At 37.3% G+C, this 72089-nt stretch overlaps 1 protein-coding gene and 1 long non-coding RNA gene across 4 annotated transcripts; both read right to left on the reverse strand.

Annotated features, from left to right (window-relative positions):
* Nucleotides 1-1118: 1118 nt before the first annotated feature.
* LOC127073281 (lipoamide acyltransferase component of branched-chain alpha-keto acid dehydrogenase complex, mitochondrial) lies at nt 1119-4843 on the reverse strand. Its single transcript, XM_051014429.1, has 8 exons — nt 4408-4843; nt 4190-4333; nt 3969-4094; nt 3247-3707; nt 2474-2721; nt 1879-1967; nt 1535-1762; nt 1119-1342 (listed from the first exon to the last, which is right to left on the reverse strand). Exons 1-8 carry the CDS (start codon nt 4567-4569, stop codon nt 1229-1231), a joined length of 1572 nt encoding a protein of 523 aa, XP_050870386.1. The 5' UTR covers nt 4570-4843; the 3' UTR covers nt 1119-1228.
* An 8457-nt stretch (nt 4844-13300) lies between these two features.
* LOC127073282 (uncharacterized) lies at nt 13301-15830 on the reverse strand. Of its 3 annotated transcripts, none has more exons than XR_007785713.1 (4): nt 15439-15830; nt 15063-15336; nt 14013-14473; nt 13301-13682 (listed from the first exon to the last, which is right to left on the reverse strand). It is a non-coding gene; the product is annotated as an uncharacterized LOC127073282 (long non-coding RNA). The 3 variants fall into 3 exon arrangements; XR_007785711.1 differs by having other exon boundaries at nt 14013-14476; XR_007785712.1 differs by having other exon boundaries at nt 14013-14402; nt 15439-15828.
* Between the last annotated feature and the right edge of the window lie 56259 nt (nt 15831-72089).

Below are 72089 nucleotides of genomic sequence, written 5' to 3' on the forward strand. Positions count from 1 at the left end.
AGCCCGCAAAAAATAAGAGATACGCTCTGATGGTGAATTGTTTGTGCATGTGTTCCTCCGCCTCGTCAAAGACACTCATAACTACTAGGTTATCATTAGACCATGATCAACTACGTTGAAACTTGAGGTGGAGAGATCAACTATTACATTTTCTCGAGTGACACTAATGAGTCATTCCATGTCTAGAGTTGAAAGAGTGGTTATCTTCTTGCTACTATTTATACATTTTAACAACCGACACAATATAAACAAGAATAGAAAATAAATTGTAGAATATATATCATATCTCTTCCTCCTATATATCTTCGGTCATGTGTTTCCTATAAAAATACAATACAAATGTGTCATATGGATCTCTTGAATATACCTCGTCATTTTGTCTCTTGATACTGGGATTGTGTCTAAGTTGGTCCAATTTATTTGTGTGAATCTTACGTGCACGTCCTGCCTAACAGAGGCAAACAGAGTCTCTATATCCCATTAAGTGGGTCTTCAAGATATTGTTCATATCCATTAATGACAAAAAAATAACTAATCAGCCAATTTGAAAAGAAAAATCATAGGATTATAGAATTAGAATGCATGCATATAGGCGTGTTTGTATTCTATAACCTAAAATCATGTTACGATGCGTTTCCAAATTGTGCAATCTAAACTAAACCAGAAATCCAAAATGTAACACCCCAACAATATTTGTTTAGAATGACATCATTAAAGCATTAAATTTGGTACATATGAGTTCATACACAAATGTCTAGATGACATCACAAAATATACAAATGATAAATAACAACATGATACTAATAGTATATTGTTTCTTTTATATTAAATTTTGTTTTTCAATAATTTTTTAATCAAACTCTTGCCATTTAAAGGTCATAATGTGTACCAAAAGTGTTTCACGACTATGTTAACTAGTTTTGCAGATTCCCATTATTTTATATAATCATAGATTGCATTTTCATGATTCCTGCCTTTTACATTTTTATTGTCTAATTTTTACATTTTTCTTTTAATCCATGTTGTAAAAAGAATTGCCAGTATCTAAATAAATAAATGTTTCTATTTGAAAATGACAATGACGCATTTGTTTATCAGAATAATTTGATAAGTTATGATACGTTAACCTTGATCAATTTTAAGTGATCCAGTTCATTTATTTTGTTATTATGCTTAATATAAAACCATCCAAATTACAATTCCATTAAGTGTCCCTTATCATCAAATTTCATCTCAAATGCAACATTAGTAACTCCGGATTTTCAATTAATTTTTTCCACTCGTTGCAAAATCTTGCAACAGTTGCTCCATCCAAAACTCTATGATCTGCACCAATATTAACCTGAAAGCAGAAAAAAAATTCAGATAATACAGTTTATTTCACCTTCTAACCTACTCAAAAATCATATATAAAGAATAACAGCATCAGATTAATAAATAAACAATAATCATTGGAGATTATTGTAGTTCCTTTCAAATTTTGGTTTTTGATTTGTTCATGCATCTAGTTTATGAATGTAAATGCAAGACTTACCGTCATGAGTGATGCGGGATACACATTTCCATCTTCAGTAAACCGCGGAAGTTTCTGAATTCGACCGATGGCAATAATGGAGACTTCAGGAAGATTAAGAAGCGGGGAACCAAATTTTCCGCCAATCGCTCCAATGTTGCTCAAAGTAATTGTCCCACCAGATATGTCCTCAGAAGTTAACTTGTTATCTGAAGCCAATTGTTGCAACCTTGCTAGCTCTTTGGTTATCTTTACAAACAAAGAAAATTGGATTGATAAGTACAGGCTCTAAAATTTAAGAGCATTTTACAACATGCACACAGCAATGTGCGTATATTTTAACAAAAATAAGATTGTGAACGAACCTCTAATATGGAAAGCGACTGAACATTTTTTATATTCGGTACAACTAAACCATGTGGCGTTGCCATGGCGATTCCGATGTTGTGTGAACCTATATCAACAATCAACCTATTGTGTCAAATTTGGTAAGATACCAAGATAGCTACTGCTGCAAATAAATCATCAAATTTAACAGACCGCTTCAGAATTCAATAATCACCAATCGGAAAAAGGTTCAACATCGATGACTTTTTAAGCCCATGTGTAGCATGACAACAGCATAAGTTATATATTGTGCTAGGAAACTATGTAAACATTGGGGAAAAAACTTGTCAAACACATTTATGCACCAGAAATCAATATACATGCTAACACAGTAGTTCAATTTGAAGATTATTTTGCATACACGACAAGGACCAAAGAAACTAGGCTAATAACGAGTGCGACATGTTTAACCTCACCATCATTTTTAAGCAATAGTTTTTTTTTTTCTTGAATACATATTTTGATAGAGAGAAACTTTATAGTTCACTATACTAAAACTCAAAACAATCAAGCTTCAAGAAAGGGCAACCAAACTTTATCAATCATTCATCCAATTATGTATAAGAATCAAACCTTTGAGTATGACTTCAAATGCATCCTCTTTGAAGCAGCTGTTCACAGAGGGATACTTGATGAGGGCCATTGATAGTGACTTGATTAGCATTGGAAGGAAAGTGTGCTTGACATCTGGATAAGGATTATTCTTTTGAAAAGACGTTTTAAGCTCCACTAGGGCATCACAGATTATCTCGTCTACATAATGAAAATGTGGGACTTTGGCAGCCAGAGACATTGATTTTATCATCGCTCTTTGGAATCCCCTACATAAAGAAAAGAAAACAAATATCATTAACCTTCTCATGACCAAGTTCTATATAATTCAAGTCCTACAAGTGAGAGAGTAAAGGAAAAAACCTTTATACTCTTGCAAGTTCGTAACACTCACTTTCATCACAGTTTAATAAAAGTTAACAAATGACTAACAAACATCCATCACCTTCTCATAAGAAAAAGTATAGAGCTTGTTTGATGGTCAGAAGATGATAGTGATGGATATGATAAGTGAGTCGAATAAGTATCCGATATGATATGAACATGATAATTTGTTTTTGATGTGCATCAGACATCCTAACTTTATGGATTTTAACTCAGCCCCGCCTCTAGGATAAGATTTTAAATAGAAAGCCAAGATAAGATAAGGTGACATGATTAGATTATCATATCCTCTCAGCTCATCAAACACTACTGCTAGATTTTGACAGAAAATGATATTTTATTTGTCGTTGTTATTTTGATCATCAAATGGACCCAAAAGGGTTCAAATTCACGTTCGCATTCAACTTTACCTTAGGGGGAGTATCGTGTCCTCAGAAGGCCTATCATATTTTGTTCTCGCATCACAACTGCGTTCTTCTGCTCCATGAAGCTGTTCTACAAAATCGGCATGCAAAACCGCAGATGGAGTTTTAGTGATTCCTTTGTTGACAGCAAAATTGAGCACATCTTCTTTCAAAACCCTTCCATCTTTTCCAGATCCACACACATCATTTATATCTATACCATGCTCCTTTGCTAGACTCCTTACAGCAGGTGTTGATAGAACTCCAGCTTGTTTCCCCTTTCCATTATCAGAACTTAGTTGCTTTACATTTTCTGAGTCGACTAAAGCTCCTGTATTAAATGCAGATTCATCGGCAGATATCTGATCAGAATCAGAATCAGATGAGTTTGCATTTTCTGAGGCACCCAAATTCATTGAAGAACATGCAGGCTCATCAATTAATATCTTCAAAAGGGTTGCTCCAACCTGAAAGTTTATCAAAAGAAGCTTAAACATATCTGATAGAAATAATGTATTGTTATTGTGAACAAAAGGAATGCCATTTCTAATTCACAATCCTTCAAACATGTTTAAAAATACAACATTGAATTAAGTCTAATCTGAAATGCGGCATGTTTTAATCAAATTCTCCCAACCCTCTTACAATGTACCCTAAAAACTTCTAAATTGTAACTCTAAGCATCATCTCATTGAATTAGACCGACATTATGAGTTTTCATATCTCACCTTTACAATGTCACCCGGAACATGAAGAACATTACAAACTTTTCCTTTGTACCGACTCGTGATTTCTATAGTAGCTTTATCACTTTGAACCTCACACAATGGTTGAAAATCTTCAACAAAATCACCCTGCCATTACAATCAACCAGTCATAATCAATCATGAAATTTGATTGAAAAATGCATGCATCAAATCAAATCAAATCAAATCAGTCTTAAACTCACCTCTTGAACATACCATTTGAGAAGTTCACATTCTGCAATACCTTCCCCAGTCTGTGCCAAAGGGATTTCAACTATGTTCCCCACGGGAATGTTCAAAACAGGAGGAGCAGAAAAACAGTATCCCTTAACATGCTTAAAATTGAACTACAAAACACAAATTCAATAATGGATCCATGAAAAAATCATCAAATTTTGAATTAAGAACAAAAAAAACTCACATCTATGCGAGAGTTAGATTTAGCGGATAGAAAAGATCGCGAAACAGAGGAATAGTAAGAGGAGGAGGAGGAGGCAGAAGAGAAACTCTGGGAAGGGTTAGGACGGAACAATCTCCGGCCGTAGATCAAAGCTCTTCTCGGCGAAATCCGGTTGATAAGCATGATTGCAACGATCGAGAGTTATGTGTTTGTTTAGTTGTGTTGATGTGATGGTGAAAATAAGGGAATTTGAAGAGAAGAAAGAGACGTTTGAAAGTGAAAGAAGAAACTCTTGTGATGTTTTTGGATGGGGATTTGGAGTGAAGAAATCATTGCATGCTGACAATGTGTTGAGTTGTAATAATGGATATAGTTTGTTCAAACTCAGCATGGGATGGATAGATAAGAATCATTAAAATATACTCCTCTTATAGAAAGCTGACTTTCTAGATTCATCAATGTATTTGAAGAATATATTTGGTTGATGATATAGTCCAAATACTTTTGTTATTCAAAGAATCAAAGATACTAATTAATTTATCTTTTTCGGATGAGATCAAGTGAATTTATCTTAAATATGTAGTATTAATTAATTTATCTTTTTTGGATGGGATCAAGTATAGGGACTATTACGAGTAAATTTGATTTTTTTTGTTATATTTGATTGTTATTGTATCTAGTCTATATATGAACTAGATACATTTATATTCAAATATATTAAAAAAAATAAATTTATTTATAATAATGATCGGAGGGTGTATTATTTTATGTGTCTTATAATGAGTGATTCAATTGACCATTTTACATCTATTAAAAAAAAAAAATGAAAGAGAAAGAATGATATTTTTATTAAAACATTTTTATTATGTATTGAGAATGATAAAAATAAGACTCCCTATGTTCCACAATGAGTGACTCATTTGAAATAAATGAGTAATGCATCATTTTCATTTTCACCCTCTAATTAATATTACTTTAATCATTCTCAATACATGATAAAGATAGTTTAGTAAAAATATCATTCTCTCTTTCATTTATTCATTTTTCTTAATTAGTGTGAAATTGTCAATTGAGTCACTTATTGTGAGACGGAAAGAGTATTAATTAGAGAATAAAATTGAAAATGATACATTGGAAATTGAAATGGATAATTTATTTTGAGACACTCTTTTATTTCCAAAGAATAATTTATTATAAGACGGAATGAGTATTATATTAAACAAATCTTAGCGTTCCAAAAGACAAAAAATACATATTTCAAGGAGATTTTGTCTGATCCGTCAATTTTTTAATTAAATAAATTGCACGAAATGTTTGATATTTTTAAGTAAGAAAATGTGGTATGATTGAAAAATATTTGTAGGCCATTATAAAAATTTGATACTTTAAGTAAAAATGTGTGGTATGATTGAAATATAGTTGGAGATAGATAAGTATAAAAAGTTTGGTATGCATTTTAATTGATTTTTATAAAAAAAAAATTATATATGAATTTTTTTTAATCGTTTTTTTTTAAAACACTATATTATAGGAGTTTTTTTAAAATGGTGAAAAATTTGGCATTGTTATGTCACCGACTTTTTGAGAAGCTCATGCAGTTATTAGATATTTAAAAGAACTATGACATATTCGGTACTTTGAATTTTCATAGTTGAGATTTTGCCGACAGTTTTGTACGACAGTGATTACACCGACAATTGTGTGTGGTCTATAATAAATCCAAACTTGTATAAATAGGGATCATATGTTGTCAAAAAAACATCTTAGAATGTCTTAATACTCGTATATGGTAGTTATGTACTTCAACGACATGAAACCTTTTGTTGATTTTCGGCTCCCTGAGGACACTATTACTCTCGCTGTTATGAAATCCAAATTGGATAATCTATTGACCCATATTAAGAACAAAAAGATGGGTAAGATCGAGTTTTGTGCACCATCGATTGATACTGAAGGAAATGTGAAATACAATAACATTGAACTGAAGACTGATAAAGATTTGAAGGTTATATGGAGAACATATCGCTATAGACTAGCAAAGAAACTGATCGAGTTTGATGAGACAATTGCTAGATTTATTTATGATATAATCAATATGTTGAAACATCCATAATCATTTAGTAATGTTTAAGTTTTGTTATTTATTATTGTTTTGTTAGTATGTTTGTTAAGTTATGTAATTGTTTGTATTAAGTTATCTTAATCTTGCAATAATGAAATGTTAAATGGTTATCTAATAAACTGTTAAGTTAAAAAAGTCAATAATATATGAATAATACAAAAATAATAAAATCTACACAGGTCCCTCGCGAGCTATGTGTGCTATTTGCGATGCCAAAATATAAACCTCACCATTTGGGTTTATCAAACCCATGAGGTTATTTGTAAGTATTGACATCAACTGGAGACGCTGATGGTCATCCACACCAGGTGAAGGCGGCAGAAGTGGTGGCATGTCACCGGAAGGCCCATCAACATCAGAAAGTCCAACATCATCTATATGTTCAACAAGTGGTATGATGTTAGGGTGTGATACAATATGGTACCACTCTATGTAACGATCCACACAGTACATATGGAATTGAACCTCCACTAGATGATATATAATAGCATGGGTACAATTGGCACTGTTAGACCCAAACCATCTATCAATGCCCTCAATTAGCACAACAGAGACTGGTCATGGGATATCTTGAACATACCCAAATTGGCGTAGATACCTCTCAAATAAGTGTCTAGCCATTAAGGTCTCTCATCACAGATAACTAGAAAAGGGAAGTGCCATCAAACTCCCTATGCACTTTATAGTCTGCGTAGGGTATCTAGATGACATCGTCTAAGGTTAGCGCATCGATCCTCCGCTTGTAATTCTGAAGCGCCTTGATGTGAATGTTTGACCCTCTACCTCTTGTCCTGTAGGGAGCCATCACTAGTAGGACCATTAACACGCATGTCACAAATGGACGGAAAATGCTCGTATATCCAACTCTACACAAGAACATAAGCAAATCAACAAATGTCATCAATAATAACTAAATTAATAAGAATAATTTTTTATACATGAAATAGACTCATATAACCTAGAAGTTGCCTCGTCTCATAGTCGATCACCTCTCTAAGTGCAGTATATAGTATAATCAATGCAACATACCCCATGCCTAGTTGACATAGTAAAGCTCAGTAAATAAAGACATGTACCTGACATCGCTATATACATGTGACTTATCCGTTAAGATAGTACATCCTACAAGTGTCGTATACCTCTCCCGGAGCTAAGATAGGCGAAAGTGCGCACCCATGTTAAACTTAAACTCCTTCATCACCTCCACCCAGTAACCCCTAAGTGATATGTAGTAGTAATTCATGCAATGTCCTGGTTAATGAGAGGAGTGGTGAAGGAGCTACCTTGTAGAGGGAAATGGAAGAGGAAGGAGACATCATCCAAAGTAATCATTGATCGGTAAATTAGCAAGTGTAATAATCTTCCAATGTAGTAATAAAGGAATTTTTTCCAAGTATCGATCTCAAGAACTGCTTGACGATACAAAGTTTGTGTTTCAATTTAGTTAAACAAAAGACTTTTGGGGGTTTTGGATTGTTGGTTTTAAAAGTAGAAAATAAAGTGAAAAAGAAGCTAAAGACTATTGTTGAACATATTAAAAGATGTTATGAGTAAACATGTTAGGGAAGGTGTATGATTGGATTCATCAACAATAGTAAATTAACCTTGCAACAACTTAATTCAATGACATTGACTATCGGTTCTTAAGGATGTTTACTCCTAATTCCTTAGTGAGAAAACCTTCAATCATTCAAATTAATCCATATGTCCATAGTGAATCACAGATGAAATTAAACATTATTTTAATCAAGAATATTTTGGTTTCCACAGGGTATCCCTAGGCCTATGTGATATCTGAAGCTACGAGAAATATACCCCAACGCATCGCACGCTCGAAGATATAACAAAGTCACCATCAAACTTTATTCATCCCAAAAGAGGGAAGAGAAAATATCGATAAAACCCAAGTGAAAGAGAAATGGGTAAGGAAGTCGGTTATGCAAGGAGAAGGTATTAGCACCCCTTATATCCATGGTACTCCATGGGAACCGTTCTGAATTCTCTTGCTTGGATGGATGTTTCTATCTTCATGTACCTGCAAAATAGAAAATGGGTTAGAAAGAGAATGCTCGAGGAAGATTGGGGACCTCATGCCTACGTATCCTCATAGTGCAATAAGGAAGTCAGAGCCTCGTAGTTCGTGGAACCAGAGAGAGAAATGTGGAAAAGAAAGAAAAGTGCTTGCCAAAGATTCGCATCCTCGTGCATACATACCTACATAGTGCAACGAGGAAGTCAGAGATCCGTAGTTCAGATGACTTAGACTGAAAGAAAATGATATGATTGGGGTGGTGTTTAAACCGGAAAAGACTGAAATTGACTAAAATGGTGTTTAAACCAAAGAGAAATAAAAGGTGGGGCTTAAACCAAAGATCGGTGTTTAAACCAGAAAAAAGAAAAAGGTGGTGTTTAAACCAAGGGTCGATGTTTAAACTGGAAAAGAGAAAAATGTGGTGTTTAAACCAAAGAGAAACAAAAGGTGGTGTTTAAACCAAGGGTCGGTGTTTAAACTGGAGAAGAGCAAATGATGGTATTTAAAGCAAAGAGACAGGTGTATAACCATGACAGTGTCAACCCAAATTGTGGTGTTTAAATCAAGAGCAAAAGAAAGGCTTGCCTAAGCAACTGTGACTAACAAGGAAAGGGAAAGAAGATAGGAACTTGTCAACGTACGGTGACTCACGTGACAAGGGTCTTACTAAAGCACAGGGACTTACATGGTAAGAGAGGAAAACATGGCAAAACTTGTCAAAGCACAGGTACTCACGTGGCAATGGGCCTTACTAAAGCACAGAGACTGACATGGTAAGGAAATAAATGGTCTTTTAACTGATAAGTAGTGGTTAACCAAGGAAGGGATGTATAACCATTAAGGTGTCAACCCAAATTGTGGTGTTTAAACCAAGAAGGATGTGAGTTAACCTGTGAAGGTGTGTCCCAAAATGGATATTACAATTGTATTTAAAACACATGAGAATGAAAGCGGAGCCAATTGGTTGGTTGCAAACTTGATAGTGAATTGACGGGAATTTCACTAAAGTATATGAATAGAGACAAATACTCTGAGCAACTGGGTCATTCCTCCGGTACTCGGAGATATTCTAGACAAGGATAGGAAATATTATCCCTCATCATTTTCTATTGCTTAAGGCTCATGGCATGCAAGCCTAATCAATGACTGATAAGTTGTTGAGGCTGGTTCATGCTTGTGGGGATGAGTCAAATGACTGAGATCTGCTGAGGAAATTTGTAGTCTACTGAGGATACTTGTACTTTCTCTTGAGGTTTTGAACTCAAATGGAGGTCGGGACTCCAAGGTAAAAGAGGCAAGTCCCATCAAGTGACTAAGGGACTTATAGTCCCTTGATAAAGACCGGGGAGAAATGTAACAGATGAAAGGATCTAGTTGATCAAAATGGAAATTGATCAAGCCAAATCAAGGGAAGTAAATTAATGAATAAATAATATGCGTGATCATACAACATCTAACCTAGGGTCTCATTTTTAGGTAGCCCAAGAGAAAGTCGTGTGGGTGCAAAGATGTACTAAATCTAGTCTCATTGGTAGCTCAAGAGTAAGCCATGCATGTGCTAATGTGTGCTAACCTGAGCAGATGAATGCAATAAACAGAGGCATTAAGAAAATGAACAAAACACAAGCTCAAAAGTTTAACAGGAGCAAAACCAAGTCAAAGTGTCTACAAGGTCCATAGGTCCTAGGTCACTCCAAGTCAAGCAAGGGATCTAAGTCCTAAGTCCAAGGTCCAAAGTCCCAAAAGGTCATTATCACTCCAAGTCAAGCATATGTCTTAATTTTTTGATTTATTGATATTATCAAGCAGATCAAACACAATATATGAGGCAACAGATGAATAAGACAAGATGAATAAAGTATGAAGTGAGATGATGGGTAATGAGACATAAAAGTAAAGTGCATTAAGTAAATGGCATAAAAGTAAATGACATAAATTAAATGACTGGAATTAAATGTCAATGATTAATGTTATGAGTTAGTGAACAATCAATTGTGTTGGGACAATTTAGTGTTATGTTAAGCAATCGTAAATAGGCTTATGTAGAAGCCACGCCTATCTTAGGTCAGTCAATAAAAATCTCTGTGTCATACATGTTAGATAAATTATACAAAATAATTCTCCTAAAACAATATAATACAAGTCAAAACCAAATAAGAATGAGAAAGAAATGGAGAGAGAGAGATCATCAACCACAAAGGCCAAGAGAGTATATATCATCAATTTCAAACAAACTTCTTCATGAGATCTTGAGATAAACTTGTCATCAATCCAAAGTATCATAAATGATCACTTAATGGTTAAATTGAAATGAAGAAAGTTCAAATCAGCATAGCCTCAATCCAAAGTCGAATTGAACAAGATGAAACATTAATCAACCACACATGATCAAAGGTCAACACAAAAATGGATCAAAAAATGTCAAAGAGGTTTTAAAGCATTAAATAAATATCCCCAAAAAATTCGAGAAAGTCACAAATACTATAAGTATTGAACCCTCAAAAGTTGGAGTGAAAAATATTTCAAAATGATTAAAAATAAAATGCTAAATAAAAATTAAATAAAAAATAAAAGAAAATATAAATTAAATGCAAAATGAATTTTAAAAATTATGAAAAAATTATATGTGGTAGAAAATATATTTATCAAATTATGAATAAAAGTAGGAATAAAAAATAATAAAGGAGCTATTTAAAATAAATTTTGAAAGAAAAAGAAATTAAATAAATTAAAAATAGAAAAAAGAAATTTAAATGCAACGGCTAGGTTTAGTGTCACGCTGTGATTAGCTGGAAGATTTGAATTTCCCTCTGAAGCGCGTGAAGCACTTCATTTTCAACCTCCGAACTTATGATTTTGTAGGTTCATGAACTTGAAGTTTTAAGCTCAAACACCAAATGTGCAAACTTCTACTTCATCATTGTTCATGTCTCTCTGCATCAGAGCAATTGATTTGCTCTGAGCAGAGAGAATTTGCTCAAACACGTGAAGAACCCTATTTCTTCAAAGTTAAATTAAATGACGAAATCAAAAGATAAATCCAAGGTAGAAGGGGGATTTTGGTCAGTGGAACATCACGAAGAGAATGATAACTTGTTTGAAGTGTAATTTTACTCGTAACTACCTTATCCAAATTGAAGTTCAAGGTTGAAGATGGTGAAAACGGTCAAAGAAATTCATGCAGTCTTAAAGTTTGGTTCCAATTAGAGAAAGTTCAGAGGACGTCGGTGAAGCTTTTTGGGCAAAGAAATGAACTCAAACAAGCTTGGTTAAACTGGTTTTTTGAGCTTTTGGGGAGTAAAACTGGTAGGGATTATGTGGCTTTTCAAGCTTGGAAAATGAGGCAAAAAGATGTTATATTTATAGGGAAGAGAGTGAGGTTAAGGTTCGTATGAAATTGGATCCCAAATGTGTGAACCAAATCAGAAAATTTGAGATCCAAACCATGTGAAAAATTGGCATGAAACCTGTGATTTTGGAACTTTCCAAGTCATTTTTGTATTGTGGTGAGATGCTTTTGGCCATGACAAACAAGTTTTCACATGTGAGAAATGGTCCCAGTTGAATTTGGTATGATTCCACATTATAGGCCACGATGCAAAACATAGTTTAGGTCACCATGTTCCTGTTTAGGCGAATTCCAATCCACTCGTGCATTTTCCAATTTCCTTTTAGACAAATGATCCTTTCACGGAGTAGAACACTGTGCAAAAAGAACCAAGTCCAAATGATGCTTAAGGTGGAAATGGCATGCTTGGGAAGTTGAGGTCATGACCTGAAATTCTAGGTCAGACAATAGGTCAAACATGTCATGACCTAGTTTTATGCACACATGGGTGTCATACCCCAAAATTTGCCCTCCCCTTTTCACTTTTCATTTGACCCATGACTTGAGATTCATCTGCATTCATTCATATGCATCATGCATTCATGTTAATACAAGCATCATGAATTCAAATCTTGTGGTTAATTAAAACTAGGGGTTTGTCTGAGTATTGGAGCTTGGCTCATCATATGAGGGGAAACCCTAATTTCATGCTTGTTTAAACTTTGGTTCAAACAGGTTACAATTATGGCACTCCTCGGGGCTTTCAAACCCTAAATTTTTAGTTATAAGACCTTGAGGATACTCTTTAGGCCTTGTCTGGTTATCTAAACCCTAGTCAGGAACTCAGACATAAGACTTACTTGTGGAGCATCATTCTTGATTCAAGGCCTTGTTCTATTCACTGCATTATTTATGCTTGATTAAGTTGTGGTTATCTATTGTTTTGCTTACTTACTTATTCATTCATTCATGATCACGTCATCATGTTGCTTCACATATAAGTATGATTTTGATTCCTTCCATTTGGTAGTTCAATTTACAAGTTTAGTTTGTTATCTTGATCCATTCACCTATTACATTGCATTTCAAGTTTCATCACGAGTATGATATTTTGGAGTCCATCATTCTTCTTAAGTTGACTTTTGACTTTTTGGCCAACATGTTAACCAAAGTCAACCAATTAATTGGTGATATTTCTATAAAAAAACTAACTTGTCTTGTTTACCTACCATTTCCATATCATCAATAGGTAAGATTTATTTAGATAATATCATTGATCATGATTCATTTAATTGATTTTTTCTCCATTTACATTAACCAAATTCATGTAGAACTAAGTATTTTAACATGTAGTATCCAATTCATAAGGCATAGCATAATAAATGGACTCTGATTTGGCATTTTAATCAAAAAATTGATTTGAAATCAAAGGTAGGTGTTCAAATTTCATGCATACATTCACAAACATTCTATACAAGAATAGTTCAAGCATTTATACCATGAACTACACACATCATAAGACCATGAACTATACATTGGAAAGCCATCAAGAATTTTAACCAAAATGTATACAAGAGTTTCATTATAATAGCATTACATTTACAATACAAAAAAAAATATCACATCTCATTATCATGGCATTTAGCATTTACATGGAATAATTGAAAAGGAACTTTGGGCCGTCACTATCCCCATGGGGCGTTTCCAAGAATCATGCACATCAGAAATAGCCCAAGTAATGCATAACCGGTTTTGTGCAGCAGTAAACCGTCTCAAACAGTATAACTGGCAGCAGGATTTTCAAGTGCCCAAACCTGCAGTAGCAAATGATTTTAAACCTTCCATACAAAACACAACAAATTGGAGCTAGAAGCGTATCTCGACCAAACAAATTGTAATTAAAATTAGCAGCCAAAACAAATGGAATAAACAGTTAATTAATAAAATCATAACTAACCGGTTAATTCACAACTAATTAACAGATTCCATTTTGCACAAGAAGGTTTGATTCACATGAGCAACACTAAACTAATCCCAATAGTATTTAACAAAAATCCTTTTTGATTCATCAAATCATTAGCAGAATTACAATTTGTTTTCAATAACAGAAGTTCAAACTAACGAATTCTGGATCTTCAACTAACCTGTAATGAACTACTCACAAAAATCACGAGGACTCGGCAAAATCAGCAACCAGTTTTTAACTTCATAACTTAACATAAGTTCGAACTGACACTACTTTTTCCATCTAACAAAGAACTAACATTTGGAGTAACTGCATTCCAAACCAACAAACTAACAGAAATTTAATTAGCATTCTATTTTAACTAAGCGTACAGAACGGAAAAAATGGATCATGGAAGCAAAACCTGTCGCGGGACCAACAAGAGTTGTAGCCATGTTTTGATTCGCTCCATACAGTCCTCGCTGCCTCATTCTCCGAAGAACAGGATAGGGGCGCATCCAAAGCACTTGCACTCGCAATCTAATCTCAAGCTCTTCATTCCGCCCTTAACAGAACAACTTCCAAAAACCTGCAAGAAAACAAACAGAACTAACCTCAAACTAACTCTAAATTCAACCTCGAATCCAACTTCAATCTGACCTGCTACATGAATTTTCCAGTAGTAACAATTAATTAACTAACATTAACAAGTTAATACATCACTACCAAGCCCAATATTGGATTGAACTAACAGCATGTCAGTGGAAGATTTTGAACCCAAGTATGAACTAATGCTTATGACTCTAACTAACCATAACCGAATAGATAGCTAATATAACAAAATTAACAACTAACAGTTCAATAAAAAGCAAACAAACTAACTTCAACATGTTCAAAAAATGAATCAACCAGCTCACAACTAACATTTAAGTTACCAGCTCAGGATAATTAATACAACAATAACCTAAGCATAACAGATTGGATTTAAGCTAACAATTTGGTATAATCCTGATTCAAGATTCATTTAGCAGACTTTGGTGATTTCAGATTTTTATCTAACAATTGTCAGCTAACAAAATTCATGTCAAACCAACTAACAGATTTGAAGCTACTTGTATAACAATTCATTGAGATTTGCATTTCATTTTTTTCTAAGGTAATTTCAATTGGATTTGCATTTTAATTTAGGGTGAGTTTCATTGGGATATCTAACAGAATTGGGCGAGGGAAGTTTATAAATAGTACTCACCCATTTCTGCAAAGGAGAAGTTTGGATTCTGCAACTATTTTCTTTCATCATCATTGATTCGGCTTTCACCTTCTTCTCCATTCTGCAACCTTTTTCTTCAACTCTGCATCATAGTTTTCTGCAGAAATTCTCACTATTCTGCAACCAAAAACTCACCGTAGCCAAACTCTTCATTTGCATCTCATTTCCTTCCACTATGCATCTCAAACTCATGATGCTACAAACAAGAACGTCGATCTGCAGCTCAAACTTTCACCAATTTGCGACCGGTAACCTGCAATATTTCAATCGCAACGCAACGGCAGCGGCAACTTAGAGCATAGAAAAGCTGGAGAAGAAGGGAGAACCAAAGCAAAGAGAAGACGATGAGTTGTACCTGTCTGCTATTAGAGCTTTGATCCGGTAAGTTCCTTCGATCCGATTTTGCCTTTGTCCTCTTCTGTTCATATAAGTATGACAACAAAACTGAGGGGAACCTCTGAATCGTAAGCGACAATGCAAGCACATTAGCGATATTGAACAAGGTGACGCCGAAGAACTGAAACGAATCGATATAACGAGAGGTGAAGCAAGATGCTAGCATGACGTCGCCGAGGCGAAGACGCAAAAATCACATGTTGATCTGAGCTGGTGTAAAAAAACGATTCTGGCTCGGAGGCATTGATCCGTGGTTGCAACTCCTTATCAAAGGAATGTTTTGGAGCGTTCAGGTTTTCACTCGCGTTTTTGTATTGGTGGTATATGGATAAACTTTTGTGGTTCTGTTCCAATTCACGTGCCAGGAATGGATCTTGTTCCCTTTCTTCATTTTCCGGGCTTTGCTTGTTTGGGCCTGGGCCCAAATGAACCATTTCCGGCCACTACTGACTGAAAACTTTAACTCGTACCCCTACAATGGTACCCATATCCCTACAAATAATTTTTTTTTACCAAAATACTCTCATATAAATAGGGTATATTTTTTCAGAAATGGAAGTTTTTTCCATTTGCGCTTGAAGACTTCCGAAAGAGAACATTTTGCCATTTTTTGACATTGTAAACCGGAACACTAAAAGTAAGTGTTCCGGTTCAGAAAATGTATACCGGAACACTTATCCAAAGTCTTCCGGTTCACTGCATTTTTTGGGCATTGAAGCGGAAGTCTTTTAGAAAGTCTTCCGGTTTGTAAGTCTGTGTACCGGAACTATTTCTTAAAGACTTCCGGTTTGGATGAACTAAACCGGAACTCTTTTAAGAAGTGTTCCTATAGTCAACCTTGTTTTTTTCCACACCGGAACTCTTCTTTGAAGTGTTTAGGTGCGTTTTTTTTTTTTTTTTTAAATAAATTTAATTTTTTTTGTATTTTTAATTATTTTGTTATAATATTTTTTTGTAGTTGTTCGAAGACGAGGTGCTGATGGTGGAATTCCAGACCGCAGTTTAGGAAGGGGCGCATCTTCATCTGCAGCAGAGCCGGCTGGATATCCAGGAGGGTCGTATGATACGTCTCTTTTGGTGAAGTACGAGCATCATGTTGCTCGCCATTTATGGTTTGGTGAGGTAAATAAACGGGATATATTTGAAAATGAATAATATTTGAATATTTTATATTGTGTTTTCTAATATGTGTTTTAATTGTTTTTAGGAAAGAAGTCCAAATAAAGAGTTAAAGGTTGCTGGACACAGACTAAAACTGACATCTAGGGTTCCACTAGCTCTTCCACAACAGGTGGAGAGTTGGGTATCTAGATCTGGTTTATCTTCACTTCAGAGAACTAATCTGAACAAGATAGACACAAATCTGATCTCTGCATTTGTGGAAAGATGGCATCTAGATACATCTTCATTTCACATGCCGTTAATGAGCATTACTTTGGATGATGTCTCATGTCTACTTCACTTGTCCATCGGGGGTGTCTTCTGGAGTCCTCAGGATGTCACGGAAGATGTTGTTGTTGAACTTGCTGTTGACTACTTAGGAGTGTCACAGAGTGAGGCACAATCACATGTTCGTAGCTTCAGGGGGTCGTATTATAAATTGGAGTGATTATATGATTTATTCGTACAACATAGAGTTGCTTCCAGTTGGGCATATGCGACCAGAGCATATTTGTTGATGTTGGTGGGTTCCACCATTTTTGCCGACAAGACCTTTAAACTTGTCGAGGCACGATACCTCCTACTGTTTACGGACTTAGATAGATGTTCGGGATATAGTTGGGGAGCAGCTGCACTAGTTACCTTATACAGATATCTTGGAGATGCGTCCATGTTCAGTTGCAAACAGCTCGGTGGATATCATACTCTCCTGCAGGTATATAATTTAATTTTGTTTATTAAGTGTTGGATTCATTTCATAAAGTACGTTAACTTAATTTATTTATTTTATTATGTTTTTATTTTGTAACAGTGCTGGATTCATGAGTACTTTCCAACTGTTGGAAAAAGAGGGGAGAATTGGAAACCAACTGATAATTGTGGTCTTCCTCGAGCGATGAGATGGTCCTATAGGCAAGGAGTCCTGAAGGTTGATGATTTACAACCTATTTTGGCTGAGCTGACACCTGCCGACGTCATATGGCGTCCATTTGAGGGTTATAGAGCATGGCGTCAGTTTGATGAGTTATGTATCTACAGGGGGTGTTTGTAGTGGGGTGACACAGTTGTTCCATACTTGCCTGACAAATGTTTACGTCATTTCGGGTACAAGCAGTATGTTCCATCCCCACCTCTTGATTGTATGATGGCGGTTGATATTGATGTTGATTGGATTGGTTACCATCAGAGCGTTATCGCTGTGATCCGTCCAACTACCCTGGCCACCACTCCATCTGATGTAGAAGATGGTTATCTGGAGTGATATTATTGTATTTCACATCCACGTTTGGTTCCTCCCCATCGTGACGATCCAAGAGAGGTCCCAATTCCTGTTTATGACGCAGGACCATCTGATCTTGATAGGGCCCGTGTATCTACATTGATTCATCGTTATCTGAGATAGGTTAATGCCGAAGAGGAAGATCCACAGTTTCCTGATTTATTTGAAGCTTTGCATATTTCTCGTTCACATTGATTTATGTATTAAGTTTTAGAACTGAATATAATAGACATAATATAAAATTCATGTTTTGATTACATATTCATGTTTTGAGTACATATTCATGCTAATATATCGTAAGTAATTGCCAATGTTGTAGACGTCCTGCAAATCCTAACATCCAAGACGTTGTTGTATGAGAACGAAACTTCTTCCAATCTAATGTGACCGGTGGCAACGGAAACCCCTCTTTCATGTTAACCTGATAAAGTGAAATAATTAAAATATTAAGTCATATAAAATATTAAGTGAAATAATTAAAATATTAAGTCATATAAAATAACTTGTCATACAAAATACGTACCTGAACCCAATGATTTTGGTTAACAAAACCAATGCAATAAATAGAGATATTTGGTGAATGTGAACTTGTCATAGGAAAGAAAGTCATGCACGGATTGCCTAAACAGACAAGTACAACATTATAGTGAGTCGCTATCAAGTAACCCATATCTGGTAGAGTCAACCATTTTTCAGGTGGCAGTGAACCAAAGGATTCTATCATCAAAGATTCTCTCACTTCTGACAACCGATTAGAAAATAACGTGTCATACAAAGTTGACATATCCTTGTCTATTATTTCCAACCCCAACTCTCTGCGAACCTGTTAGATGCCCAAGTTTGCTTATTTGAGCTATCAAATGTGGGCATCTTTCACTCCTTTTTGTCGAAAAATTGTTCGAAACCGCCCTTGCTTTTGTTGATTTGCAATACTATGTGAAATGATCTTGGTACCTTTAATTTGTGTGTTATTGTGCATGAATTAGGCATGAAAGAGTAGAAAACTAAGGCACAAGAAAGATGGCAAAGGAACCAAGAAAGAAAGCAAACATAAGCAAGCTCGCTAGGCGAGTGAGGTAGCAAAGTACTCGCTAGGCGAGCATCCAGCGAGCAAGTAGCGAACACCTCCAGTAGCAAAAAGATCAAAACTCGTTGTGGCAAGGGAAGTAGCTAAGTATTCGCTAGGCGAGCATCCAACGAGCAGGTAGCGAGCAATTCCAGTAGCAAAAACATCAAGACTCGCTGGAGTGAATGAGAGAAGCGAGGGCTTCGCTTAGCGAAGGATTGTTCGCCTAGCGAACAAATGCAAACTTATCTGGGATGATTCCTCTGGACGCAGGCTCTTTTGGTGACTTATTTTGGGGCTCGCTAGGCGAACCATTCTGCTCGCCTAGCGAGCATGACAGCTCAACAACCATTTCTATAAGTAGTATGGGCTACTTTTTGGAACCTCTCTCATAATATCTTTTCATCATCTTTTTACTTATTTTTTGCTAGAGGTGATTTGTGTGCCCTAAAAACCCCATTTCTCATTCTTCTTCTTCTCTTGACAATATTTTACAAAAAGAAGGTGGATTCCCATCCAATCTCGATTCTTCGACTCGGATGTTGATCAACCTTCTTCAGAAACTTGTTGTCCAAGCTACCATGAAAATGAGTAGCTAAGTCTTTCATTTTGTCAAGGTTAGATGTAGATGATCATAAGCTTTGTATGTATATGGTTGGATCTTCATTTGTGAACTCTTTGATGATGAATGTATGGTGAAAACCTTGTTTTATTGATAACTCTTTGTGTTGGTTTATCATTGAAAGGTGTTTTCCAACTCTTGACCTAGGTTTTCATCCATCCTTGTTCTTTAGCTAAAGATAGTTTTGAATGAGTTTGTTCACTAAAAAGTTAAACCTAAAAGTTGTCATTTTGATAGATTATGTGAGAAATCAACAATGGATCAAAATGGGAAAAACCCACAATGTGTGTTAGAAATAAACCCATTGGGAGGATTTTGTGAATGTGTTTATCATCTATGGAGTTTATGAGTTTTGTTTGATCGAACATATGCATGCAAAGTGATCGTCGAACCCTAACTTTGACAATCTTTCTCAAATCGTAAAACCAAAACTTTTACCGCAATTTCTTACTTTTTATGCAAGCTACCGTAACCGAAAACTAAAACCCCCTTGTTACTATAAGTTAAGAACTTAACAACTGTCGAACGGCGGCAATATCACATAATCCCTGTGGAGACGATAACAAATCCCGATACTCTATCCATGTACCAACAGAACCATTGACCATCCATCCTCACCATATCCATGCAATGATGCAATGACTCTAAATCCACAATTATCATCTGATTCAACATTAACTACATCTTCAATGTATGACCTAATATGATTAGGAAATTGAAGAGTGAATTGTGGTTGCTTCTTTGATAATTTTAACTTCTTCGAAGTCTGTGATGGTTGAGATTGCCTTTGTGAAGATTGAGATGCCTTATCAACATACTCATGATACGAAGGGTCCCTATAAACATCATATTCTGCTGGTTTTTTCCCTTTCTTCTTCACTCCTCCTTTGGTTTTTAGTTTCTTGGGTGGTGGACATAATGGAGTCATTGTTGGGTATGCTAGTTCACATACCCTACTCTTTAATGCCATTTTCCCAATAACATCTAATGACCTAAATTGTTTCCACAATTCATCTATTGCACAAGTCATATCCACCTCTGATCCATCATCTGCACCTACCTCTAACTCAACTTCCATATTTAGTTTCCTCCAATGAACATGAACAACATCTATGGGTATCGGTATACCACCTAGTGCGTATCTTCCTAACTCACAAGCACAAGGTAACCCATAAGATGTTCTAAGAGTACAACCACATATTTGCCTATTAGTTCCAACATAATCAACTCTCAATAACTCTTCAGCAATACGTCTCAAAGCAGCTCGAGATACGGAACCACGCAAATAACCATAAAAGGGACTTATGTGCGCGTGCTCAACTTCGTAAAAACTCTTTTGAAAAGAAGCTCTAATGTTTCCCAGTTGTAACCTCAAGTTTTTATTCATAGCTTCCCAACATTTGACCATGTCACCTATACTGTTTCCTAACATCTGCTTTAACTTCCAATGAGCAGATTCAACCCTAAAAATATTGAAAATAACACATAAAAAAATACATAGAAAAAATATCACATATAAAAATATCACATATAAAAATATCACATAAAAAATTATAACATGTACCGATTAGTCGTTGTGTTACCCATATGTAGCACTCGATTAATCCATGCTCCAAGAAATCTATGTCTATGTGGAGTCAACCATGTGTCTTTCACATAATTAATAAATCCACTATAATCAACACATGCTTTCTCAAGTTGATGCAACCGTTGACCATACTCAACCTCATCACTAGCCCAAACAACTTCCATCCATAATGTATCTATCGCCTTTTGCAGGTCATTCACCACATGTTGTTTGCATTTGGCACCAACGTTTTGTTAATGTGAAATCTACATAGCAAATTAATCGACCTGAGAAACACAATTTCAGTTGCTTTCATCAAAGAAAGATCTCTATCTATCAAAATCACTTGTGGACACAAATCTTTCTTCACGAACAATTCTTTTAGTTTCTCCAATACCCAACAAAAATTCTCTGTCTGCTCAGACTCCATATACGCAAATGCAACAGGAAAAGTCAACTCGGTTGATGTCATGCCAGCAATTTCAAACAAAGGTTGTCTATATTTGTTTGTCTTGTAGGTGCTATCCATAACTAACACAATCGGAAAAAATTTCAACAACTTAACTAAATCAGGATGAGCCCAAAATATCTCTCTCACAACTTTTGAGTCATCCTTTTTTCTACTCCAATACACATAGCATGCATCCTCAATAAGCTTAAACAAATGTTGTATCTCACTTCTAAGATCTCTTATCTCTTTTTGTATCACACTCTTATGCTTGTATACTTGCGTAATCTGAGTGACACTCTCAGGATCTCGGTCTTGCAAGGAAAGCAATATGTGTCTAGGTGGTACATGTCTCTTTGTCAAATCAGCGACATGTTGCTTCTCATCTATGGTCAACCTACTAATAAAGGAATGACCTTCGAATCTATCAGGTAAACCATGATTATGTAACCCACATTTTACATCAATCTTCCAACCAGACCCATCTTTCGCCGGAGTCGACCTGATTTTAAATGGGCATCCACATTTCTCGGATGCACTTTGGGTTCCACTATCAGTACTCTTGTGTTTCCCACCTTTATCACAACCAAATATTAATTTGTTACTTCTCCCTCTCTTGCCTGTTTCAGTATATGAACGACTGATAATAACAATTACTTTATTATCGATTCCAACCTCTTTAATCCATCTGATCACCTCTTCTCGTGTACCAAATCTTTCAGTCGTTATAAACGCATCAGAAGTATCTACACATATTTGGGGAAGATTTTCCATTCCTGCAGAATACAATTTTTTTTTTAAAAAATCCAAAAAAAAAAATTGCAAACCGGAAGTCTTCAAAGAAGAGTTCCGGAATACATAAAAAACAAACCAGAAAGAGTTCCGGTATGTGTCACTTTGTTTACCAGAATTCTTTCTATAAGTGTTCCGGAACATTTCTTTTTTATTAAAGAACCGGAACTCTTTCTTGAAGTCTTCCGATTTACTACTTGGTGTGTTCCAAATGTCTTTTGTGAAGTCTTCCGGTTTGGAAAAAATACATACCGAAAGTCTTTTTCCAGGAGTTCCAGTGCGAGGGTGGAATGTATAATTTTGGGAAGTATCAACTGAATGGTAAAAATTAAATGGTAAATTGGTTAAAACCAGTTAAGGGTAAAATTGGTATTTTTTAAAAATTATAGGGGTATGAGGCTAAACGTAGGGGTATGAAGTAAATTTTTCCTACTGCCTCCAGGTGGTAGGCGGATTTGGGCTTCAATACTCCCCTAAGGCCCATTTGTTTTTCTATTCACATCAGGTTCACCATGTACCCCCTGACTTCACAAGTTGAGTATGTTATGAGCCTCAATGCTTGGGCCATATGTCCATTGTGATTTCTGCACCCTTTTCTTTTGCTAATTATTTTAATTAGTTAAGTCAAGTTTTAATTAGGATTCAATTATGTTTATTCTGCTTAGTTAGTGTCTAGAGTTAGGATTAATCTTGTCCTATTAGGTTGATTATGACTATATTTAATTTAACTAGATTTTTTCTTGTAGAATAAAACATTATTTAGATTTTAGAATTTAGAATTTAGATAATTTTTATCACATCATGTTTAGATCTTGGTTTGATTAAAATAATTAAATTAATTAAACTAACTGAGTGTTTTACATAATTAGATAATTAGGTTTAATTAGTTTTCTCATTAAATGTTGATTTTAGAACTATTTTCCAAATTAATCAATTTTTAGCATAATGATCATTTTGCGCTTAGGGCTTAAAATCTGGATTTTAATACATGCTCCCTTAGTTTAGGGTCTTAATCAGATTTTTCTGATTCTTACTTAGTTGATTAACTCCTTAGAATATTATTGTACATAATTTAATCTATTATTTTAATCCCATTGATTAGCGTTGACCAAAGGTCACTTTGGTCAACTAAATCCTTTGTAATTGTGTTGTAAGCCTCTAGCCTACTTCAAGTGATCAAAAGACCCTTGATCACTTGATATGGAAAGTTCATTGCAATCAAGCTATTATGGATATGTTGAATCTCAGGAGCTCAAGAACTCAAGGTTCAAATGCAAGATCAAGACTTCAAAGTCAACATCAATCAATCATAGCTAGCAACATGGACTACTTCTCAAGTACTGCAAAGGTATCAACACTTATCGATCATAATTCAAAGTGTGTGACACGAGCCTTAAGCAATAGAGAATGGATGAGAGTGGAGAATTCCTACCCTCATTCTGGATATCTTTGGGTGCGAGACGTTGGGCCCGTTGCTCACCGTATCCACCTATATTCATAGACTTTAGAATAATTTGAATTACATGATTGTCAAGTCTTCTCCTATAACAAGTGGCACTAAATCAAGGATCTCCTGTCAGTAACTTGTTAATTTTGATTCGAGTTACATGCTATGAGCCTTAAGAAATAATGATGAGAGTGGAGAATTCATATCCTTGTCTAGAATATCCTTTGGTACGGGACGAATGACCCAATTGCTCAAGCTATTCACCTTTTGTTCATAGACTTTAGTGCAATTTGAATCATACAATTGACAAGGCTTCTTCTTCAAGAAAGTATCAATCTTTCAACACTCCAATAGTGGAGCATCTTTTTCTATTGGAAACTTATGGTTGTACACCCTCTTTTGTGAGCAAATTCTTTACTTTGAATAAGTTTTGAATGATAACAAATTGTGTGATCATTGTCTAATTGTTGGTTGTGCATTATTTTACATGTTTCATTTGTGTTTTTAGCCTATACTATTGTTTCGTGTCTATACATAAAGATCCACATTGATACATTTCTTAAAAGAACTCATAAAAACTGTTTTGTGTCAGTATGTATCGATACATGTTCATCTGCATCGATACATAAATTTGTTTTAAATCACAAAACGTTTTTGCTTCAGTATGTATCGATACATACGAGCTTTGTATCGATACATGCTTAGTTAAAATGTTCTATGTATCGATACATACGAGCTTTGTATCGATACATGCTTAGTTAAAATGTTCTATGTATCGATACATACGAGCTTTGTATCGATACATGCTTGTATTAATTCTCTAAAATTAACCAAAGCTACAGTATGTATCGATGCATAATCTTTTGTATCAATACATAATTCTGTTTTGTCTACTAACAGCTTCTGTCTTTCACATATAAGAAGTATTTTGACAGCTCAGTTAAAAAGTACGAATTCAGAAGTGAAAAACAATTGAACACAAGTCAAAGGAGTGTGTAGAAGCAATTGTTTTTGAGCAGTTAGAAACCTGAAAGAGACTTCATCTTCTTCATCTTCTCAATCTCTTTTCTTCAAGAACATCAACACATAATCATTCTTGTTCTTTGGATTATAGGATCAACGAGATAACGTTCAGCGGAACGATCAAGGATCTAGCTGAGGTGTTCAGTGGAACGATCGAGGATCTAGCTGAGTTGAAGGTTGAAGGGAGTTTCGAGGAAAAACCAATGGTTTTTCCTTCAAGAACTGGAGTGTTCTTGCGGGTTTGTTAGTCACGTTTGCAGAACAGATTCAGCCGTAGCGTAGGGTTTGGAAATTGGGTAATTTCGCAAACAGGTTGTGGAACCGGTGAATTGTTTGCAATTTCTTGCAGGAAATTCTTGATCGAGCTCAGATCAAGTGGAGGTTTTATACAAGAAGAAGATCTTGGGATTTAGATTTCTGTCTTTGTATTGTAACCTTGTATCAACGAATTCGGCATTATTGATTATAACTGTTCTCAATTTCATTTGAAATTGAGAGGGAGACGTACCCACACGCGAGGACGACAGTGGGGAACTTCCTTACCAAATCTCTGCGTATCGTATTCTTTCCTTATCTCTCTTTACGTTTTCAACAGTTTTATGATTTCAATTGGTGTAGTGTGGCTGTACATTTCGTGATACAATAGTGGCAAGAAAACTTCTTTATTTAAACTCCACCATTGTTCATCATTGATCACATACACACCAAATGTTTGACAAAACTGTCAGCTGAGTTTTATTCATTGGAATTAGAATTTAGTGATAAGTGCATTTGATTTGATAATATTCTGGTGTTAATAATCTCTATCGTTCTAATTCAAATCCAGCAATAAATTCGCGTGTCCGGTTTTCTAGTAGCGGTTCAGAATAGACGGAAGTCGATTCGGGACTGTAATTTTCCGCTAAGTTTCAATAACTCTGATAAGAATTTTTAAATCCGTTTATTTAAAAAGAGGTGATCTATTCACCCCCCCTCTCGATCACTAGCCACACCGCCTAACATCTTTAAATCAACTCTTTTCCTAGAAGGTGTTAAACCTTGGCATATTCTTTGCCTTGTAAGGTGATAAACCTTGGCACTATTCTTTGCCTTGAGAGCCATAGGCTCTGGCATCTAACTCTTTTTACCTTGTGAGGTGTTAAACTTTGGCTATCCAATTCAATTCTCAGCCCTGAGAGTTATGGACTCTAGCATCTGATTCTCTTCACTCTGTATGGCGATAAACCTTGGCAGTTTAGCTCTTTGACATCATTAGTTATAAACTCTGGTAGTGATGCCTTGCCTAGAAGGTCATGAACCTTTACACCTCTTTTTCAGCCTTGAAGGGGTATTTACCCTGGAAAATCAATCTCGTTCCATTTTGTTTCAGCCATAGTAGGCTGAACTACGATTGCTATGATTTTCTCATTGCACGATGAGAATACGTAGGCACGAGGGTTCGAATCCTCCACGAGTATAGTTACTTATTATTATTATTTCCGCCTTAGGGCAATGTTCATATCTTTCATGATCCATTATTTACCTTCGATCATAAACCATTCACCTAATGACATATTGTTTCTTTGAAACTGAAATACAACTTTCTTTGGATATCCATATATACCCTTTTAGAACCATATAGTGATGAATCCATATTTGTTCCTAGAGTTGTTTGGATCAGACCCAGACATTTAATTCCTTCTTTTTCAGCTCAACCATAGAGTGATACCGTGTTGTAGGCCCTCACTTATGGTTTGTGCCACCTTCCCTCTATGGTACAAATTCCATTTCTCTTATGGATTCCGATATATACTTGACCATTGGTTTCAAGTTATACCTCTTCAGTCACCTATCACCAAATATTCACTTTTGTGACTTTGGTCACTTTATTCCGTTCCTTTCCCCGATGCATTCATATTCTACCTTCAGTGACTTCATTTGATACACCCATTATCTTTGAGACAAATATGTTATCCCTTTGTGCTCCATCTTGCATCATCTTGTGAACCAGGAGTTATTTGGATCGTCCCCAAACACTTAATTCACCTTGTTTTCGGCCATACCAGATAGCGACATCTATGCTAGTCCACATATCGGTTAAAGCCAGTTTACTCTTGGGTTCACACTTTCACCCCTTGTTGTAGTTCAAAACACTTATCCTTTGGTTTATACCATACATTGATCACATTTCTTTTCACCTTCCACCACTAGTTCTTTGAACTGCGGAGCTCTGAATTCCTTATTGCACTATAAGGATGCATAGGCATGAGGGCCCCAATCCTCACCGAGCACTTTATTTATTTATTTCCTTTCCCTCAATCTTTCATGAGTAATCTTTAGATATAACACCAATTTGAGCGAGAACAATCAAAATGGTTCCCATGGAGTACCATGGATGTTAGGGGTGCTAATATCTTCCCCTTGCATAACCGACTTCCTTACCGAACATATCTCTTTCCCCGGGTTTTATCGATGTTTTCCCTTTCCTTCGGGAATAAATAAAATTCGATGGCGACTATGTTGTATGTTCGAGCGTGCGATACGTTCGGGTATATTTCTGCTAGCTTCAATGGGCAGATGATCAAATCCCAAAATTGATGGTCTTAGAAGCTAAATTGAGTCTTGACCCTTGAAGCAAATTTATAGAGGAACTCAAAAGGAACGTTTGGCTTAAAGAATATTGGTAATTGAATAAAAATTGAAGAAGTTATGGAGTTTGGACTAAAGGCATGGCATACTTGCAAATTAGGTTAACCAACCTTGTGCCCCTTTGTGCAAACTTGATGTTTTCTGGAATTTTAAGCCTAAATGATGATGGAAAGAGAATTCCTTGATGAAAAATTGATTAGGGTTTGGGTGATATTAAGGAAATATTGAAGATTTAGTGATGTGGCATGGAAATAAACACATTGACCACCTTTGAATCAAAATGAAGCAAACTTGCATTTCTCTTGAATAAAAGGCCTTTGTCTTGCTTTGATTTGGAGCATGATCACCTACATGAGCAAAGGAACAAACAAGTTCCATCTCTTATTGAAGTTAGGGTTAGTTGATAAACAAATCAAGATGAAAACCCTAATGTTAAGATACAAACCAAAATGTGGCCATGCTTGTGATCCAATGACCAAATGTAATGGTCATGCATGTTATGATTTGATGTATACAAATGAGCTATGCAAAAGAGAAAATGGAGGGTAAATTTTGAGATATGATAGTTTCCCCTGTTTAATCATCTTAAACCTGAAGGTGCGATTTGCGTTAGCTTTTCGGGTATTCAGGTGGAAGAGGAGTAAATACAGAGATAACCAAAAAATTTCCCGGGATAAAAAGGAATGTAAGGTGATTTGATTTGATGGGAATGGACTGAAATATTCTGCTGGGGGGATATATCAGCTATAAAAGGAATGATTGATATGCATGGTGTACGATTGCAATTTATGACTGTTTATTTATGATGTATATGCAGTGTGATATTATTGGGTAGTGAGATAAGGATTTTTCTGGTGAAAGGTAGACTTCGAATCGTCGGTATCCGCACCATAGAACTTGGATGCAAGAGCTTCCAAGTTAACACTGTTGTTGGGGAGTTCCAACCGACCGGGTACCTCCGTCTAGCTCTGTTGGGGAAGAATGATGCATGACCTGACCGAGCAGTTGTTTAAATATAGTCGTACGTTAAGCGTTTATTGTAGACTATCGATAATCCAGTGGGGAGTTTTCAATAATCAAAGCAATGCTAGAGTTTTCCTTTTGATTTAGATTTTTATTATTCTCAAAGTTTTATGGCATTATGTAATCAAGATTGGTAGTTATTTTGCAAAAAAAAATACGAGAAAATAAATAGATGAGAAGTTACCGAATAATGACTGAATTTTATTGATTGTGAAAAATTTGTAAATGTAGGGTGTGTACAAGGATGCAAAAATCCTTAAATATTAAATTGCAAAAATTGAAAAATAGATTAAATGGCAATGAGTAATTTGTTTGATTTTCCACTGATTGCAACATTGGTTGTTATTTGTTATAACACTGGGCTCCAATACTTTGCTTTTGTCGATGATGATTGGACTAATCTGATATCGTTTGAGGGTGAGAATATGATCAAAAGATAACTTCAAGATATAGTCAAATGCCTTTATCTCTAACTTTTGCATCGAATTTTTGATTCTTTTGTCCATCGGGATGCCATTTTTTCCTAAGTCGCTCTTTCGGGTTTTCAACTTAGTAAGCTTGTATATATATTTTTAATCCCTAAATTTTGTATGGACATTTATTTTTTTGGGTCCATCGGGATAGCCATTTTTACCTAGATTGCTTTTAATAGATGTCAATCTAGCGGGTTTTGCATTCACTTTTTTATAGGAATAATATTTTTTAACTATATCTGAGTTTATCGGCATCAGTAAGTCATCCCCATCCATTGTAGTGAGAATGAGATCCCCTAATGAGAAGTCCTTTTTGACAACAAAGGGTCCTTCATAGTTGGAAGTCCATTTTCCCTGAGGATCCGAGTGTATAGGAGAAAGTCTTTTGAGCACAAGCTCACCGGCTTGGAAAGAGCGAGGAAGAATCTTCTTATCAAAAGCTCTCTTAAGGCATCATTGGTACAATTGACCATGGAAAAAGAACGTCAAGCGCTTCTCTTCGATGAGATTCAGCTGCTCATATATAGACTGCACCCATTCAGCTTCATCAAGGTATGCTTCCATGATGACCCTCAGAGAGGGGATTTCAACTTCAATAGGTAGGACAAGCTCCATTCCATATATTATCTAATAAGTAGTTGCCCTAGTAGAAGTGTGCACTGAAGTTCTATAGCCATGCAAAGCAAAGGGAATCATCTCATGCCAATCCTTATACGTGTTGACCATATTATGGACAATCTTCTTGATGTTCTTGTTAGCTGCTTCGACGATGCCTTTCATCTTGGGTCGGTATGGTGAAGTGGTGTGATGCTTAATCTTAAATTCTTGGCATAACTCACTCATCATATGGTTATTGAGGTTACTGGTATTTTCAGTAATAATGTTGCTAGGAACACCGTAATGACATATTATTTCTTTCTTGATGAATCATGTAACCACTTATCTTGTAACGTTCGCATAGGAAGCAACGCCAACCCACTTTATGAAGTAGTTAATGGCAACCAGGATGAAACAATAACCGTTAGAAGCTTTTGGCTCGATTATACTAATCATGTAAATTCCCCACATAGAGAAAGGTCAAGTAGAAGTCAATACTTTCAACGGAGTCAGAGGAACATGGATATTGTCACCGAAAATTTGGCACTTGTGGCACCTCTTGATGAAGTTGTAACAATCGACCTCCATTGTTGTCCAATAACAACCAGCCCAAAGGATCTTCTTAGCCATAACAAGGCCTTTAGCATGTCCACCTTCACAACCCTAATGGATGAACCTTATGATTATGCTTGCTTCGTGTCTATCCATGCATTTGAGCAACACAGAATCATAATTCCTCTTGTACAAAACATCCCCATTTAAGAAAAACTTAATAAAAAAATTTCTCAAAGACTTCTTATCTGTGATGGATATTTTCTCGGGATACTCTTATCTTTCCATATATCTCTTAATGTCGTAGAACTAAGGATTATCATCAGATTTGGCCTCCATTGCTAGACAGTGCACTGGTTCATCCAAGTGGTCAATACGGATGCCAGGTGTTTCGTTCTTCCACTTGACTTTAAACATGGATGAAAGACTAGCTAGAGCATCGGCTAACTGATTCTCTTCCCTTGGAATATAATGAAAAAATGATTTCATCAAAATAGGGAATCAATTTTATGATGTGTTCTTTGTATGAAATCCATTTCTTACCCCGATTTTCCCAATCTCCTCGGACTTGACTAAAGCAGAGTCTCCATACACTTCAAGAATCTTGATTCTTAAGTCGATGGCTGCTTCAATACCATATATACACGCTTCATATTCTACCATGTTGTTGGTATAGTCAAAGCATAATCAAGCGGTGAATGGAGTGTGAAAATCAGTCGGAGAGGTGATAACTGCTCTTATTCCATGGACTTTTGCATTAGAGGCACCGTCAAACACGAGCATCCATCGTGCTCTTGGTTCGGGTCCTTTGCTAGGGCCAGGAATATTGCAATCTTCGATGAACATGATGTCCTCATCAGGAAAGTCAAACTTTATCGGTTGATACCCCTCCACGGGTTGATGGGCAAGGTAGTCAGAAAAAACGCTCCCCTTTATAGCTTTATGTGTTACATATTATATGTCATACTCGGTTAAGAGAATTTGCCACCGAGCAATTCCTCCACTGACAACGGGCTTCTAAAAAATATACTTTATTGGATTCATTTTGGATATCAACAAAGTTGTATGGAAAATCATATATTGTCTTAGGCGTCAAGCTGCCCAAGCTAAAGCACGATAAGTCTTCTCCAACAGTGAGTATCTGGTCTCACATTTGGTGAACTTCTTGCTTAAGTAATAGATTGCATGCTCTTTTTGGCCCGTGTCGTCATGTTGACCAAATACACAACCCATCGATTCATCTAACACGGTAAGGTACATGATTAGTGGCCTACCAGGGACAGGTGGTTTCAATATTGGTGGTTCTTGTAAATACTTTTTTATTTTGTCAAATGCCTCTTGATAATCATCATTCCGCATGACTGCTTGATTTTTTCTTAATAACTTAAATATCGGTTCACAAGTAGCCGTCAAATGAGAGATGAATCTCGAAATGAAATTAAGCCGTCCAAGGAAGCCTTAGACTTCTTTTTCTATTTTGGGAGCTAGCATGTTCTGAATTGATCTGAATTTATTAGGATCAACCTCAATACCATTTTGACTCACGATGAACCCCAACTGCTTGCCGAAACCCCCAAAGGTGCACTTAGTAGTGTCGCAATCGAGGTTTTTAGATAGACACGAACCGGACAGACTGAATAAAAGAATTTCCCTCTTAAGAAAGAAAATCAAAATTAGAAGAGTCGCCACCTGATTTTATTTGGAGTTCCTCTTTAGGAGAGGAGAGGGTAAATAGTCGATAAAACCCTCAAAAGGCAAAAAAAAAAGATAAGGAAATCGGTCTCGCAACCAAGATTGGGTTCGGAAGCCAGTTATGCAAGAGGAAGGTATTAACACCCCTCACGTCCATGGTACTCCATAGGAACCATTTAAGTTGTCTGTGTGCATGGGTTTTTATCTATTTATTGCTATATTTTCAAAAAAAGAGTGTGAAAGAATGAGATTTGGGTTTTTTATTATTGTGCTCGCCAAGGATTGTGGCCCTTGTGCCTACGTATCATTCATCGGGTGATGAAGAATCATAGCTTCTTAGTTTGGAGTAGAAAATGTTTGTGGGTTGGTTGATTTTACCTTTGAGAAAGGGTTTTCGGTGTGAGGCCTTGAGGCGCAAAAATGAGTTTGATGGGTTTATGTTGATTTTACCTTGAAAAAGGGTTTATGAAAAGAGATGTTTGTGATTAGATTGCACTAAAGTCTATAGGCGGAGATGAATATTCTAGACAAACAAGCAAGCGTCTTGTGTCCAAAATAATTAGAGTAAGGATAGGAAAGCTCCATACTTACTCATTCTCCACAAATTAAGGTCCGTGGCGCACAATGCTAATCGTTGTTTTATTGTTTTTTGAATTTGATTATGAAAATGCCGCTTGACGTTGGATCAAGGGTTTATTGCTTTGGTTATGAAATTAGTAATGTACAATGGATATACAAAGTAACCAAGCAAGAAAATAAAGGGTCTCATTGTAAGGTAGCCCAAGAGAAAGCCTTATGTGTGCAAAAGTGACCTAATCTAACATGTGGATAATGGTTTTACAGTCATGTCTCCCTAGGGTAGTGCTCTGATGCCATTCTTACAATAGGAATGTAAGTTACATATGAAATCCAAAGTTAGGGCAAAGTATCAAAAGATGAAGGCAAGGTCGTCGAGCAAGGGTCCTAAGTGAAATCCTCTAAGTCCAATGATTGATTACAAGTGAAATGCATCTTTTTGGTCTTATAATTTTATCATATTTTTGTTGTTTTTTTATTGTATGATGACAATAAGTAAATAATAATAATGAACATGCATGACGAGTATATACAATGATGATGATAATGAGTGATTAAAAGTAAATTACAATTCAATATGATTGACATAAAGATAAACCACAAGATAATAATAACAAAATCAACAATAACACTAGTTAATAGTATCAAAGTTAGTGATGTATAGTTACTGGTTAGTTAAATGTACAAAGTAAACATTTGAGGATTATCTATCCATAAGTCAACTGACTCAAAATATGGTGCACCAAGGGATAAATTATCATTAATGCAAAGTATTGAAGATGATTCATGATCATCTAACAATAGTGTCGCGGTTGGAAAAATGACAGAGTTGTCAACATCCTTTATTTGTTCCTAAGGAATAGGGAAATAGTGATAAAACCTATAGTTAAATGTGAGAGTTTAGGTTCGGGAGTCGGTTAAGTAAGGGGAAGGTACTAGGCACCCCTTACCTCCATTGTACTCAATGGGATCTTCCTTCAATTATGGGGTTAGTGTGCATTCCTAATGTATTTGCTTGATTGCTCGTTGATTATCCAATTTTTTTACAGAAGGCATTCTACTTAAATAGATGAGAGACCCACAAAGGATTTTTCTATAACTATACTCGCTAGACTTTACAACTTTATGCCTATGTTTCTTCGCGTTGGGAGAAGGATCAAAATACCGTAGTTCTTCTTGAAAATGTTAGTTACTTAGTTGTTTTTATCCCTTGAAAAATTCTCATGTATCAGGGACGGAGAAATACTCGATTTTAGAAAATGCCTCAATACACTAGGGTAGAGGTCTTACAATTTGAAGCGAGTTTGAATTGATTTTATCCCTTTATCCCTTGCAAAAATTATTGTTTTAATTTATTTAAGAAAATAAATTAAGAGTCATAATTATGTAGTAGACATAACCCCTTGATCCGGTTTTAATCCCGATTTAACCTTTGAAAACCTCTTAGTTTTATCCCAAATCGTATCCCATGTCTTTATCCCTTGATTTGAAAATATCATTTAATTTAATAAATAAAAATGTATTAAATATGATATAATAATATAATACAAAATAAATCAAATTAAAGGTAATACAAATAAATTAAATTGGATGTCATAAGATATCTCCCTTATCCCTATTTTGTCCCATTTTTACACCCCATACAACCCTAAGAATTATTCCCGATTTTATCCCATAATTCCTGATTTAATTAATCCTAATATAAATAATATAAATCCCTAATTAATTAAACTATTATTATTATAATTAATTAATCCCTTAAATAAAAATATCATGAATAAATAAATAACAAAAATCTAATTTTTATTTTAATTGAATTAATCCTAAATATTAAATGGATGAATCTTAATTAATAGTTACTTAAGTAATTAATTAACTAAAACTAATAAAACAAGGGGGTGTATTTTGAATTGGTAAGCAAGTGGGCCATTATGAGAGGGTGTCAAAAGAAGTAGAGAGAGGCCCATTGGTCTCTCCGAGCCCACTGCGTCCCCAAGGTCATCCTAGGAGAGTCAACGATGGACTCTCAACCAGGAGCGTCTGATCTGTTGACTAGAGAGTGAACAAGATCAAAGCTCAAGTGTGGGATGAGATGACCACGTAAGTATGTTAATTGAAGGGACAATATGCAAAGTCAAATGGTGGACCACGGTGCATTCGGACGCGTTAGATGAGTCAAGGGTCAACTCATCTGAAGGCCCTATGGAAGGCCACGTGGAGGGAATCCAGTGGGATGGGAGGGCGTATTTAAATCCCGTTTCCTTCAGACCGTTCCTAATTTCTCTCTTCCATACTCTCTCTAACTACCCATTCTCTCTCTACTTATCTCTAATCTATAACCCTCTCTTTTTTCCGACCACCATTCAGACGCCCTTGTCCACCCCTAAACCCAGATTACAGTTGAACTTTAACCGAAATCTTCATACATTCATCAAACTTTTCCAGACCCCCCTCCTAATCTCGTACATGGGTTCCCAGATGAACCCCAGGGTTCATAGGATGAACTTTAACCCTTATCTTCAACCCATAAACCCTACCCTACCCGGAAACTCATCCTTTTGGATGAACCCTAACCTCAAACCTAGATGAACCCTAGGGTTCAACACATGAACCCTAACAACTTCAATAATTACTGGAACCGTAACCCTAACAAAGAACCCTACCCCTAAATTTCCAGAATCCTTCGATCATTCCCCAGATCGAACCCCAATTAACCTCAAACACATTTAACCCATTCCAAACATAAGTTAAACACAAAACAAACCGCAAATTCATAAATCAACTTCAAATAGCATTAAACACACATTCAAGCGTGGATGCAAAATAAGAAGTGCATTCAAATATGATCAACCAAAGATGCGTGAATAACCAACCTATAGAGAAGAGAGATTCTCCGGTCAAGAAAAAGGTAATCGCTTTTTGATTTGTTTCTTCTTTTTGTTTGTCCGTCCTGATCCTTTCTCTTACTCCCTCTAACTTCTTCTTGGTTTTTTTGCTTGCAAGATGGAAAAAAGGCTTAAACTTGGATGACTTAGGGTTTCAACGAAAACCCTAAGTATCGAGAAAGAAGATTTTTGTGAGGGTTTTGGGAATACAACAACAAACAAGTTCTTCTGCTAGGGTTCTCTTATTTCTGTCCTTCATCCAGTCTTAGCATTAGGCTTCTATAGATTGATTTTAGGTTTTAGGATTTAATTTGATTGATTCAATTAGGTAACTTAGAATTTTATTTTGATTGTAATATGATTTCGATTGATTTTGTGTTAGAAATAGAGATTATGTTTAAATTGTAACTGAAATTTGTGGTGTATGTAGTTTGGATTCGATTTGTAATTCATAATTTGAATGTAAATGGAAAGTTTTGATTGAAAATGAAAATTGTAGGTTTTGATTTGTTTTTGGCTTTCCATAGCATGAAATTAGGGTTAGGAAATTAGGGAAGAAAGATGAACAGGGACCCCGGTAATGGATTCGAGTCTGGAGGCCCATGGGTCCTTCTTGACCCAGTCTGCTTTTAGGTCATTCGCTTGACCCAATAAATTAGGGATATGTGTTGCCCACTTGACCCAATTGGGATGGGTCTGGACCGGTTTTGGTCAACCACTTAACAAGTTTCATATAAACCCAATTAAAACACAGACACATCAGCAATCCCTAATAATAACATTAGCCTAATTTAATAATCTAATATAACCTAATCACTTTAATTAATATAATTATTAATCTAAATAATTTAACTATCAACATAAATATTTTATTTGATCTAAAAAAAATCTAATTAACTAAATTAATTTGATAAAATAGTTATATATTAGAAAAAAAAACAATTAATCTAATTAATCTAACTATAGCAATAATTCAAATATATGTTTAAAAATCCAATTAATTTAATTAATAGCATGAATTAATTTAATTAATCCAAACTTAATTAATCAATATTTAATTCATTAATCCAATTAATTTAAATTACTAGTATTAACCCATGTTTAATTAATCTAATTTAATTTTAATAACACCCCTTTAATCTAACAAACTAATTTAATGTTCTAAATAACCTTAAAAATAAAACCCAATAAAATTTGGACCATCTCATAAATTAATAAAATTTGATTTAACCTTTATAATACCAAATAATCTAAGCAAATAGAAACTTCAACTAATGGAATAATTCTACTAATATTAATCAAAGTCCAATTAGCCCTAAAGGAAATTTAAAAACCCAATGCATCCTAAACGAAAAAAAATGTAAGAAACCAAATGACCCTCATGACACTATCAACTTATTAGTTATTTGAAAATGGAATTAATGATTTAGAAAAGTTAAAATGGTCCTCCTTTGACTTTTCAGGTCGTTGGAGTTGACCAGATGACCTGGATGGGAATCTGAATACGTTAGTGACTTACACCCTTAGTTAGTAGTAAGGACAAATACGGTGGTCAAAATTTAGGGTACGATAAATAGATTTGAAACAAAGAAAGTTATACAACCCCATGTCTATCTATCAATGATTTGACAAATGGAAGATAATATCACTCAATGATTAAAAAAACAGTTGATTAATGACTAAGTCAAACAAATGAAACATAAGTGTTAAAAGGTTAGTAGTTAATGAAACAAAACAAGTCAAATGGATCAATAAGTTGAAATCACAAACATATCTTCATCTATGCATCAAATGACTTAAGTATGGTTAAATAAATGTAACTTATCAATACCTCAAAGTATCATGAATGATCCAATGATCATTCATTGGTAGATTTGAAGTATTGAAGGTTTTATCAACCCTAAATAACCAAGGTCATGACCAAATAGATTTCATTAACCATCATCAATAAATACATGAAAAGTCAAAATAAAATAAACCAATGGTAGAATTAAATAAAAGGGGGGAAAATAAGTCAAATGTGCTAGGAAAATATTTTGATCAGAAATAACATGAGTGATGAAAAAATGAAAATGAAAATGTAAGAAAATGGTTTAAAAATAAGAAAATAAAGAAAAGAGACTAAAAATAATATTAGGGTGCTAGGGGTTGGACCCCCGACCTTGGGGTCATGGGGTCAACTCCGATCCACTTGGCCAAGCGCCTTGTGGTGTTAACTAACGCATATAGAAAATAAAATATTAAGATTCAAACAGAAATAAAACACGCACGATGAAGCAACAATCAGAAGCAGACACTAAATATTTTTGAATTTGAAACATGCGCAAGGTAACGACCACTGTGTCATCTTCAACCTTCAAACATTGAAAAATAAACTTCTGAAACTCGTATTTTTAGGAGGAATCAACCATGACTTCAACTCTCAAACACTTCATTGTTATATTCTCCACACTCATGAGCCATTGATTTGCTCTGAGTGTGGAGTATTTCTCACGAACATAGAAAAATAACTTGACCTAAAAATAAAACTAAATGGTGAATAATGGATAATCAGAGTTTAGATCATAGGGTTAAGAACCATTGAGGAATTTCGAGCAAGAGGGTAACTTATTTGAGTGAAAAATATGAGTGCAACTACCTGGTCGGAATCAATCTCAGAAGGGGACTCCTGTAACACCCTTCTAAAATACCCCAAAATATTTAATTAAAATAGCAATAGGTCAATCAGAGTAAATATGCAATTAAGGGTGTCACACAATCATTTCACACCATCCACCATAATATTTAGTCATGCTCATTATTTAACTCAAAACATAAAACATTGCATAATACGCAGCGGATAGCCATCAAATCGATCGATCATTCAAAACATGTAACACATTCCATGTAATAATTATTCAACAAGGTAAAACATCCCGTCCCGATGTTACATCTATCAGAGCATGACCCACTAAGGAACTACACTAGACTCCAAGCACTAGCTCCTACTCAATCACTGCTCGTTACCTGAAAAATAGTTGTAAGGGTGAGTTCCTCAATCGATATAATAAGCATTATAAAATATCATGTCATGTTAAGTAATTTAACACATTACTCACCCTAATCACATCACACATTCAATAACGGCATATTAATTCAAATATCATACTCAATACCAATACAACTCATACTCATACTCAATATCAACACAAACACACGTATAATATTGGAATACATCCATTCATATTATACGCCATACATACATATTTTATGCAATGAGACTCCATGCATGCGGTACCGACTATTCGTGAACATGTAGTTCAACCTCACCGATCAAATCCAGATACGGCTACCAAGCTCACTAGTCCCACTCATTTGAGACCTAGTGACTCACTCACTAATTCCTCACCATGGGAATTAGCTACCACCCCAAGGGCTATGATATGCACGCTAATTCACCTAGCATGCAAACATCAACAACAGTCCATAATGACTAACTCACTAATTCCTCACCATGGGAATTAGCTACCACCATAAAGGCCACAATATGCAAGCTAAATCACTTAGTCATGCAAACATCAACAATCATCCACAATGGACATATGCTCACACTCTAAGCCATAAACAGTCCATTCATAATTTCATACATGATAGATACATTCACAACATTATGCATATCATCATACATCATCAACATATTCACCACATAATCATATCATGTCATACCACATAGTCACTCACAGCATTAGCACACTCTACTAATACCTATACTACTCAAAACAACGGGAAATGATCCCTACTATATCATACATCAGCTAACTTACATTACTCAGCTTGAACAACCAAAAACTGCACAACAACAGCACAGAAAATCACAATCCTGCCCATACGCGTATTGCCTAGTCCCATACGCGTATGGCCCATCTCCTGACCAATCCCATACGCGTAACACCATCTCATACGCGTATGCTACGCGTAACACTTCCTCATACGCGTACCAACAGAGACAAAACTACGTTCAAAACATCATCTTCCTCATCCATACGCGTATTGCCTAATGCCATACGCGTACCAGACCATCTCATACGCGTATTGCCTAGTGCCATACGCGTATGACCAGAAACCAGATTTCCAGATCTGCTATGGTTTTCTCTGCTACGAGATCTCTCCAATTCTACCTTCTACAGTCCAATTTTACACAGTATTCGGTCATATCATCTAACACAATTCATACCCTATTCAATCTCACAAATTCTAACATTATTATATCTAATTCCTACGAATTTCCTTCAATTATGATCCAAATTTCGTTCATCCAATATTTCACAATTTTCAGCATACATCATTCCAATTAGAGTCAAATCAATGGTTTATCACTACCCATTACATGTTATCCCATAATACCCATTAAACGATGATAAACCCCCCTTACCTGAGTTAATCCGACAATCCTTTAGCTTCGAGCTCTTCCTCTCTTCAACCCTTGTTCTCTGGCTCTTTTCCTTTTCACGTGAAAAATAACCCTTTTTACCAAATGGGACCTTTTCTAATTCCAACTTTTATTCCAATAATAATAATAATAATCCAATAATAATAATTCCAATAAAAATATTCCAATTATTTAATTAAATTAATAAATATATTATTAACTTAAATTAAATAATTATCTTATTTTATCGGGGTGTTACAACTCTCCCCCACTAAAAGAGTTTTCGTCCTCGAAAACATACCTCAAGCGAATAACTCCGGATAAGACTCCTTCATCTGACTCTCAAGTTCCCAAGTCACATTACCACCTGCTGGTCCTCCCCAAGCTACCTTTACCAAAGCAATCTCTTTACCCCGCAACTGCTTCAACTCTCGATCCTCGATCCTCATAGGTGATGTTTCAACAGTCAGGTTATCTCTCACCTGGACATCATCTACTTGGACCACATGCGACGGATCATGAATGTACCTCCTCAACTGAGACACATGAAAAACCTCATGCAAATTCGCAAGTGACGGCGGTAAGGCGATACGATAGGCTACCTCTCCTATCCTCTCTAAAATCTGATAAGGACCAATAAATCGAGGTGTCAACTTCTTCGACTTCAAAGCTCGACCAACCCCAGTTATCGGAGTAACATGAAGAAACACATGATCTCCCTCTTGAAACTCAAGTGACTTCCTCCTCTTGTCGTGATAACTCTTCTGACGACTCTGAGCAATTCTCATCTTCTCCTGAATCATCTTAATCTTTTCCGTAGTTTGTTGAACAATCTCCGGTCCAACCACAACACTCTCACCGGACTCATACCAACATAAAGGTGTCCGACATCTCCTACCATACAAAGCTTCAAACGGTGCCATACCAATGCTCGAATGAAAACTATTGTTGTAGGTAAACTCAATCAAAGGTAAATAACAATCCCAAGCACCTCCCTTTTCCAAAACACAAGCCCTCAAAAGATCCTCCAATGACTGAATCGTCCTCTCAGTCTGACCATCAGTCTGCGGATGATATGCAGAACTCAATCTAAGCTTAGTTCCCAAAGCCCTCTGCAAACCTTCCCAGAACTTCGATGTAAATCTAGGATCTCTGTCCGAAACAATACTCGACGGAATACCATGCAAACTTACAATCTTCTCAATATACAACTCAGCTAATCTCTCTAACGGATAATCCATTCTGATCGGAATGAAATGAGCCGATTTTGTCAATCTATCGACAATCACCCAAATAGCTTCAAAATTCTTACTTGTCCTCGGTAAACCAGAAACAAAATCCATACTGATACTATCCCACTTCCACTCTGGAATAGCCAACGGTTGCATTAGCCCAGACGGCTTCTGATGCTCGATCTTTGACTTCTGACAAGTCAAACAAGAATAAACAAAACTCGCAATTTCTCTTTTCATTCCTGGCCACCAAAATAACTTTTTCAAATCATGATACATCTTCGTAGCTCCAGGATGAATACTCAAGCCACTACGATGTCCTTCCTCAAGAATACTCTTCTTAAGTTCGGTAACATCCGGAATACACACCCGATTACCAAATCTCAGAACACCATTCTCACCAACTCTGAATTCACCACCTTGACCTTGATTCACTAGAGTCAACTTATCAACCAAAAGCACATCGGATTTCTGACCCTCTCTAATCTCATCCAGAATACCACTCGTTAACTTCAACATTCCCAATTTAACACTATTGTGAGTACTCTCACACACCAAACTCAAGTCTCTAAACTGCTCAATTAAATCCAATTCCTTAACCATTAACATAGACATATGCAATGATTTCCGACTCAATGCATCAGCCACTACGTTTGCTTTACCCGGATGGTAATTCAAACCAAAAATCATAATCCTTCAGAAACTCTAACCATCTCCTCTGTCTCATATTCAGCTCTTTCTGATCGAACAAATACTTTAAACTTTTATGATCACTGAAAACCTCAAATCTTGACCCGTACAAGTAATGCCTCCATAACTTCAGAACAAATACCACAACTGCCAACTCTAAATCGTGTGTCGGATAGTTCCTCTCATGAACCTTCAGTTGTCTCGAAGCATAAGCTACAACCTGCTTATTCTGCATCAAAACACCACCTAAACCCAACAATGAAGCATCACAGTAAACCTCAAATGGTTCCGATGGACTCGGTAATATCAGAATAGGAGCAGTAGTCAACCTTCTCTTTAACTCTTGGAAACCTTCTTCACATTTTGAATCCCAAACAAACGCTTGCCCCTTTCTAGTCAACATCGTCAACGGTAACGCCAACTTAGAAAATCCCTCAATGAACTTCCTATAATAACCTGCAAGTCCAAGAAAACTCCTTATCTCAGAAACTGACTTCGGAGCTTCCCACTTAGATACCGCTTCTATCTTAGAAGGATCAACAGCAACACCACCTCTTGAAATCACATGACCAAGAAAACTAACCTCTTCTAACCAAAATTTACACTTGGATAGTTTAGCAAATAACTTCTTTTCTCGCAGAACTCCTAACACCACTCTCAAATGCTCAGCATGCTCTCCTTCAGATTTCGAATACACCAAAATATCATCAATAAACACCACGACAAACTTGTCTAGGTACGGATGGAAAATCCTATTCATATACTCCATAAACACTCCAGGCGCATTAGTCACACCAAAAGGCATTACAGAATACTCATAATGTCCATACCTTGTTCTGAAAGCAGTCTTCTGAATATCCTCAGTTTTCACACGTATCTGATGATAACCCGATCTCAAATCTATTTTGCTGAACACACTCGCACCCACCAACTGATCCATCAAATCATCAATCCTCGGCAACGGATACCGATTCTTGATCGTCACTTTATTCAGTTGCCTGTAGTCCACACACAACCTCATAGTACCTTCTTTCTTTTTAACCAATAACACTGGTGCACCCCACGGTGACACACTCGGACGAATAAACTTCTTATCCAACAGATCTTCCAACTGACTCTTCAATTCAGCTAACTCAACAGCAGACATACGGTACGGAGCCATCGATATCGGCCTAGTACCAGGTACCAAATCAATCGAGAACTCAACTTCACGCTCTGGCGGTAATTCATTCACTTCTTTAGGAAACACATCAGGAAAATCACACACCACGGCTAGATCGCAAATCACCAGTTTATCTTTAGCCTCCAAAGTCGCTAACAGCATAAACAACTCTGCCCCATCTGCTACTGCCTCATTCACCTGCCTCGCTGATAGAAACAAATCCTTTCCTTCCTCAATCTCAGGAAAGATCACAGTCTTATCAAAACAGTTGATATAGACTCGGTTAAACACCAACCAGTTCATACCCAGGATAACATCAATCTGCACAAGTGGAAGACACACTAGGTCCATCCCAAAGTCTCTACCAAAAATACTCAAAGGACAATTTAAACAAACTGAAGTAGTAGTCACTGAACCCTTCGCAGGAGTATCAATCACCATACTTTCATGCATCTCAGATATCTCTAACTTAAGTTTCATAGCACAATCCAAAGATATAAAGGAATGAGTCGCACCTGTGTCAATAATAGCTACAAGAGGAAAGCCATTAATATAACATGTACCTCGGATCAAACGATCATCTGCAGAAGTCTCAGAACCCGATAAAGCAAAAACCTTGCCTCCCGACTGGTTCTCCTTCTTCGGCTTAGGACACTGTGGACTGATATGACCCACCTCTCCACAGTTGAAACAAGTCACAGTCTTCAACCGGCACTCTGCAGCCAAGTGACCACCTTTTCCACACTTGAAACACTTCTTCTCAGTACTGGTACACTCATGGATACGATGTCCAGCCTGACCACATCTGAAGCACTTAGCAGGGGCACTGGAGTCTCCCCCACTAGGCCTCTTCATCCCACTCTGCCTCTGAAAACCTTTGCCAGCTGCATATGGTTTCCCACGATCATTCTGATTCTTGCCTTTCCTATCGACCCTCTGCTGATAGCTCTCCGCTCTGGCCTTGGTATCCTGTTCAAAAATCCTGCAACAGTCCACCAGGTCAGAAAACACTCTAATCCGTTGATACCCAATAGCCTGCTTGATCTCTGGACGTAACCCGTTCTCAAACTTCACACATTTCGAAAATTCCCCAGTAGCCTCGTTATAGGGAGTGTAATACTTCGACAGCTCTGTGAACTTAGCAGCATACTCAGGAACAGACCGGTTGCCCTGCTTCAATTCTAAGAACTCTATCTCTTTCTTTCCTCTGACATCCTCTGGAAAATACTTCCTCAGGAATCTCTCTCTGAACACAGCCCAAGTGATCTCAGCATTCCCAGCAGATTCCAACTCAGTGCGGGTAGCAACCCACCAATCATCTGCTTCTTCTGACAGCATATGCGTACCGAACCTGACCTTCTGGTTATCGGCACACTCAGTCACTCGGAAGATCCTCTCAATCTCCTTCAACCACTTCTGAGCGCCATCTGGATCGTATGCTCCCTTGAACATGGGAGGATTGTTCTTCTGGAACTCACTCAGTTGACGAGCAACTCCCATTCCCACAACATTCGGATTCCCTTCAAGTACTCCAGCTAGCATACCCAGAGCCTCAGCAATCGCAGCATCGTCTCTTCCTCTTCCAGCCATCTCTATTCTGAAAACCCAACAAGCTAAAACAATAAGTACTGATAGGGTTACACAACACCTATCACGTACAGGGAAACAGAATAATTACGACTCGACTCGACCGACTATGCTCTGATACCACTAATGTAACACCCTTCTAAAATACCCCAAAATATTTAATTAAAATAGCAATAGGTCAATCAGAGTAAATATGCAATTAAGGGTGTCACACAATCATTTCACACCATCCACCATAATATTTAGTCATGCTCATTATTTAACTCAAAACATAAAACATTGCACAATACGCAGCGGATAGCCATCAAATCGATCGATCATTCAAAACATGTAACACATTCCATGTAAGAATTATTCAACAAGGTAAAACATCCCGTCCCGATGTTACATCTATCAGAGCATGACCCACTAAGGAACTACACTAGACTCCAAGCACTAGCTCCTACTCAATCACTGCTCGTTACCTGAAAAATAGTTGTAAGGGTGAGTTCCTCAATCGATATAATAAGCATTATAAAATATCATGTCATGTTAAGTAATTTAACACATTACTCACCCTAATCACATCACACATTCAATAACGGCATATTAATTCAAATATCATACTCAATACCAATACAACTCATACTCATACTCAATATCAACACAAACACACGTATAATATTGGAATACATCCATTCATATTATACGCCATACATACATATTTTATGCAATGAGACTCCATGCATGCGGTACCGACTATTCGTGAACATGTAGTTCAACCTCACCGATCAAATCCAGATACGGCTACCAAGCTCACTAGTCCCACTCATTTGAGACCTAGTGACTCACTCACTAATTCCTCACCATGGGAATTAGCTACCACCCCAAGGGCTATGATATGCACGCTAATTCACCTAGCATGCAAACATCAACAACAGGCCATAATGACTAACTCACTAATTCCTCACCATGGGAATTAGCTACCACCATAAAGGCCACAATATGCAAGCTAAATCACTTAGTCATGCAAACATCAACAATCATCCACAATGGACATATGCTCACACTCTAAGCCATAAACAGTCCATTCATAATTTCATACATGATAGATACATTCACAACATTATGCATATCATCATACATCATCAACATATTCACCACATAATCATATCATGTCATACCACATAGTCACTCACAGCATTAGCACACTCTACTAATACCTATACTACTCAAAACAACGGGAAATGATCCCTACTATATCATACATCAGCTAACTTACATTACTCAGCTTGAACAACCAAAAACTGCACAACAACAGCACAGAAAATCACAATCCTGCCCATACGCGTATTGCCTAGTCCCATACGCGTATGGCCCATCTCCTGACCAATCCCATACGCGTAACACCATCTCATACGCGTATGCTACGCGTAACACTTCCTCATACGCGTACCAACAGAGACAAAACTATGTTCAAAACATCATCTTCCTCATCCATACGCGTATTGCCTAATGCCATACGCGTACCAGACCATCTCATACGCGTATTGCCTAGTGCCATACGCGTATGACCAGAAACCAGATTTCCAGATCTGCTATGGTTTTCTCTGCTACGAGATCTCTCCAATTCTACCTTCTACAGTCCAATTTTACACAGTATTCGGTCATATCATCTAACACAATTCATACCCTATTCAATCTCACAAATTCTAACATTATTATATCTAATTCCTACGAATTTCCTTCAATTATGATCCAAATTTCGTTCATCCAATATTTCACAATTTTCAGCATACATCATTCCAATTAGAGTCAAATCAATGGTTTATCACTACCCATTACATGTTATCCCATAATACCCATTAAACGATGATAAACCCCCCTTACCTGAGTTAATCCGGCAATCCTTTAGCTTCGAGCTCTTCCTCTCTTCAACCCTTGTTCTCTGGCTCTTTTCCTTTTCACGTGAAAAATAACCCTTTTTACCAAATGGGACCTTTTCTAATTCCAACTTTTATTCCAATAATAATAATAATAATCCAATAATAATAATTCCAATAAAAATATTCCAATTATTTAATTAAATTAATAAATATATTATTAACTTAAATTAAATAATTATCTTATTTTATCGGGGTGTTACAACTCCAATGAGTGTAGATAGCTCAGAGAGGGTCGTTATAAGTGGTGTTAGTGTTTCAGAAAGTTTGAGGGAGGTGGTGTGAAGGTTTCTGGGTGCTTAACCTGGATTAAAATGAGTTAAAACTCAGAAAGTAAAACTCTATTTTTGGAGGTGAAGTATGGTTTTGAAGCAGAGTTTCTTGGCTTGGAAAGCTTGGATAATGCATGGAATACCTTCCCCTATTTATAGGGAAGGTGTGGGAAGTGTTTGGAGGGAGAAAAAAGAAGTTCTCTTCAGAAAAGGGGAAGGCCCGAAAATTCTCAAAAAGTGAAACTTGTGGAGGAAGTGTGGTTGAGCTCTAACTTGATCCTCCAATCCACTCAATATGTTTTCACCCAAGCATCAAAAAGGAGGGATAAGGATGCTTCAATCAGAGCTATGGTGGCTTTTGCTTTTTGTCATTTTGGGGGAAAATGGCTTTTGACTTTGGCTTTATGTGACCTTAATCATGTCCATTCTGACTTGCAAATGTGTCTTAGAGTATTTTGGAATGTGTTTTGGATCAAATGGGATCAGAATAAACAAGTTTAATGGCTTGGTGCATCAAAATGCAAAAACTGCCTAAGTGTGGTCTGATGTGTGCATCATGACAAATCACCAACTTTGAACTTGGGCAAAATAAAATTGTTTCATGCATTTTGCATGAAACTTGTGCAAATTGTTTTTTGCCATGCCTTTGATCATTTTCCAAAAGAACAAGGTCAAAAGGAGTTGTGGTTTGGAAATGACAATGAGGTAAAGTGGGGGTCATGAGCATGATTCTAGGTCTGGCTAGGCATCTTGACCAACTTGGCCAATCCAAAAACTGAGATCCTTGATTAATAAATTAGGTATTGGACCTCGAAACAAAGTTGAAGAGGGATTCAATTAGGACATTTTTATCAAAGAAGATCTTGAAAAGATTGAAAAGTAAAAATGTTATGAGGTTTTGACCAAATGGTAGGCCAAACTTGCCAAAATGTGACCAACCAACATGACCTAGAAATGCCATTTTAAGATTTCTTGATTTTTAAGGCACCATGATGGATGTTTGAAGCTCATATGATCATATATTGATATAAAATGAGTCTTGGTACTTTGTGAGATGATTTTGGGTCAAGCCCATGGGTGAAACTACTGCATTGAAAGTTCAAAGTTCAAGATCAAAACAAAGACTTGTACCATGGATGAAATGAGTGTATGCTTAATGAATTATGGTTGAAAATGATTTGAATTGAAGGTGAATGAAGTGTTTAACGATGGGATGATCAAATGAGGCAAGTCTTAGAATCAAAGGATTGCACAAATTAGAGTTTCTTGGACCACTAGTTTCATCAAGAGTCATACCAAACAAATTAGGGTTTTTGGGTGCAAGATGTGTATTGAGATGATTCAAGGGGTTGTGGTATGATTTTTGTGTGGATATTAGGGGTCCTAAAAGGTATGGTCAAGGCACAAAGTGAATCATGACTTGTAAAAGCCATTGAGGATCAAGAACTATGGTTGAGGTCCTTGGGTGACCAAATGAATCTTCACATGTCTTTAGTGAGGGATTACCATCCAATTAGGGTTTTGGAGGTGAATGAGATATCTTGAGTGATCCTCCAAGGTTCAAGGATGCTTGAGGATGAAGATTAGGGTTAAGGTGGCTTTAGCACACCTCAACATGATCAAAGGGTCTTGAAGCTTCAAAGATGAACCCCATGCCTTGAGTTTGAAATTGTTATGGGTGTAGATGCACATGAGATTATGTATGAGGGATGTATGTTTATGAATTAGGGTTATATAAGGTGTTATGAGGGTAAGGTGAATTTGATGGAATGACAAGCAGAATTCAACTTTAGCTTGAATTTTTGGAGCCCAACAAATAGCTTTCTCAAATGGTCCAAGTGGTCATCTTTAATATTGGACTTAGTAATCATATCGTCTACACACACTTCAATCTCTTTATGAATCATATCATGAAAGAGATTCATCATAGCGCACTGATATGTTGCACCTGCATTCTTCAAACCAAATAGCATGACTTTGTAGTAGTAGGTTCCCCTGGGTGTAATGAAAGTTGTCTTCTCCATAACATCTAGAGTCATTTTAATTTTATTGTACCCTAAAACCCATCCATGAAGGAAAAGACTAAGTGTTGAGCAATGTTGTCTACCAGAACATCAATATGAGGCAAAGGAAAGTCAACCTTCAGACTTGCTTTGTTAAGATCACGGTAGTCCATGCACATTCTAACCTTCCCATCCTTCTTCAAAATCGGAACAATGTTAGCAACCCACTGAGGATATTAAACAATAGCTAGGAAACTAGCATCAAACTGCTTCTTAACATCTTCTTTAATCTTCAGTGCCATGTCGGGTCTGGTTCTGCGAAGCTTCTATTTATTCGGAGGATATTCAGACTTGAGCAGCAAGCGGTGTTCACTAATTCAACCCAGGCATATCTTGATAAGACCAGGAAAAAATATCAACATACTCAAAAAGTAGCTTAACCAATTCATTATGTACATGCTCGACAAGGGATGCGCCAATCTTGACCCCTCTTCTGACTTCATTAGAACCCAAATTGATTACTTCTATCAGTTCTTTGCACGGCTGGATCTTCTTTTCTTCATGCTCAAGGAGTCTTGCAAGCTCAGGTGGTACTTCACAATCTTCCTCACTGTCGTATTCGGCTTGGTTAATTGGAAATCCATATCTACAACGAATTTCAACACTGTTACTTTCAATGGAATCATTTTTGTATGTTAAGATCTTATTTTAGAACGAGCTCTTTGAAAAAGATGTGAAAAATAAAAGAAAAAGAAACTTTTGGCATTTCATTTTTAGTGAAAAAGTAAAATAATATAAAGAAAATGGATCATGATTTTGAATGTAAAACAAACTGCCTTTCATTGATTATATCATGTTTTTAAAACAAAGGAGACCCTTACAAGCTATCCACATGCCTCGGGCGAGGGCAAGGGACAAGAAAAATAAAATGCATTACATTTTTTCCAATAAAACCACTAGGATTATAGTAGTGGTCCAATTGTCTAGCTTGAATCCAGGAGGACACTTGCGGACGAAACCGGAAACTGTACGTTGGTTGGAGCTTGCACCATCTTCTACTGTCACTGAAGGATCAAATTGGTAGCCTACGCTACTAAACCTGACTGGGTTGAACTTCTTACCTCCCCTCACAGATGGATGATGGGAAATAGGACGATAACTGAGACCAAAACGGTCATGTTTCTCAGATACCTTCACAATCTGGCCCTAACTCGGGAGAGATCCGTTCTCAAGAGTCTGCTTAGCACTCTTGGATGATGATAGCACCATGGCTGCTGATTGACAGAGGCGGAGCTGATTTCTTCAAAATCCAAACTTTGGAAAGGAACTTCAGTTATTCCCTCCTTAGTTTCATTATATTATAAGGAAGACAACTCACTAATTATAAAGTCCTCCTTGCCGCAGACAATAACAAGCTTGTCTTTAAACAAGAATTTCAACTTCTGATGCAAGGTAGAAGTTACAACGCCAACTGCATGAATCCATGGCCTTCCCAATAGACAACTATAGGCAGGGTGGATATCCATGACCTGCAACATGATGGTAAACTGGTGGGGACCCATACAAACTGGAAAATCTACTTCCCTAATGACCTCCCTTCTGAACCATCAAAATATCGCATAATCAAAGCACTGGCCCTCATCTTTGGCCCCTCAAACTGCAATTGACTCAATGTGCTTTTTGGCAACATATTGAGTGAAGAGCCCATATCAACTAGGACCCTAGAGACTAAAGTGTCTGCACAAGTCACCGAGATGTGCAAAGCTTTATTGTGACTATGCCCTTCAGCTATCAGTTCTGCCTCATTAAACCCCAAGTACCTGCTTGCCGTGATATTGGTCACCACATCATCAAACTGATCAACTATGATATCCTGCATTACATGGGTCGTGTTGAGAACTTTCAAAATGGCTTTTCAGTGAGCTTATGAACTGAGCAATAATGACAGGATTGAAGTCATTGATTGAGTTTAGCTTAACTGGTTGACAATCTTGAAATCACTTCTTTTAATCAGCTTCAAGAATTCCTGACCCTCTTCTGCATTAATGACCTTTTCAACCTGCTCTTTCTCATTAATCACCTCCTTCCCCCTAGAAGTTGTTGCTTCTGCTGAATTACTAAAAGTACCTTTTAACATAGAAGAAGCAGGTTCCCCAACTGGAATAGTGGGAATACAAACAGATGCCCCTGCCTGAGGAGGAGAAGCAGGAACTACTGCTGGCATTGGAACAACTTTGGGAGTGTATTTTGGTGCAAGCACACGACCACTTCGAGCCATCGTCCCTGGAATTGATATATTAATGATCTATGCATTAGGAAATTGAACTTCTTCACCACCAACTAAAGCAGTTGCATCATACTTCTAAGGCACAACCTTAGAACTCTGATAAGGAAAAGGTGAGGGAACATGAATGACAATAGGATGTACTTTATTCATCAGAGCCTCAATCCTTTTCTTGCGATACACAATCTCAATTGGCTCGATATGGGAAACCTCCGCCAAGGTTTTATCCCTTGAAAACTACAAGACGCCTTGATTTATTAACCCTTGGACACAATCCTTGAGTTTTTCACATATGTCCGGCTCAATCTTGCACATATCACAATTGTCATGTAGACTTGTCAGCACACCGTGCTTCTGCATACTTACTGATATGCTTGACCATGGATTCTTCAAATCATCTACCAAACTGACCACCTTTGTGCTGTCCTCTTCAAGGATTACATTCACTGCCAAATTACCATGATTGGGCAATAGGTTAGCCTTCACATTCGTCTTTTTTTCGGTGAAGGATAAAATATTCTGATCAATGAGATCCTGTACCTTGTTTTTGAACAGATAACAATCCCCGATTGCATGCCCAATGTAACCTGCATGAAAGGCACATGATACATTGGGTTATAGGTTGGACTATACGAAAGTACTGCAGATGGAATCCCCTTAGGAACAATAGCTCCCACATGCACAAGATAAGGTAACAACTTGGAGTGCGATACTGGAATTATGGTATATTGAGGATGCCTCTGGTTCTGATTCTGATTCGGGTTCTGATTCTACCTCTGATTCCCAAGACGATTCTAATCTGGACCTTTGTTGTTTGTATTTTGCCTTTGAGGAGCTTTTCCTTGAGGATATTGTTGTTGTTGATCCTAAGGAGGTTGTTGATATTATGGTTAATACTTAAACTCCTTGTGAGGAGATCGTCTTCGAATACCCAGCAGACTAGGGCAAGATGGGCTACCGAAGAGCAAGTATTTTTTGGACTTTCAAGTTGCTCAAGTACAATCCTGCAAAGTATTAGCAATTATTGAGTTCAAAATAAGTGTTGGGAAATCATGCTATCACCCCGTCAAATAATTTTTTTCCTTTTAACAAAGAAGCTTTGTTATAAAGGGACATTCCATCCATTACCTATCGTAGGGTCATCTTTGGAAGCCCTCAAGTCATTACACAAATCCTTGTCCTGCATTAATCATGTCGCTTCACTCTAGTGCCATGTCAAGCATATCATCACATTCATATGGCATATTCCCATAGCATGAAGCCTTGAAAATAAAATTTGTAATAAAAGTCCAACCTTTCTTGGCACCTCTCAAAGTCCAATTCTTATTGGCACACATACATACATTGACCAGTTATTATATTTTATGCATCATTACATATCTGGTATACCCACAAGTGTGGGGCACTACACCGAGTAATCATAATATTACATGCATCAATCAAAATGCACATCAAAGCATATTCAATAAAAAACAAAACATAAACCATATCTCATCCCCATATGAAGACGATCATTGTTACTATAGTTAACTAGTATACGCTTGTCAGTAGAATCTCGACAGCAGATTCCTTGGTTGATCTCGACAAAAGATTTTCTAGTTAAACCTCGACAACATGTATTTTTTCTCTTTAAATCTCGGCAAAAGATTCTCTGGTTAATAACGACAGTAGATTTCCCAGTAGACCTCGGCATATGGTGTTTCTTGACAAAACCTCGGTAGCAGATTCCCTGGTTAATATCGATAGTAGATTTCCCATAGACCTCGGTAGTAGGTATATCTCTTTCATTGAATCTCGACAGTAGATTCCCTGGTCAATCACGATAATAGATTTCCCAACAGAACTTGGCAGAAGGTGTTCCCCACATAATCTCAGCAAATTCCCTAGCTAATCTCGACAGAAGCTTTCCTGGTAGACCTTGGAAGTAGGTATATCTATTTTAAAGTGAATCTCGGCAGTAGATTCCCTAGTTGATCTCGGCAATAGATTCCCCAGTTAAACCTCGACAACAAGTATTTTCTCATTAAAACTCGGTAGTAGATTCCCTGGTTAATCTCGGTAGAATATTTCCTAGAAGACTTCGACCGTAGGTATTCTCTTAACAAAACCTCGGAAGTAGGTATCTCTTAGTGAGTCTCGGTAGTAGAATCCCTAGTGAATTTCTTTTGAATCTTCCCCAAGGAACCTCGACAGTAGTCTCCCCCGGTGGAACTTCTTTAAAAGATTATTCTCGGAAAAAATGCAAGCATTCAGAGTAGTTTACCACTTCTCTCCCCATTGTTTTCACCTTGCATTTCCATTCACCAATAAAGGAATCTCACCAAACCTCATTTCATGACATGTCATGAATGTCAGCATTTGCATATCATGATCATTCATACATCATGCATAGAAGAAAATTAAAATCATTGCATAACCAAAGAGTTCTTCGTGCTCATTTTGCGTTGACCCCGTTCTTGTTATTGATTATATATCCTTTAACTTAAAAAAATTATTGGCATTTTCAAAGTCTATCCTTTGTCTGGCACATTTAGAGTTCATACTTTGTTTGTCTTGGTGTTTCCTAGAAAGTTGTCAGTTTGACTCTTTCGTTGAAAGGAGTTCCCCAGAAGATTGAATGTTTTTCTTGTAAGAAAACTCTAATTAATTTTTTGTGTGGATGATCTTCTCATAAGAAAACTTTTAATCCTGTTTGTTTGGATGATTTTCTCATAAGAAAATTCCAATTTATTTTTGTGTGGATGATCTTCTCGTAAGAAGACTCCCGATTGTTGTCTTGGTTAAATTCTTTCTTAAGAATCTCCAAATATTTGGGTGAATGATCTTCTCGTTAGAAAACTCCCGATTATTTTGTCTTGGATAACTTCCCTGTTAGGAATCTCCAAAATCTTTGATTGGATGAATTTCTTGTGAAAAATCTCCAGAATTGTCATATACATTCTAAGGTGTCGTCATCTCATGTCTGAACCTGTTGATTAAACTCTCTTTAAACATTCTAAAGTGTTGTTAGGTCATGTCTGAACCTGTTGATAAAACTCTCTTTGAATATTCCCAGGTGTCGCCAGGTCATGTCTGGACCTGTTGATAGAAATCCCTTTGCAATTCCCCAGTGTCTTTACTCTAGCAGGATTGTCATCCCCATTGAGCTTTCACCCCATTTTTGTTTCCTGTGGTCAATCATTACCATATATCTCCATCATTCCCCACAGGTCCACTTTCATTCTTCATCCATCATAAAACATCCAGCTAGGGTTCATCTCACATTGCATCATATCCCTAGCAAAAAAAATGAAAAAAAGTTTCGCATCCATGCATATCATATCATATCATGTCATATGCATTCAAGATCAACGGGGCTTCTTAGTATTTAACTATCTCCCATTGTGATCATATAAACAATGTCTTTCTTCATATTTCTCTGATTGAAGATACTTAGATAAGGGCAACTATCACACCCCAATTTTGACCATGAATCGCCAAATCGATACATACATCACAACTTTTGCATCTCTACATATCATAACATGCATATCATGTTGCATAATGCCTAAAATATCAGTTGAAATAAATTTCCGGATCTACAGGCAAACTGATTGAATCAATTTTCAAATATGTATCAAATCAGCGGGCGAAAAATTTCCAATTCGAGCTTGCAAACATCAACTTTATTATTCTACATTTCACGTAGTTTAACCTAGCATACTCGTTTTATTTTTCGACTACTTTTTCAGTCACATTTTTATCTGCCTGAGCGTTTTAACCGAGCATTTTTTATTTCAAAATTTGACAAAAACCTGTATGTTTTTAAGAAGTTTACTTCGCACTGATCATTATAGTGCAGTCATTTTAATTTTCTGGGCATTCCTATGCCCGTTTTTTTATTCATTTTTTATATACCAAAATCTATGTCGATCATTTTGACTAAAAAACGAAAATAAATATATTAAAAATGATCATTTTGCCGATCAATTTTGTATACCAAAATCAAATCGAAACCAAACATACAAAATCGACCAAACAAACAAACAACAACAAAACAAAATGGTCGGCATATATTTTGTTGTTTGCTGCTCGACTTTGTAGTGTTGGTTTCTATTTAATTTTCATATATATTGGTTGCTTTGTTTGCATTTTGGTTATGTTTATTTCGGTCTTCAATTCAATTACAGAGTTTGTTCTGTTGCTCATTATCGCTTATTCCATTGCAACAAGTTGATTTTTGCATAGTCGTCATTTGCCGCTTTTATTTCTTTCTCCCTTCTTATTTCTTATCTACTTGTGTTTGTTGCAATTGATGAGTTTGTATGATTGGGAGTTAGTGTATCTATGATTATTTGTATTGGTTCTATTTACTTTCCTGGATATTATTTTGATGCAACTTTGTTTGTTAATAAGAAAGTTGTAAACAAATATATGATGAAAAGAGAGAGAGTCTTTGATTTTGTGGGAGAGTTTCCACTTTGAGTTTTCATGAAAAAAAAAGAGGTTTGTTTTCTCTATGAAGGAAAGCATGTTTCTAGGGAGTAAAGACTTTGTTTGCGTGAATTTGTAAGAAGATGAACAACACCATTTTTTCATGAGGAGCATATTGTACTGAGTTTGCTGTCATTTTGTTTTTTCCATTTATTTTTGTTTTTTTGCTTTCTATATTAGTCCATGCCATTATTTGTCAAGATGAGGCCATTGGTTGAGTTGGTTGAGGCTTTGGTCTCCAAATTCCCATGATCTGGGCTTGACACTGGCAGGCCACACAAATTTCTCTTTTGGGGTTTTTACTACTTTTTGTTGCTTTTGGCTCTTCATTTTGATCAAATGTTTTGAATTTTCCTTTGGGCTGATGATGTTTAGAGGTTGTTGTTGTTGTTGATACATGTTAGTCTGTTTGAGTTTGATTTCATTTTTTCCATTATTCTCCTTTTTTCCTTATATGTTATTAGGTGCCATGTTTTGACACAATATGATTAATGGTTGAGGCTTTGGTCTCCAAACCCCCCGAACATGGATTTGATACTTGTAGGGCATATAACGTTTTTTGTTGTTTTTTTTCTACTATTTTTTTGCTGTTTTTTGAATTTTACTTTAATCAAGTTTTTTTTTGTTTTGTTTTTGGCTTGTAACATTTAATTAAAGTCCATTTAGATCTTGATATTTACACCCTTTTGTTAGTTTCATTTTACGATTATTTTACATTTTATTTCAATTACGATAATTGTAATTCCGTGACATTGACAAACCATGAAGTGTAATATTCATGTGGGGTTTGTTTTATTCTTTGGATTCATTTTATTGTTAAAAATAGATTTTAATCTATGGATTCGACATTTTCATGTCGTTATGCCGCCAAATTTGTTGTCAATATATTAATTGTATTTCTCTGTGTTATGACATTTACATACGACATCTCATTTGTTGTCGATACGCACAAACCGGCTCTGAGCATATTACCTAGAGTTTCGCTTACATTTCTTAATTTTTTGCTCATTTTACTTGTCGACTGTGAGGTTTACTTGATATCGGTTTTGATATTGTTTTCTTTTCCATACAAATCAAACGTCACTTTACGACTTCATTTGGTTGAGTGTATGAGTTCATTCCCATTCCATTTCGTTTTTGCAATGATACATCCTACGTTAACATTTCTTTCGATTCATGATACCAAACAATGATCCAACGTCGTTGTTGTTTAAATAGAATTTAAATTCAACTTCCATTTACTTTGCATGTCCTTCCCGTTATATGACATTGATTCGCATCCTCGCATCACGATCTTAATCCGTTCACATTTCATTTTTTACTTCTTTTGATTTGATTAAGATAAACATGTGTTATGCCTATGACGTGTGTGTCTATCTTTCATCTTTTGGCTTGCTCTTGGGCCTTCTTATAATGAGACCCTTTCAGTGCAAGTACAATCACTCGTTTGCGTTTGTTTAATTGAGTTTTGCTTTAATTGTTTCATTACATTATATCCCTATTCGAAAAAATGTACCCCAATTCCCATGACGTGTAATAATTTTTATCTCTTTATTTTTTATTGCTTTGTTTAGGTAGTTTCTAACACAAGAATAAAATCAACCTTTTTTCAAAAAAGAACAAAAATAAAAAAACTTGGTCCAACATCGAGTACTTTTCCTTAAAGACCTAACCGTTTCAAACATTTCTTTTTAATCCATTTCTACCATTCCCGATTTCTCAAACGTCTTATCTTCTATCTTTTCAAATTTCTCAAACTTTCCATCAAACTATTTTGCAATTGTTAATTTAATGCTTGATCCAACTTCAAGTCATTTTCATAATGAAAATAAAAAACACTTAACCGTTATTCAACACGTTTAAAAAAAACAGATGAAAGAAATGGGGTGTAGTCCACGAGCTATTGAGAGTTAAGATCTGAGATGTAATTCTCGTCAATCTAAACACTCATCATCCTTAAATCAACTCCACAACGCTTAATAAACCTCGACTAGTTTTGAGTGCGCTTTCTCAAACCAAACTTCAAAAACATCTAAAAATATCAAAACTCTTTTTCCAATTAAGATGAAAAAGAAGCGGAGTGTAGTCCACAGATTCTTGAAAGTTAGGAACCGAGATGTAGTTCTCGTCTCTCCAAACTCTCTCAGTATCCAAAAATGCTTCAAACCAATCAAACTCTTTTCTCGCCTGTAAGATCCTAATTTTGACCCTAAGATCCCTCATGGCATCATTACATTGCATTTGCATTGCCTCAAGGATCATAAGCATCTTGGTTCTCTTTGCCTTTGGGTTGGGACCTCTTGTGAGTGGTTTGAGATCACCAAGTATACTTGAATTGTATATCATTGCTTTTTCATTTTATTTATTAACTCAAAAGCACAAAAATATGTCACTAACATCTTTTGTTTGTAGCTTGAGCAATCATAAGGTCTAAGGCTTCTAGGAGACCCTTTATGCAATGATATGAGCAATAGAAGAAGAAAGCAAGCATGGCAATGGTTCCCAAAGCTCTCATCCATCAAATGTGTCTCCCAAGTATCTCAATTCATCATTTTGATCAAAGCAAATCAAAGGGTTTGAGGTTTGTTTCCCAAGGAAACCCTAATTCATTTGTTCATCAACTGTGCCTTGCTCATGAAACAACCTCAACCCATGGTCAAATACAATCAAGGGAAGTTCTTTAATTCATAATTTCATGCATATTTGAACTCATTTGAATGTCCTCAATCATCAATTCATCAAGATTTGAGGTGTGGACTTGAGAAGTTGATTAGTCAATTCATCTGACTATTTTGAAATACACTGAGACCTAACGTTTTATGTGTTGGTCAAATGGAGATGACCCCAAGAGAAAAAATGTTCTTAAGGACAATATGAACAACTTTCATGTTCAGCAAAAATTTATTTGAATCTTGGAAGGTCATAATCCATTCCAAGACATTATAGGTCATTTTGACTGAAACCCTAATTTTGGGTCAACTTCCCAAGGACATAACTCCTTCATTTTTCATGATTTTGAGATGAGACTTAATGCATTGGAAAGATTAATGTGTCTACTTCAAATTTTATGTTGATAAAAATTGCAAAATCTCAAAATAAATACATGTGATAATGCAAAACATTATAGGTCACTTTGGACCAAATGCATTGAAATGTGAAAAAGTCCAACTTCAAGTGCCCATAACTTCTTCATTAAAAATTCAAATGATGCAAAATTTAAGTCCAAATTGTTTGTCTTGAAAAGTTATACAACTTTCATGTTGAAGGTTTTATCATTTGGAGCTTGCATCATTGAGACAGAGGGGCTTGAACATTGGCCAAATTTGGAAACTTCACATATGCATGTTTTGCAGCCTACACTTCAAGCTCAAATTTCATTAATTTCCAAGGACGAATTGGAGTTTTGATCAACATAGCATTTGTTCCTTATGCAACATGCTTTCTAACCATTACTCATAAGGTTGCATTTGGAGTTTGGAAGCATCATTTTCGAAGACATGAAAAATTAGGTGCATTTTTGAAAACTTGATTCATTTGCCATGCATGAGCTGATTACATCTATTTTGCACGTCCATTTCATTCAATTATGATCTTAGCTTGCCAAGCCATGTGGAATTAGGCCCTCCATGCGCCTGTACAGGCCCATGCATGGAGGCTCTTTCCATTCATGCAAATTTGAAGTCACACATTCAGCATTGCTTACAGCTCTCTCCATTTATAAATACCATGCCATTGCTTCACAATTCTTCAACCTAAAGGCGCCTAAAACCCTGCTGAACTCAAAACCCAACTCTCACCAAAGGAACTTTTCACTTTCTTTCAAAAATTTCAGATCTGAAATTCAATTGCATTGATTGAATTTTTAGATCCATAGTTCCTAAAACTTTTTCATTTGATCCATTGAAGTTTCTGTTTGTAAAAGGAATCAAAGACCGTGACTCAATTCTTCACAATCCAAAGGTTTTGCTCAACTGCATTTTGCTTCAAATCACTTCATATATAGCTCCATTTGCCTTGATTTTGTGTTGTCTGAAGTCCTCTACATAGAGGCATCATCATTGTGTTTTTAATTGTTGAAATCAAGCAAGTTCAGTTGAACACCACCAAAGTTCCATCTCTGATTTCTCTCTTAATAGGGATCTAGAGTAGAATTGAGTGGCATAGGAGTGATGTACATCACTTCACCTTTCAAACGGTACCTAGATCGTGCGTTTTGATGCACGTTTGAATCTCTGCAATTTTTGGCCTTCGCCGGAGCTAGCCGGAGAAGACGGTGGCGCTGGTGTCGCATCGCGCGAAAAACCGGCGGGAAAAGAAAGAAACAACAGAGCCGCCACCGTGCGTTATTTATCCCAAAAGAGGGAAAGGAAACGCTCGAAGTAAACCTGGGAAAGAACATGGTCTCGCGACCAAAGAGGATGGGTTCGGGAGTCGGTTATGCGAAGGGAAGGTGTTAGGCACCCTACGCATCCGTAGTACTCTACGGGATCCACGCACAGAAGGAAGGAAAATGGTTGCTAAACACTGCTCAAACACACACACACTGGCTGAAAGAAACGAAAGAGACTGACTGAGACTGACTCGGCAGGATGTCGCATCCTGGGCCTACTTAGTCTATCAGGCAATAGACATCAGAGTCCAAGTAGTTCGGACTGGGGAAACGACACATGCTCGCTAGGATATCGCATCCTATGCATACGTATCTTCTCGGACGAGAGAAGAATCAGAGCATTCGTAGCTCGGCTGACACGCACACAAACAAACAAAGCACAGGCAAACGTGAAGCCCGACTGCCAATCGCTGGACTTATGTCAGCATCCGAACCTAAACACACGCAAAGAGGCAAACATGGAGCCCAAATGCCAATCACTGGACTTACATTGACATCCGCACCTAAACGCACACAACAGATAGATAGGGAGTCGGGGACTCAGCCTACAACTGTCAAACACAAACAAACAGACAGACAGCAAATGCTAAGGAGTCAGGGACTCGAGCCTAGCAAAGGTCAGACAACACACGCAAAAAAGAAAAAGGGCGCCCGGAGAGATCAACTCAATCTCCTGCCTACATACTTCATCTGGTGTGAAGATCAGGGCGATGTAGTTCCCCTACGCAGGGACAAAGGATCTAGCCTAACCAGATAACAGAGGGAGACACAACACTAGGGAGACTACGACTCGAGCCTAGATGTTGTCATGCAAAGGTCAACCCTAAGTTAAGGTTTCTAGCTAAATGGCACAAGGGCCAACCTATCCTGAACAGACACAGGAAAAAGCAAAGTCTCGATTGCAACTAGGGCAAGAGAAGAGGGAGGTCTCAATCGCAACGAGGGCGAGAGAAAAGAATTAGTGTTAGTGGTTAGTCAAAACTCGGCAAGACATCGCGTCTCGTGCCTACGTATCTCATCTGAACATGAGAATCAGAGTTGCCGTAGTTCGGCCGGGAGGGACAAAGGTCTCGATTGCAACTAGGGCAAGAGAAAGGGAAAGTCTCGATCGCAACGAGGGCGAGAGAAAGGATCGCAACGAGGGCGAAAACAAGCACGGATTAGTTGTTAGTCAAAACTCGGCAAGACATCGCGTCTCGTGCCTACGTATCTCATCTGAACATGAGAATCAGAGTTGCCGTAGTTCGGCCGGCTGGGATAAAGGATCTCGATTGCAACTAGGGCAAGAGAAAGGGAAAGTCTCGATCGCAACGAGGGCGAGAGAAAAGAATAGTCTCGATCGCAACGAGGGCGAGAGAAAGGATCGCAACGAGGGCGAAAGCAAACAAGTCAAACAAACAAAAGCACAGGTAGCACACACTATATGCACACAAGAGGCTCACACAAGGGTTAGGCACTAGGGCCAACTGGAATAGGGTAAGTGTGCTCTTAACCTTGCCATTGAGAGGCTAAGGTGAAACAGATGAATAGGAGATGAGGGGTGTGCCTCATTGCTTCTATCCCTGGCCTGGGAGAGCATTTGACAAGAATGTGTGGGTTCAGAAAGTGGGAACCCTTCTACACATTTAAAACTGACTCAACTGTGCAATTGCACAAGATCTTGGGTTTTTATCTGAAATGCATCAACACAGTGGTGTGAGCAAGACAGAAGACACACTGAGTAGTGGGGGATAGACTGCATATCCCTACCTTCCACCAATTGCCTCTTCACTTAGGAGGTCTTTGACTCTGTACAGGGACAAAGTAAACATACACAGGCATTGCCTCTTAAGGAGGACTTCAGACAGTTTGCCCGGCCAAAATAACAAACCGGGACTCCAGACTACATGAAGAAGAAATGTTTATACCTCAAAGCAAATGCTAAATAGCAAAGCAAGCAAGTTCAGAGAACTTAAGCAACTAAAGTACCTGAAAAATTCAAACCAATCAGTAAACAGTTCAACAGTTAAAACCAAAGGAAATGGATAAACAGTCAACCACAGAAGGTCAACTGTGCAAAGCAAGACTCAAGTTACATGAGTCACCTACAAAACAAAAGGTTAGCACAATATAGACAAACAAACATCAATCAAATTGGTATGATCTTGGAAGCACTATGCTCAACCTGAAACAGATGAACTCAACATAAGTCCCAAAAGACCACTAGGACTAGCCTAGGGTCAAAGATGAAAGAAAAAGTCAAGGCAGCAAGGAAAAGTCAACTCAAAGTCAAAGTCAAACATTTAGAAAACAATCACAATTGGGCCCACATTCACATCATGCATTATTATCATTTCATGAACATTTGAAGTCAAAGTAAGGCAAATGAAAGCACACAAAAGTCAACAGAATGACTTGCATCAAAAGTCAACTCAAACAATTTCAAAAATCATCAAATAAATCACACTTAATCCTAACATCTAACATGGTAGACATGTAAAATTTCATGGCATTTGGATGAGAGGAAGGCAGTCAATTAAAATCATGAAGTCAAACCAATTTCAAGTAAGCACAATGAAAGTCAACAAGCATGGGTCAACTTCAAAAAATCATATCAAATTGAAAACAGATGAGAAATGAATGAGATTAACATCAATGCAAATCTTGACATGTCTAGTTATCACATATGTAATTTCATGATCATACAATATGTTATGAGAATTTCCCAAAAGATTTGGCAATATGTAGCACAAAAAGTCAACCATGGACTAGGCAGGGAAGAAAATTCACAATCAAATGGAAAATTGCACAATTAATTCCAATAAAATTCATACATCAAATAGACATACAAGGGATCATTCATGCAAAATTTGGGGTCCTTTGGATGCAAGGAGGCATGTCAAACAAAATTGGGAAAATACACATTCATGGTGTGACACCAAATGTAACACCTCACTTCAAAAATTCAAAGCTCTCAATCCACACATGATAAAACCAAGAAATTTACATCAAAATAAGCATGGAAGAGTATAGATTATGCACAAAAAATTTCAACTCAAATGGATGCAACATGAGTATTTCACAATTGAAATGGCAAGAGGTATCAAATTTTGTCACATAACACAAACCCTAGAGCCAATTAATATTCATTGATCAGAAAAATCTGGAAAAATAATAGTAAAAAACTAGACATTTTCATGATCAAGATGCAAGAAATCCCACAATTTTTGGAGTTGAAATGAATTAAAAATGAATTGTGGAAGTTGAGTGAACAAATGACATAAACATTGCCAAATAAAAAGAATTAAATGATTGTTTAATAATTATTATAAAAAAAAGAAAATGAAATGCGCTGCTGTACTAGTCACGACGTGGGACCCACGGCCAAACTACACATGGCCTACTGCGCCTCCAATTAATATGTTTCTCAGACAGTCAAATTAATAAGGGCGCAGGGCACATAAATGAAACAAAGAATTAAAAGCAAAAAGGTAGCAACCAAAAGCCTGCGCCTGCCGCTCAAATTGATGGGATTTATTGGGATCCCAGCCACTGTTCACATCTGAATATGTTGTTTCTTTTGGGAAACACACGCAAGGCGCAAAAAAAAAAAGAAAATAAGCGTTTAAAGCCAAAAGTAGCAATGACAGCCTGCGCCTGTCACTCAACTCTGCTGGGATTTTTGGGATTGTAGCCGATGGGCCCACTGTCGCCGTCCCATAAATGCACCGCTCACTAACCGTATGTAGCAAAGGAAGCAAAACAAAACTGGCCACGTAAAAGAACAAAACAACAGCAATGCCAACTTAATGGGAGTGGGGCCCGCGACCAATCAGCATTCCTTCTTAACAAACTCATGCACAGCCAAATAATAAAACTAACAGCAAGGCCAAAATAACCCAGAAACGCAACAGTATAATCCATCATCTTCATGCAACTTAAAAAATTCAAAATGCCCAGAATTTAAAATTGAGCATGGCAATCGATTCAGCAAGGCATAAACATCACAAATCCATAAGCAAAATTCATTGAAACACGTTGGATAGCATGCATTGAGCACAAATGTCATTGAACACAAAACTTTAATTTCAAATATCTCATGCAATATCTCATCATTTCAAACAAACTATAGTTCCTTAGAATCAGTGAAGCAAGACCTACTTAAAGCATAGCATTATTTGACAAAACAAGGCAATCGAAAAACTCACTTGTTTGAAGGAAACCAATGGAACAGTGCTTATTTGAAGGTTTTAAGCTGAAACAGAAGGAGATAGTGCTTGGTAGTGAAAATTCCTTGAGTTTGTTTGGCTCAATCTTGCTTGGAAACAACCATAACTCAAGCTGCCATTGGAGATGCTTTGAAGATGCAGAGCTAGAAGGAGGGTTACAGTTGGTAAATGAAGTCAAAAAAATGCTTCCAAATGATGTCTAAGTGAAGGAACAATGAAGGTTGTTCAAGGGTTTTGAGTGTTTGAGCAGAAAATTCCCTTTGGCCAAAAATGCAAAATATGAGAGTGAGAGAATTCTGTATGGTAGGCTGCGATTCTAGGGTTCTGAATGAGCAGAAAAGTTGCTTTTATTGGTCTGTTTAAGCTCCTTTAATCAAGTGGTAAGTTGGTTTAGTGTAATGAGACCAAATTGCATTTTGCTAATTTCTTGCACAAGTGAAATGGAGGGGTATGAACTGTACACGAAAATGGGCTTGGCAAGGCTGCAAAGGACCAACAATTTGCTGTTTGTGGTCTGCTTAGTGATTGCTAACATTGCCCTTACTTAATGATGCTATTTGCCAAAGTACCAAGTTATGTACCTCTTGCCAAAATTATGACATGATGATGGAATGAGCATGGAATTGGAATTGGAACAAGTTTCAAACATGATATGAAAGCAATCCCAATTGGCAAAATGGTGAAAAAAGTCTTAATTCAAAAAGTCAAAGTTTGGTCAAACTTTGATTTTTAAAGTAAAAGGTCAAAAAATGCCATTTTGATTGGCAAGGTTTTAGGACATGAAATTTATATTTTTGGAAAGAGGATGAAAAATGTGGTTTGTAGGAAAAAACCCCACCAAATTTGGCCTTATGGTTTGGGAGATATGCTCAGTTGAAGTTCAAAATTTTGTGAAAATGATTTGATCATATCTTGACAACCATACATGGGATTTGAAAGTTCTTGGACTTTTTGAAAATGGGAGAACAAGATCTTCAACTTTCATGTTGGGCAAAAATTCATTTGGATCTTGTATCATGATGCAAGTTGAGGATCAAGAAGTTTCCATTTTTGGCAGTTGAAATTACAGGTCCAGTTTCTATTTTGGGAAATTTTCTGATTGGCTTCAAATTCTTCCATGATATTGATTGCCATAACACATGAGGCCTATTAGGGCATGAAAAAGCTCTCTCAAACCATTTCCATCCATCAAATCCAAAGAATCAACCACAGTTGACCAACTTTGACTTTCTAGGGTTTTGGACTTGACTGTGCACTTCTGATGAATTCCAAACCCTAGTTCCTTGAGACCTTGACTTCAAATGATGTCCCAAGTTGTATGGACTCTTGATTATTGACCATGGTGCCCAAATTCCACAAGAATGGCCACCATCCACTGCTTTGATTGATTGTTGACTGTTTAGGGTTTTCTGCCTGCCTGTGCATTGACTGCTGACCTCTGAGTCTTCAACCCTTGACTTGAACACTTCAAATAGACCTCCAAGTCATGTGAACTTGTTGGACAAACCCTAGGGCTTTGATTCCTTGAGAAACACACTTGCTTGACTGGTTGACTGATCTCCTGATCAGTTTGACCTAATTCTTGCTTGCTTGCTCTTGAGGCAACCGAGGACAATGCAAATGATATGCAATGGTTTATGATATGCTATGACCTAATATGAAAGGGTATGTACAATGATAGGTGCAAATTTGAGGTGCTACAGCTGCCCCTATTCAATCAGCTGGGAACCCGAACGGATGAGAGCAACGGCTGTCAGACTTTCAGGGTAAACAGGGATTGAATACAAATGAACCGTAGAAATTTGCACCGACTGGATATGATACAAAAGAACCACGTCATTTACCGATGACAACTGCATGACAGCTTCAGAAAAGCAAAAACCATTTACCGATGGTTGAAGAACTGGAACCTTGATATTTACCGATATCAACTTCAGCGAGACCATTTACCGATGGCGGCTGGGGAAAACGAACTTCTGAAAAAACAAAACCATTTACCGATGGTTGGAACTTGATATTTACCGATATCAACTTCAGCAAGACCATTTACCGATGGCTGCTGGGAAACAGATTGATGAAAAACAAAACCATTTACCGATGGTTAAAAACTTGATATTTACCGATATCAACTTCAGCAAGACCATTTACCGATGGCTGCTGGGAAATAATTTGATGTAGAAAGGAAGCAAAACCATTTACCGATGGTGGCTTCAAAACGAACTTGATATTTACCGATATCAAGGCCATTTACCGATGGCTGCTGCAACTGGGAATTCGATATTTACCGATATCGAAGAAAACTGGGCCATTTACCGATGGCATCTCCGCTTGGGGAGGAACAAAATCTTTGTGGTGATACCAGACAAGACGTTTACCGACGACCTCTGGGGATTCTGATTTTATTAACAAGAGAACAAAGAATGACCAGACATTTACCGATGACTGGGATGAGACACGATGTTTACCGACATCGAAAGATGATGTTTACCGACATCAAAAAGAATGACCAGACATTTACCGATGACTGGGATGAGAAATTTATTGGTGAGAGACAAACAAATATTTGCAACTGAAAACCGGGTAGGACATTTACAGATGACTCTACTGGGGATTTCTAGCTGGGGATCTATCAGACATTTACCGATGACTGAAAGAAAGACTCGATGTTTACCGACACCGAAGCAATGGCGTTTACCGACACCAAAAAATGACCAGACATTTACCGATGACTGGGTGAGACTCGATGTTTACCGACACCGAAGCAATGGCGTTTACCGACACCAAAAAAAAGAAGACACACGCGGGTGTTGACATGACACTTACTGGTATCACAAGAACGATATCTGGGATATATCAAGGCAAGATTGATCATTTGCGAGGGGTCTCACTGGGGAGAGACAACTTTCTGTCACCATCGGGTGAGGAAATAAACCTCTGTCACCATCGGGTGAGGAAATAAACCTCTGTGGGGATAATCAATTCTGAATGCTGTCGAAGCAACTGTAGCAGACTTGGTGCTGATGTCGAACAAAAATGATCCGCCTCTGCCGGGGATGTGGTCTGATGTGGTTTCGAACACATGAATGCATATGTTTGAATTTTTCTATGGCGTAATGCTCCATGTGGGATGGAAATGCTACGCAGTTTGAGGATGCAATGATTTACTATATGCAATGCAAAAATGATAAGAACTCTGCGGGGAGAGATACACAGGACGACTGTGCTGAGGGATCTTCAAGATAAATCCGCTGGGGGAAGCAACACGACTGCTGGGGAACCAACAACACAAACCCACCAGAGGAGGACAAGGCAACTCGCTGGGGAGTAAAAAGGCAACTCTGCTAGGGGAAAACAAAGGTAAACTGCTGAGGATAGCTCAATCAATCCACAAAAATTCCGCTTGGGGAAATGAAAGCTCCGCTGGGGGAAACTAAACCAGGCAACTCTTCTGGGGATAAGGTTCAGACACCTCAGATAAAGTAGACTGCTTCGGGGAAAAACTGTTGCTTCGCCGGGGACGACCCACAATGTTCACAAGTAGAAACGACCCAGCTGGGGATGTAGGTATCGACCTGCTACTGAAACCTGTCCAATCCACTGGTGGGATGAACTCTGCTGGAGAAATATTTCATGAAACCCGCTCCACTCGGGGATCAAGGTCACAACAGCGAGCAAACAGGAAGGAACACCACGGATACCGGGTTGTAGGTATGAAACGGGTGACCGACCAAAGCGTGAATTGGTTTATGTTCCAAAACACTCAACATCCTGAAGAGGGCTTAGAAAAGCAGTCTTGTTAAAGGATGGACATTCGATTCCACAAGGAAAACGAATCTTACTCGGCTGGGGAGGACGACTTCGACCCAAGAGCGCATGAGACATATTATCTATAACCGTCAGAACGTAGATAATAACCTCGCATGGAAGATTATCCATAACCGGGTTGTAGGTTGTTAGATGGATAAACGACCGAAAACATCCTGAAGAGAGCAAAGGCAAACTTGTTAAAGGATGAACATCCGATTCCGCAGGGAATACGAATCTTACTCTGCTGGTGATAACAATCGGAAGATTGACCAAAGAGCGCATGAGATATATTATCTATAGCCGTCAAAACGTAGATAATAACCTCGCATGGAAGATTATCCATAACCGGGTTGTAGGTTGTTAGATGGATAAACGACCGAAAACATCCTGAAGAGAGCAAAGGCAAACTTGTTAAAGGATGAACATCCGATTCCGCAGGGAATACGAATCTTACTCTGCTGGTGATAACAATCGGAAGATTGACCAAAGAGCGCATGAGATATATTATCTATAGCCGTCAAAACGTAGATAATAACCTCGCATGGAAGATTATCCATAACCGGGTTGTAGGTTGTTAAATGGATAAATCGACCGACATCATCCTGAAGAGAGCAAAAGCAAACTTGTTAAAGGATGAACATCCGATTCCGCAGGGAATACGAATCTTACTCTGCTGGTGATAACAATCGGAAGATTGACCAAAGAGCGCATGAGATATATTATCTATAGCCGTCAAAACGTAGATAATAACCTCGCATGGAAGATTATCCATAACCGGGTTGTAGGTTGTTAAATGGATAAATCGACCGAAAAGAAAGGCATCTGGGTACCAGGCTAGGTATGCAAAAGATGACCAATCAAAAGAGGATAAAGTTGCTTACTCGGAGCAAGTATCCAAAAAGAAGGTGAAAACCCAATGGGGACAATACTGCTTGATCAAGGCAAGTATCCAAAGGGGACAAGACCATTAATACCACAAAGAGGGGATTACATCTACCGGTTTGTAGGCAGAAAACCACGGAAAAGTAACCAGTCATCATCGGGATGAGCGCAAAGGGTTAATTCCAACAAGGGGAAGAAAATGGGATTTTACAATTACCAGCTAGTGGGTAGAGGCCAATGGAAAAGTAACCAGTCATCATCGGGATGAGCACAAAGGGTTAACTCCACCAAGGGGATGAAAGTGGGATTTTACAACTACCAGCTAGTGGGTAGAAAACCACAAAGATAGGACTTACAGCTACCGGTTTGTAGGTAGAGGCCACAAATTCCGCTGAGGGTGAAATGAATGAGTGCCGGTTAGTAAGCGACTATTCATTTATGCCCCAGGGACGCACAAGAGACAGTCAACGGGTAGCCATTTAGGATCGATCCAAAAAGGCAGACTGAAACAAGACTCATCCTAATGAGGAAAGAACTCAATAGGGAAAACCCATCCCGTGTAGGGAGGGAACGGAAGCAACCGTCATCCACGAGGATGTATCTCAGTGGGGAAATGGCAGGAAAGGATAGACACTTTCTGCTTAAGGGGGAGACTCTACATGGAGAGATCGGACACACCCATATTTGCTTGAGGAAAATCTACTGGAGAGATTTATATCAACAAATAGCAGGAGGTAAAAATCAACAGATACCCGGCGACAGCTGCAACATGAGTATCCGAATGCTATGATTATGCATGTATGCAATATCTAAAAATGTATGATGAATGTTGACAAACAGACATGTTCAACACGCAGGTCCAGGGATCAACCACCCGGTACCAATCATCCGGAGGGAAAACCAAAGCCACCAGAGAGCAAAAGAAAATCCACTGGGGACTGGGATATCAGGGAACACTTATCCTGCATGGGAGGAAAGCCACAAGAGGCTTCCGGAGGGATCGTCGGTCACAACCGAAGAAAAGAGTTCAACATACGGGCGTACCGGCCACAACAACTTGTGCTGGAAATCAGGGAGACCAAGAAGCAACCAGATCTCTGATGAGAAATACAAAGGCATTGACAAAGCTCCTTGTGCGAACAACTCCACTGAGGGATCTATCTGAGGGAATGCCGGATTACGGGGATGTCGATCCTCCAAATACTGAATCTTCAAAGAAAAGCACCCATGCTGGTGGAGAGGAAGACTGGCCTGCTGGAGAGGCGAAAGTTGAAGTCTTCAGTAAACGCTCTGCTTGGGGAACTGCCCCACAATAATGTCCGAAACAGCAAATTTGCTGGGGATGCCCCACGGTAGGGCTCAAACAGCACTCTACTAGGGATGCCCCACAATAGAGCTAACAAGGATTTGGAGGAAGAATCTGTACTGCCGGGAACATGAAGATGAACAACTTCAAACAACACTGCATCGGGCAACTTCACTGAGGAGAGACCATACGAGGTTCTGCAGGACAAAGATACGGTCATGCTCGAGATACGAACAAATGTCTTACCTGTTGGTAATCATACCACCCCCGGGAGAGCACTGTGGGTCTCCTAAGTATCCTTCCATCATCGTGACTGTTCACTTTGTTTAAGAACAATTTTTTTTGAAAAATTTGTTTATTTTGAAAACAATGATACTTTATCAATTAAAACATGCAAAACATCTGTTGAGTTAAAACAAATAAGAGTGCAAATAATTGGATAAAAGCTCAAATTGATGTGATGGAATGGTAGTCTGCAAAGGGCGAGACTCCATAGATCTGTACAAGTTGAAATCGGTGATGTATATTGGAGAGGGCTTCATTGAACATAATGACCTTTCCTCTACCATTCCGAATTTTCGATGTATTCGGAGCTTCAGTCGACGACGAATCGAGAATCCTTGACGGATGACAGATGTACAGCACAGTCTTGTCAAGATGCAGTTACTTGCCAAATCCCTAATTTTTGCCCAGATTGCCCCAGTATGAGGTGTTCAATCTAGCGGGATACAAATTCTCTCTTTTTTTTTCAATGTCTCTAACTTTTGCCTGGATCGCCCTTTCGGGTTTTCAATCCACCGAGACGCTCCTTTTTGCCTAAGTCGCCCTTTGGGGTGTTCGACTTAGCGAGCTTTTGATTTTTGTTTTAGGCGAAGTATTTCTTGACTGCATCTGGATTCACAGGACGAGTGAACTTCTTCATCCGTTGTTGTAAGTGTCAGAACACTGCCTGAAGAGGCTTTCTTGAAAACGTATGGACGTTCTTAGCTTGGAGTTCACTTGCCCCTGGAATTGGGCACGAAAGACAAGACTTTCTTGAGCACAAGGTTCCTCGGAACACACGAGGCTTGATCTTCTTGTCGAATGCTTTTTCACTCTCTGCTGATATGATTGACCATGACGCATGGCAGTTGATTTTTTCGATCTAATTCAGCATCAGCCAACTTGGGACTTTGAGGGTGCTATCTTTTTTTTTTTTTTGTTTTTTTCTTTCTTTTTCTTTCTTTTGATTTCTTTTGGTTTCTTTTGATTTGGTTTTTGCACCCTCCTCTTTCTTTTTTTTCTTTTTTACTCTCCCCTTTTTTTTTGATTTTGATTTTTTTTTTTGATGATGCCCCAGTTGGCTGTTCTGCTGATTCTCGAGATGCAGCTGAGTGATCTTCTTTCCTTGCTCAAGAAGTCGGGAAATCTCGTCGGGAATCCCTTCAACATCATCTTCGTCCGCTTCGAATACAGGGAATTCAAAATTGGGAGATGACGTCCGATCACTATGTTCAATGGGTTTAAGAAACAACCTGCATAATGATTTTGAGTATAAAAAAGCACTTTGAAAATCAAACAAGACAATCGTTATGCAGATGAAAAGATTGCTTTTATTCTTGTTTTTAAAGGTTTTTTGTGATCACCAATTTCATGCAAAAAGCGAAAAGGGAAAACAATTGGAAAAACAAATGTTTTAACATGAATTTATTTGAATGAAAATATCATTGCACAAAATGTTGCCAACAATGCCATCACTTCTCCTTTTGGCATGGGAGAAGGGTTTTTAAACAAAGTGATTGTTACTCTGACTTAAAAACAACTGTAGGAAAGCCCACAGTGACCCAATTGTGGCAGACACCACCAGGAATGATGAAATTGTTCAAGTCCTCTGCGTCCTCTTCCAAGATAGCAGCATCCTCTTCTTCGAGTTGATCGTCATGGATGAATCCTCCACTCTTGAACAGACCTTGCTCATTGCATGCCCCAGAACAGTAGCCAATGCCAGCCCGGGATCGGTTAACCAGGAATAAATCCATCAACAGTACAAAGTCTGGCAAATATCTCTCCGAGTTCACAATTCTCTTGCTCAGGATGATCCCTCAATCTGGTAGAGATGGCTCTGGTATAATACCGGCAAAATGCGTCTTCAAAATAAATGAAGATCGCAGGGT

Source organism: Lathyrus oleraceus, chromosome 4 (genome assembly GCF_024323335.1).
Source record: "Lathyrus oleraceus cultivar Zhongwan6 chromosome 4, CAAS_Psat_ZW6_1.0, whole genome shotgun sequence".
Taxonomy (NCBI): domain Eukaryota; kingdom Viridiplantae; phylum Streptophyta; class Magnoliopsida; order Fabales; family Fabaceae; genus Lathyrus; species Lathyrus oleraceus.

Bases quoted from the DNA above. Each gene is read 5' to 3' on its own strand.
- LOC127073281 (XM_051014429.1), bottom strand. From the start codon at position 4,569: ATGCTTATCAACCGGATTTCGCCGAGAAGAGCTTTGATCTACGGCCGG. The intron at 2,722-3,246 runs GTAAAGTTGAAT...TTCTTTATGTAG, and splicing joins GACACGATACTCCCCCTAAG to GGGATTCCAAAGAGCGATGA. The intron at 1,343-1,534 runs GTAAGTCTTGCA...TTCTGCTTTCAG, and splicing joins ATCCCGCATCACTCATGACG to GTTAATATTGGTGCAGATCA.